Source organism: Indicator indicator, chromosome 18 (genome assembly GCF_027791375.1).
Source record: "Indicator indicator isolate 239-I01 chromosome 18, UM_Iind_1.1, whole genome shotgun sequence".
NCBI lineage: Eukaryota > Metazoa > Chordata > Aves > Piciformes > Indicatoridae > Indicator > Indicator indicator.
In genome coordinates, this window is record NC_072027.1 from 4,701,375 (window position 1) to 4,771,646 (window position 70,272).

General features: G+C 47.6%; 2 protein-coding genes across 5 annotated transcripts in view; one reads left to right on the forward strand and one right to left on the reverse strand.

Annotated features, from left to right (window-relative positions):
* The window catches only part of GRIA1 (glutamate ionotropic receptor AMPA type subunit 1), a 133,879-nt gene extending 123,860 nt beyond the window's left edge, over positions 1 to 10,019 (forward strand). For all 4 annotated transcript variants that reach the window (XM_054388932.1, XM_054388933.1, XM_054388934.1 and 1 more), the window contains 2 exons: positions 7,351 to 7,485; positions 9,831 to 10,019. In XM_054388932.1, the coding sequence (XP_054244907.1) occupies positions 7,351 to 7,485; positions 9,831 to 10,019 (324 nt within the window). The remainder of the gene's footprint in view (positions 1 to 7,350; positions 7,486 to 9,830) is intronic.
* Positions 10,020 to 44,825: 34,806 nt separating this feature from the next.
* LOC128973079 (LON peptidase N-terminal domain and RING finger protein 1-like) lies at positions 44,826 to 59,844 on the reverse strand. The gene is made up of 12 exons (XM_054389271.1): positions 59,544 to 59,844; positions 56,147 to 56,265; positions 55,400 to 55,525; positions 54,507 to 54,638; positions 53,651 to 53,780; positions 52,829 to 52,922; positions 51,170 to 51,284; positions 49,810 to 49,931; positions 49,221 to 49,379; positions 47,745 to 47,907; positions 47,510 to 47,656; positions 44,826 to 45,023 (listed from the first exon to the last, which is right to left on the reverse strand). Exons 1-12 carry the CDS (start codon positions 59,842 to 59,844, stop codon positions 44,826 to 44,828), a joined length of 1,806 nt encoding a protein of 601 aa, XP_054245246.1.
* Between the last annotated feature and the right edge of the window lie 10,428 nt (positions 59,845 to 70,272).

A 70,272-nucleotide genomic window follows, 5' to 3' on the forward strand; every position in this document is an offset into this window, starting at 1 on the left:
AAAGAGAAAAAAGGAAAGAAAAGGAAATAGTAAAGGAAAGAGAAAAGAAAAGAAAAGGAAAGAGAAAAGAAAAGGAAAGAAGAGGCAAGAGAAAAGAAAAGGAAAGAGAAAAGAAAAGGAAAGAGAAAAGAAAAGGAAAGAGAAAAGAAAAGGAAAGAGAAAAGAAAAGGAAAGAGAAAAGAAAAGGAAAGAGAAAAGAAAAGGAAAGAGAAAAGGAAAGAGAAAAGGAAAGAGAAAAGAAAAGGAAAGAGAAAAGAAAAGGAAAGAGAAAAGAAAAGGAAAGAGAAAAGAAAAGGAAAGAGAAAAGAAAAGGAAAGAGAAAAGAAAAGGAAAGAGAAAAGAAAAGGAAAGAGGAAAGAAAAGGAAAGAGGAACGAAAAGGAAAGAGGAACGAAAAGGAAAGAAAAGGAAAGAAAAGGAAAGAAAAGGAAAGAAAAGGAAAGAAAAGGAAAGAAAAGGAAAGAAAAGGAAAGAAAAGAAAGAAAAGAAGAAAAGGAAAGAAAAGGAAAGAAAGGAAAGAAAAGGAAAGAAAAGGAAAGAAAAGGAAAGAAAAGGAAAGAAAAGGAAAGAAAAGGAAAGAGGAAAGAAAAGGAAAGAGAAAAGAAAAGGAAAGAAGAGGAAAGAGAAAAGAAAAGGAAAGAAAAGGAAAGGAAAGAAAAGGAAAGGAAAGAGAAAAGAAAAAAGAAAAGAAAAAAGAAAAGAAGAGGAAAGGAAAGGAAAGAGAAAATAAAAAAGAAAAGAAGAGGAAAGGAAAGGAAAGAGAAAAGAAAAAAGAAAAGAAGAGGAAAGGAAAGGAAAGGAAAGGAAAGGAAAGGAAAGGAAAGGAAAGGAAAGGAAAGGAAAGAGAAAAGAAGAAAAAAGAAAAGGAAAGGAAAGGAAAGGAAAGAGAAAAGAAGAAAAAGAAAAGGAAAGGAAAGGAAAGGAAAGAGAAAAGAAGAAAAAAGAAAAGGAAAGGAAAGGAAAGGAAAGAGAAAAGAAGACAAAAGAAAAGGAAAGGAAAGGAAAGAGACAAGAAGAAAAAAGAAAAGGAAAGGAAAGGAAAGAGAAAAGAAGAAAAAAGAAAAGGAAAGGAAAGGAAAGAGAAAAGAAGAAAAAAGAAAAGGAAAGGAAAGGAAAGAGAAAAGAAGAAAAAAGAAAAGGAAAGGAAAGGAAAGAGAAAAGAAGAAAAAAGAAAGGAAAGGAAAGGAAAGAGAAAAGAAGAAAAAAGGAAAGGAAAGGAAAGGAAAGAGAAAAGAAGAAAAAAGGAAAGGAAAGGAAAGAGAAAAGAAGAAAAAAGGAAAGGAAAGGAAAGGAAAGAGAAAAGAAGAAAAAAGGAAAGAAGAGAAAGGGAAAGGAAAGAAAAGGAAAGGAAAGGAAAGAAAAGAAAAGGAAAGGAAAGAGAAAAGAAGAAAGAAGAAAAGAAGAGAAAAGGAAAGGAAAGAGAAAAGAAGAAAAAAGAAAAGGAAAGAGAAAAGGAAAGAAAAGGAAAGAGAAAAGAAGAAAAAGAAAAGAAGAGAAAAGAAAAGGAAAGGAAAGAAAAGAAAAGGATAGAAAAGAAAAGGAAAGAAAAAAGGAAAGAAAAGGAAAGAGAAAAGAAGAAAAAGAAAAGAAGAGAAAAGAAAAGGAAAGGAAAGAAAAGGAAAGAAAAGAAAAGGAAAGGAAAGAGAAAAGAAGAAAAAAGAAAAGAAGAGAAAAGGAAAAGAAAGAAAAGTAAAGGAAAGAAAAGAAAAGGAAAGGAAAGAGAAAAGAAGAAAAAAGAAAAGAAGAGAAAAGGAAAAGAAAGAAAAGTAAAGGAAAGAAAAGAAAAGGAAAGGAAAGAGAAAAGAAGAAAGAAGAAAAGAAGAGAAAAGGAAAAGAAAGAAAAGTAAAGGAAAGAAAAGAAAAGGAAAGGAAAGAGAAAAGAAGAAAGAAGAAAAGAAGAGAAAAGGAAAGGAAAGAGAAAAGAAGAAAAAAGAAAAGAAGAGAAAAGGAAAGGAAAGAAAAGGAAAGGAAAGAAAAGAAAAGGAAAGGAAAGAGAAAAGAAGAAAAAAGAAAAGAAGAGAAAAGGAAAGGAAAGAAAAGTAAAGGAAAGAAAAGAAAAGGAAAGGAAAGAGAAAAGAAGAAAGAAGAAAAGAAGAGAAAAGGAAAGGAAAGAGAAAAGAAGAAAGAAGAAAAGAAGAGAAAAGGAAAGGAAAGAAAAGGAAAGGAAAGGAAAGAGAAAAGAAGAAAAAAGGAAAGGAAAGGAAAGGAAAGAGAAAAGAAGAAAAAAGGAAAGGAAAGGAAAGGAAAGAGAAAAGAAGAAAAAAGGAAAGGAAAGGAAAGGAAAGAGAAAAGAAGAAAAAAGGAAAGGAAAGGAAAGGAAAGAGAAAAGAAGAAAAAAGGAAAGGAAAGGAAAGGAAAGAGAAAAGAAGAAAAAAGGAAAGGAAAGGAAAGGAAAGAGAAAAGAAGAAAAAAGGAAAGGAAAGGAAAGGAAAGAGAAAAGAAGAAAAAAGGAAAGAAGAGAAAAGGAAAGGAAAGAGAAAAGAAGAAAGAAGAAAAGAAGAGAAAAGGAAAGGAAAGAGAAAAGAAGAAAAAAGGAAAGGAAAGGAAAGGAAAGAGAAAAGAAGAAAAAAGGAAAGGAAAGGAAAGGAAAGAGAAAAGAAGAAAAAAGGAAAGAAGAGAAAAGGAAAGGAAAGAGAAAAGAAGAAAGAAGAAAAGAAGAGAAAAGGAAAGGAAAGAGAAAAGAAGAAAAAAGAAAAGAAGAGAAAAGGAAAGGAAAGAGAAAAGAAGAAAAAAGAAAAGAAGAGAAAAGGAAAGGAAAGAAAAGGAAAGGAAAGAAAAGAAAAGGAAAGAAAAGAAAAGGAAAGGAAAGAGAAAAGAAGAAAAAAGAAAAGAAGAGAAAAGGAAAAGAAAGAAAAGTAAAGGAAAGAAAAGAAAAGGAAAGGAAAGAGAAAAGAAGAAAAAAGAAAAGAAGAGAAAAGGAAAAGAAAGAAAAGTAAAGGAAAGAAAAGAAAAGGAAAGGAAAGAGAAAAGAAGAAAAAAGAAAAGAAGAGAAAAGGAAAAGAAAGAAAAGTAAAGGAAAGAAAAGAAAAGGAAAGGAAAGAGAAAAGAAGAAAAAAGAAAAGAAGAGAAAAGGAAAAGAAAGAAAAGTAAAGGAAAGAAAAGAAAAGGAAAGGAAAGAGAAAAGAAGAAAAAAGAAAAGAAGAGAAAAGGAAAAGAAAGAAAAGTAAAGGAAAGAAAAGAAAAGGAAAGGAAAGAGAAAAGAAGAAAGAAGAAAAGAAGAGAAAAGGAAAGGAAAGAGAAAAGAAGAAAAAAGAAAAGAAGAGAAAAGGAAAGGAAAGAAAAGGAAAGGAAAGAAAGAAAGAAGGAAAGGAAAGAGAAAAGAAGAAAAAAGAAAAGAAGAGAAAAGGAAAGGAAAGAAAAGTAAAGGAAAGAAAAGAAAAGGAAAGGAAAGAGAAAAGAAGAAAGAAGAAAAGAAGAGAAAAGGAAAGGAAAGAGAAAAGAAGAAAGAAGAAAAGAAGAGAAAAGGAAAGGAAAGAAAAGGAAAGGAAAGAAAAGAAAAGGAAAGGAAAGAAAAGGAAAGGAAAGAGAAAAGAAGAAAAAAGAAAAGAAGAGAAAAGGAAAGGAAAGAAAAGAAAAGGAAAGAAAAGGAAAGGAAAGAGAAAAGAAGAAAGAAGAAAAGAAGAGAAAAGGAAAGGAAAGAGGAAAGAAAAGAAAAGGAAAGAAAAGAAAAGGAAAGGAAAGAGAAAAGAAGAAAGAAGAAAAGAAGAGAAAAGGAAAGGAAAGAGAAAAGAAGAAAAAAGAAAAGAAGAGAAAAGGAAAGAAAAGGAAAGAAAAGAAGAAAAAAGAAAAGAAGAGAAAAGGAAAGAAAAGAAAAGAAAAGAAAAGAAAAGAAAAGAAAAGAAAAGAAAAGAAAAGAAAAGAAAAGAAAAGAAAAGAAAAGAAAAGAAAAGAATAAATCCTGCTACCTCCTTGCCCTGCCTTTGCAGTGAATTGCCTGGTTGTCAGACCCAAGGTGTCTTTTCATACTGAGCATCCTCATCCCCACAGCTGGCCATCCATGTGCTGCTACCCATTCCCTACTAGACACACAGCAGCACTTAGAGTCAACAGCCAGAGCTATGTCCTCGATCACAGAGATTCAGGCCTTGCCCCAGTAAAGTTGGTGCAGTATTTTGTGTAAAAGCTGAAGTTCTGGAGCTGCCACCTGCTCCAATGACCGTTCATCTTCAATGGAGATCACAACAACATGAGGTGGCATCATCCTGTGCTTCCAATGGGGTCTTGTCATGCAGGGTGCAAGAAAGGACTGGCCCTGCTGAGAAATCAGGTGAAATTGGCAGGACTACTTTTCAGCCAAAGAGGATAAGTAATGACAAAGAGGATGATGGACACAGTGCCATGTTTGAGAGGAACAGAAGGGCTGGTGCCTGGTTGCTGCAGCAACAAGGCTGGGCTTTCAGGAAGATAGGGTTTTCTTTCTCTTTTCACCTGCCAATCTTCCCCCCACGTCAGCACTCTGCCGCCACAGGAGACGAGCAGTGACATTTACACTCCCACTAACAAGCTGGTTCCGAAATGGGCATCTCTGCAGGAGAGCAGCTGGTGTCACAGAGCCCGAGCAGAAAGGACAGAAGGGTCCTCTCAAGCAGTTAACATGATTTGGTTGCTTTTTTCATTATCATTATAAGCATCCCTGGGGCAAAAGCATGCACCCACTGCAAGCAAAGCCTTTGTGGAGCATGCAGCAGTTCCTACCCTTCATGTGGACTGGACTCAGTGACCTCTGGAGGTCCCTTCCAACCCCTAACATCCTGTGAATCTAGTCCTGCAGCCAGTGGGAGCAATGAGGTGCCACTCCCACCCGGAGAACATCTCTGCATGTCCTCCTGGGAGAGGGAAGGAAACAAAAAGGAAAAGAAAAGGAGGATGAGCAAGAAGTCAAGTGACACGACAGGATCAATATCACTTCTCAGCCTGACCCGTGACATCAGGCTGTGTCATCAGCTGTCACTGAATCACAGAATCAATAAGGTTGGAAAAGACCTCAAGGATCATCAAAGTCCAACCTGTCACCCAAGACCTCATGACTACTAAACCCGTGTCATCAAGTGCCATGTCCAATCCCTCCAGGGATGGTGACTCCACCACCTCCCTGGGCAGCACGTCTTTTGGTCCTTGGGAGAAATCTTGTTATGGTGGCAGAGGTGAAGCTTAGGCTGTTCTCTCCCTCCGCCCAGGTTTGCCAAACACTGTGCTTCACTGTGTTTTCCTTCACCTGCTGGATAAGAAAACTTCCAGTTCACCCAGGCAGTGTTAATAGTAACAGTAGTCTTAACTAGCAATAGTATCAAATAATGCATCTGCAAAGTAAATGCAAGAGAAAAACAACAGCTCTGAGATGAAAATATGAAATCCTGGTCGCTTTGCTGTTGGTATCAGAAGGAAAGTGGAAATGAAGAACCAGCAACCTTTCCTGGCTGCCAAACCACTCTGCCACTGCAGCCAGCTGAGAAAGTGCCCTGTTTTAACATGACCTCCAATCTGGAGAATGAAAAGAGAAGAATATTGTGACCAGTAAAAACTGAAATTTGTGTATTTGAGCCAAAGAAGCTAAGTTTCCTAAGGATCTGTGGCTGCAAGCCCGAGACCCATGAGGAGTCTCTCATGCCTAGTATGGGTTGGGCTGATACATTTATTTCAGTGAGAGCATTAATAAGTTTCCTCTTCTCTACAGAGTCATTCTTTTTCACAAAGCTTGGAGGTTCCTGAAATCTTGGTGATTTCCACCGTGCTGTCAAATCAAGGTGAAAGTATGGGCTGAACATCACTGTTAGGCCACACACAAATAGGCTGCTTCACCTTCTTCCCTGTGAGCACAGAGCATGTGCTGATCAGCCACATTTCCTTGAGGTGCCAGGCTGAAAGATTAGGATGTCAAGGAGGACAGCCTCTAGTGTCTTTGTCCCTCCCTGGAGCTGGTGCAGCCTCTTCAATCTGAGCTGCATTTGAAGAGGCAAAGTACCTGATGGGTTGTCACCCAGTTTTCTCAGAGTAATTGCTCCACTTTTCTAAATCCTCTCTAAAAAACTCCCTACATTTCTCAGTTGGTGCTTAAAAGTATGCCCAGTAATCTGCAGAAAAGAGATGACTGAACAAACGGACAGCCAAGCCTGGGGAAAAAAAATACATGAAGGCAGATCATAAAAGACTGGATAAATAATCCTTCAGATATGGAAACTGCAGAAATTAAGAGAATATTGGCAAAAATCTCTCATTACAGAGAGCATGCAGGAAGCATCAGCAAGATTACAGACTGGCCAAGGTCTGAAGGTTATACAAGGGAGAAACCAAACCTGCCTGCAGCAGAGAGCTGCAGTCAATACTGCAGAGCAGCAATGGCATGGAGTAGGGGACCTCTGGTTGAACGATAGAGAAAGCCCTTCCTAGAAACAGGAGCCTCAAACATAGAGCTGAACTAAGCTTTTGAGTCCTGCTGCTGCCCAGATTATCCCAACACTCCACCTCTGCCTAGGCAGCCTGAAAAAGAAGGTTTTTGAGAGCTGCACTGAGTGACATTGGGTTTAGATGTGGGGACTCGGTTTCCCTAGCAGTGAAATGAATCTTTCTGAGACTCACCTCTATCCTAGAAAGCCATAACAATTCATTAGGCAATTGTAAAAGCAGAACATAGCTGCTGACTGTCAGTTGTGGTCTGTTAATAGCCCTGTTTATTGCCAGCTAAATAATTAGCTTAGACAAGCATCAACAGCTCTTGTTTGCATACGAAATAGGTGCCTTCTTACACAGAAATCGAATGAGTTTCTGTGGACAGCTCAGGTGTCACCCCAACCTCAGTACTGAAGAGGAAAAGGAAAAAAAAAAAAAGAATTAAAAACAAATCAGAAAACCCCCCCAGCAATTTCCATGTGTTGCTCAGCAACAGAATTTGCGGGGGAAACAATCTAGGAATGAGGGAATGAGCATTTCCAAGAGAACAGGTTATTTCAGGCAAGACATCAGGGACAAGCAAATGTCACAGAGGAGGAGAACTGGTTGTTGGTTTGGGTTTGGTTTTTTTTTTTTCCTCCTTTAATCAATAATTCAAGCTAGGCATTTTGGGTAAGACAAGCATTTAAGTTAGCTGATTGCCAAAAGAAGATCCCAAACCTTTACAAAGAGTCACACTGCTGATGAAATGTTTATGTACTTGTGTGAGGGAAACATTAGATTTACTAGGCACGGAATGAAACATTGAAAAAGCTCTTAGAAATGTCAGCTGTTTGTTTAAAGAGGAAGATGATGTCATGCCAACATTGCTCTATTGTGCAGCATCCCTCCCGGAGCAATCTCATATTAATTTTGTTGTTCTCCCTCCCATGTGCCCTCCCCTCCCTTCTCCTCTCTCTTGCAGGACAAGACGAGCGCGCTGAGCCTCAGCAACGTGGCAGGGGTTTTCTATATCCTCATCGGTGGGCTCGGACTAGCCATGCTGGTTGCCTTAATCGAGTTTTGTTACAAGTCCAGAAGTGAATCAAAGAGGATGAAGGTGGCAACCCATTCCCCGGCCTTTCACACCTTCTTTTTGATCCTACCCCGGCTCCAAAGCTGCCTTCAGAGACGGATGCAGCCCAGACCATGGGTGGAAAACCAAGACATAGGGATAATGAAGTGACCATGTCACTCGACTTGATAGAAAGGAATAGGAGCATCAAAGGAAGCTAAGAGAGGGTCAAGTGGTCCATTGCAGGCAGCTGATGCAAGACCAGACATGTGACATAACGCTGGTTCAAAATCCAGATATAGAACAAATTGAACACGAGTGGCAACAGGGTCACATGCCATTCCTTACAGTTAACAAAAGCAGATGATGGCAATGTGAGTGCAGCATGGATGGAGTATGTTGGGGTTGGTGTGACACAGCCCTTACTGCAATAAGAAAAAAAAACCCAAAGCCAAGCACTTAAGAGTAAGATAAAAGTGGGATAGCACAGTAATGAATCAGATCCTGTCATTCTCTCTGCTGGCACCCTTCTGGCACCATTCCTGCCCAGCAGATTGGCAAGAGTGAAATATGCTAAGAGCATTGGTGCCCTGGAACAGGAACTCCAGATTTAGAATTGTGGGTCCTCTTAGAGACAAACTGGCCTCTAACATGTGTAGTGTTGGGTATCTTCTCCACCCTGTCATGGTCTTGCAGAAGCGCACTTCCTATGAGCCAGGAGATTTGTTCCAGCCTTAAATTCTGGTGTTCCTAAATTTCAGAACGTTGCGTCAAGAGTGGATTAGATCTGAGAGCTCTAGGGATACACTTTTAATGCAGCATTCGTGGAACAAGTGCATCTTGACTCAGATGACTAGGGGAGGTGACCCCTTATGCACACAGCATGGTGTACAAGGGTGCAGCAGGACGTGTGCTGTATGGGTAACACATCCCTGACCCCTACTATGTGCATGGAAACCTGGAATGAGAAGATGAAGTATGTAGTGAGTTTCATAAAATTTAGAGAGATTTGCACTTCCCTGAGCACTGAAACTTGCTCAGAATCAAAAGGAAGATCAGCAGTTGTTCCTTTGGGGTTTATGTCACCATTCCACAACACACTTAATGTTTTGTCAGCAATAATAACATTTCTAATTCACTGAAAATGTGCACCAGCTCTTTTCCCTTTGAGGTTTAGAACGTTCTACAGGCAATGAGAGGTACATTGAGCGCAGGAGCAATGTAATGTGAGCAATTAATGTCTCTGAATCTCCCAAAATTAAATTCTAATTGCTGTCTGCACAACAAAGCTGGATGTGTCACATATGCACCACGAAAGGCTGTCAGAATGCAATAGCTCCACTGTTTTAGTCTTTAAGGAGATCCTGCCCTGCTCTTGGCTTCCCTGTGTCACTTGCAATGACCCACTAGTGCACATCAGCTTTAGCTTGCAGTGCTCTTGCCATGTTACAACCAGCTGCTATGGGAAGGAATTGTTGCTCCCAGTGTTAACGTCCAGTCTAAGCTTGTCCTTTTGGCTGATTCCAACCATCAGTGGCTGCTTCACAAAGTCATTCAGCAGAGCTTTGGCAAGTGCCTAGAAAGATGGGCCAGATCCCTGTCTAAACCCAAGTTCTACTCAGCAAGTCCCTATAGAGCCCCTGGGCGGGCTGCAGATCCTGCCAACACAGGAGGCTGCTCCACACCTGGCAAGGTGCTAGGCTGAGAGTTCCTGAATGGCTGTTCCAGATTTGTCTGTTCTGAATAATTCTTCACCTGAATATTCCAGCCCAGAAAGAATGAAGGTTCACTAAGAGATAGCTTGAGCATAAAAAGAACAGAATTAACTTCCTCGTTTAGCTTAATTCTTTGAAACAGTTGGTTTCTTTAGATCTCTGAAAGCAAACATTTTGGACATTATCTGGAACAGGACGTTGAGATTTGGTTTCCTGAGTTAGATTTGCATTTCCTGGTTGCCTTATTCCTCACTGTAGACAAGAAGATAGGCACATACTCAACTTCTCACATGAGGAAAGTTAAACATATGCTTGCAGTGAGTCAGAGTCCACCACACATAACAGTACTGGAGTAGTAATAGCATATCTATGGGGGAAGTGTGTATGATACCTTTGCTCAGATCCAGGATGACTGTTCTTATGTTGTAGAGTGTGCACAGCTCTTGCATATGGCATGTGTGCTTTATGCCCCAAAATACTGCTGAACATTTCATTTTTGACTGTAGAAGAGGTGCGAATTAACAGAGCAGATGCAATAGGGACTTGCAGGAAGTGAGATTCTGAATGGAGACAAGGAGGGAGAGAAGAGTGACAGAAAGACAACGCTGGTTTGTATTGTAATTTCTCCAACATTGCTAAGGACAGGGGGAGACCCCCCCTGTCCTTCCTAAAAAGGGTTTTTGTTTAATCCCACAGCAATCAATCAACGAAGCCATACGGACATCAACCCTTCCCAGGCCGGCTGCAGCAGGAGGCAGTGGAGAAAACGGACGTGTGGTCAGCCACGACTTCCCCAAATCCATGCAGACGATCCCGTGCATGAGCCACAGCACCGGCATGTCCCTGGGAGCTACGGGATTATAATTGGCCTTTTGACCCATTGCCTGGGTGAGAGCAGGGGCAGCCCGACTCCACCCCCTCCAGAGCCAAAACCAAACCCAACACCAACAAGACAAACAACGATGACAGAAGGGACAATTGGATGGATCTTCTCGAGGAAATCAAATTTATTTCCCTTTTTATTTGCGAACAGATCCACCGGCAGGAGAACAGAGACAGGTCTGTACTGCAATAAGGAGAGCGTGATGGGATTTAACAGACTCATGAACCATCTCTGATCAAAGAACCACTGGAACACTAATGAGGACTGTGCCATTTTGTTTTAACTTGGTTGTTAATAAGTCTTAGTGTGTGCAATATATATATTTTTTCTTACTAATTCCTGTGGTGTCAGGGTAACATCAGCCCTTTCCCCTTTCCCTGCTCAGTCCTACGATCTGGTTTAGTTTGGGATGCAAACCATACTCTCTGAGCTACTAACAGCAAAAAAGAAAAATCTGATAAAAGGCAAGGTGAAGTCCCTGCAGGGCATCAGCATTGACTCCTTTTGTCCATCGTGATTCTGCCTTCTGTTGTTCTGGTGTGGACTCAGGCTGTGGAGTTACTGCAAGGAGGCAGAGAAAGCTGCAAATGGTTCTCCCTGCAACAGGAAGGACTCGGTGCGAGAAAGAACCTGAAGGAAAACATGAGGCTGCTTTATAGGGGCAAAGTCATGAGTGAGTTCAGAAACCCCAGGTAACCTGAGGACAAAGAGTGGTGGTTCAAGAGAAGAGTCCTGTGCCTGGAGTGGAGAGCATCACGTGGCAGGCTGGAGCAGATGGTGGGTCTAAGATTATGGTCGGCTGGAAGAGACAAAGTAAATGCCACATTCCCCTCACGTGTCACCCTCCTGCCTAGGTTACTGAGGGATAATAAGCAGTTGTGAACCTTTTCTTCATTGCTTAGCTTCTGTGTGTGCTCCCTCTTTGGTGGTCACATAGGGAACCACCTTGAGCTGGGAATAGACCATCTCAAGACATCCAGTTCTAGATGGCTGCCTATTAACCAGTAAAACATGCTAGAAGTCATGGGTCTCAGTGGGACTTTTTGCTCTGAAATCCCTTTATGTCCAGTTTTCTAATCAAGAGGGACATTTTGTAGATGCTTCCTGGAAAGAACTGCTAAAGCAAACACCGAGGAGGAGAATCTACAAGTGCTTCATTCAAGCATCCATGGCATTTGACAGCATCAGGGGTGGTCAAAATCAGCCTTCCCATCAAGCTGTGGCCTGCCTGGGTACAAAGCCAACAGTAGCAGATTCCCACTTGTGTATTCTTGGGGAGGGGGAAGCATCCACAAGCCAGGAGAGCAGGTTGCTTACTCCAAACTCAGTGTTACCGAAACCCAAACTGTCACACAGCAGCTGGGAGTCCAACCACAGACATGGAGATCAAAGGGGCCATGATGGTTTTCCAGAGCTGCACAAAAGGTTCCTTCTGTGAATCACTGGCATGGACAGATGAATGCTTCCCACTCTGGTGGGCCTGAGAGGCTTCCCCGGAAGCGAAGGATTCCCAGGGGAGCATCTGAAGAGAGAGAAGATCTGTGGGGCAGGGACCACAGTGAACCCACTTAGCCTTGTCCCATCTCACAGGATAATCACTGCTGGCAAGCAAAGTTCAAAGCTTCTCACAGGACTCAGCAAATATCTGCCCAAGGACTGAGCTGCTGTTGGAGCATTCTGAGCTGCTTTTTCTCTTGAGTTTGTTTGGGGTTTATTTTCTTTTTTTCCCCTTTCTTTTCCTTTTCCTTTATTTTTCTTTTTTTTCCCCTGCAACATAGCGAGAGACAATAGGGAAAAGAAGGGATGCAGGTGAAGAGAAAGCAATGCAGGCAAATGACTGACACAGGTCTGTGAGGAGGATCTGTCCACACAGCTGTCCATAAACTGGAAGCTGCCTGGGTATCAGTTTTCATTAGCACACAAATGTGCAGAGCAATATGTTCACCACCTTTAGCACCAGCCTGGGCTGAAGAGTCTGTTCCATTTTCCTGCTTGTCATGCAGCACTTCAGAGACCAGCAAGTCAGAGTCAAGGTCCTAAGCTCAGGCACAGCATGTCTTGTGCCAATATGTTTTCCTCTCTCCACAACTGGAAACCTTTGTGATCTTCATCTCTCATCACCAAACATGAACTCTGTTATCAGCCACTTCCAAACATCTCTTCAGGTCACTTTATGTTGCTTACCATTATTTTTAATCTGCTTTTCTTAATTTTAAGTTCAGTTCCACGTAAGTGCTAAGTCAGCAGAGGTATCCCACAAGCTAGCCTGTTTCCTGAGTCCTTGGATGGATCTCGCGACCCAGATCTTGCTGCATCCTGGACCTTGCAAAGCAGCACTTTGCTGGGCACTGCAGTGGGAGCAGGCTGCTGAGAGCCATCGGGGCCCCATCCTCCAAAGACAGAGCCCCGTGCCAGCAGGACACGGAGAGCTCAGCTGGGCACTTGGACAGTCTTGTGAGAAGCAGCACAGCTGTGCTACGACTGGTAACCTGTGGTGGTGTGAAGATGCAAAATTCAGTTTCAAAGGCTTTTGATTAGTGGAGGGGTGAAAAAAAAATAAAAGAAAAAAAAGAGAAAAAAGAAGATGAATAGGACAGAAGCGTGGGAAATGTTAACTTGTAATATGTATTTTTACTACACTTTTCTTAAAAATAGAGTAATGGTAAAACTCTTAAAGACATTGACATTTTTTTCTCAACAGGAAATCCATATTTAACAGTTTCTGCTTTCATTAAATTTTGCTCTTTGGTACCTGGATCTTTTATTTAACAGCTATATTTGTTTCAACTCTCTTTTGTTTTCTCTTTCTTTTTTTTTATATTTTTTAATTTTCTTTGGCAGTCCAGCGAAGAATTTTGCTTTATCCAATGCAACAGTGTTTTTCTTTTCACATTCTCTTTTCTTTCAAGCCACATTTTAACTAGTGATTATCATTTATACACACCAAAAAAAAATGAAACTATCAGCTGAATTTTAACACCAAGGATCCATGATCCACTTTTCATACCTCTCCATGCAGTTTTGTGCCAGAGCTGGATGTGTGGAAATGAAAATTATGTTACCCCTCAGGCAATATTACCCAACCTGAATCAAACAAGATTTCCTTGATTGTTGCTGTGTCTGACTTGTGAACAGCAGCCAAATAAACTGCTTCAGGTTGAAATTGGGAATCTATCTAATATTTACCCAAGAGTCAGGAAACTAAACATTCATCGAGTTCACCATTAATGATTTAGCTTCATCTGGAGTTTTGTGGAAGTGTTTTCTGAGGAGGGCTATTAGAGGATTTTAGGTTGTTTTTACAGAGAGAGGGAAGGCATCATTACCTCAGGGATAATTCAGAACCAGCACTGGTCCAAAATTCCTCACCAGGGTCAGCTTTCCTAGGAGCAACTGTGCTGCTTCAGAGGCTTGGACATTTAAGAAGTTTCTCACTTGGTTTTCACACAATTAACTTGTTACACTCCTCATCCAAATATCTGTTGAAGAGGGAAAGAGAGTAAGATTTAAAGAACCTTGGACATGTATGCAGATGCTGACAGCTGCAGAGGTAAAGCTGAATCATTAATGTTAGGCTCTTACACAGTCTTCCAGATCTTACACAGATCTTCCAGATCTGTCACAGATCTGGAAGGATTTCCCTTCCCTATACTGTCATTCCCCATTTATTGGCTGGGGAAGCCAGGAATCAGGAGTGCCTTGGGACCAGACATCTCAGCTGATCCCACAGGGCCATGGTTACAGATTGAAGGTCTCCAAAATTCACAAAAGTTTTATTATTCACTGGTAAGTTTTAAAGATAAAGCCAGCTAGGGGCAGAAGTAATGCATTTTGAAAGGGGCTGCCAAGGCTCAGGCTTCAAAGCAAAGAAACTTCTAGACAATGAGGCCTGAAAGAGAAGTTTCCCATGGGCAAACTATGCAGGATCAGCCAATTTTGGTCTTCCATGACTCCTTTATCACCCAGCACAGTACCATGGGCTTAGATCTTGTTTCAAAATGTTCTTGCTCAGTGATTCAATTTTGGTTCCTGGTGAGGATGCACAGATGACACACCTCCCTCCTCCTTACACAGAGCTGCTCTCTTCTTTTCCAGGAACTTGGTCCTAATGGTTTGAGGGTGTAAGAGTGATGAATTTAGTGTGCAAGGGTGATGAATTTAGCATACAAGGGCCTGGGAAATGTTCTTCTAGGCATGGAAGGGTAGCTCAAGACTGATCTCCATCAAAATCCTGACTATTCCCACTTGGAGATTCTCCACTCTGTGTTAATCTGCAGCATCACCTTCCAGATCCGTTCTGTCCATCCCCACTTCTCCTTCATCTGTACCTCAGTGCCACCCTCAGCACTGCCAGATACTCTGTCCCAGGACCTGGAGTCTGGGTATGTATGTGGTGGTTGTCTTATTGTAGATAAATCTGCATCACTGTGTAGCTTTAGAAAGCAAATGAACTCACCCTCCTTTGGCATGCAGGCAGAGATGTGACTCCAGCTCCACAGTGGGCAGAAGTGATCTCATAACCCATTGCACCACACTTAGTTGGCAAAGAGCCTTTCTGCAAAGGAGGTGCTACATGGAGCCACAAGCTGGCAAAGTGCTGTTATCTGGCTGTTCCCAGAGCACTTGGACTCATCTTTCTTTTACTGATGAGCATTTGTCTCAGGAAGACATCACACTCTGGCTGCCAGGATGTACACCTGGCTGGGCATGGAGAGAGGTAGGGTGCTGGGCATCCTCTTCATCAAGCTGGTACTCAAGTGATGCCACCTGCTGAACATGTGCAAGGGGAGAGCTGTGCTTAGAGCAGTGAAACAAGGTAAACCTCAGCCCCAGAAGAGACACTGAGAAGTGTGATCAGGCAGCATTTGCACATCCCTTTCTCATGCACTAGTCATATAGTACACACACACAGATACACAGGTATTAAGAGATGCCTTGGGCAGACCAAATTCAGTGTCAGGGTAGCTTTTCAATCCTCAGGGTCTATATGGTATCATGTAGCAGCCACAAAGCACATTCATTACTCTATAGGGCTGGTTTAACATGCTCTCCAGATCCCTTTGGCAGTAATTCCTCCTCTCTTTGAGCTGGCATCAAAATTAACAGCATGATGTGTTCTGTAAGTCCTGACTTTTTTAGATGACAGGTACATGGTGTTGTTCACATCACTACTACAGGGTAATAAATCAATGCTATCCCATTGGAAGGATTTCAGACAATTTTACAAGTTGCTCTCAGGACCTCAAAAGACAACCTGTCTGCCAGGCCATGGGCTGATGGGGAAAAAAAGATCTATCAAAACAGGAAAATAGAAGACAAAAAAACCCTTTCATTTCATTGTAGTGTTGTTACCTGCTTCATGTAGAACAAAAAAAGCTGGAACAGGCTCCTCAAGGAGGTGTTTCAAGGAGGCAGAGAGGTGGTGCTGAGGGACATGGCTCAGCACCAGACTTAGTGGAGTTACATAATCGTTGGACTTGATGATCTTAAAGGTCTTTTCCAACTGAAATGATTCTAAGTGGAGCCAGGGCAGCAATGACAAAGTTTCACCAGGACCCATCACACAAGGTTGTGCAAAGCTCAAGGAAGTGTATTCCCTGTGCCAAGGAGGTTACAGATGAAGCCAGCAGAGGCTGGGAGGGGAAACACAGCCTTATTTCACTTGAACAAATAGCAGCAGAGAGCAAAGTAGAGATTGCCTTCTGATTGCCAGACCCTAGAACAAACTGCTCTCAGTTTTCAAAAGAAAAAAAAAGAGCAGCAGGAAAGGGGAAAAGGAGTGAAGACTGAACATGCCAAGAGAGAGTACCCAGCAGACCCCCAGAAGGTGCCCTTAAAGTTACCGTCCCAGCACCTTTGGTAACTGCTGCCCAGAGTGCAGTTCATTTGCTTAACATCTTTACCAAGTAAAAGGTAAACTCCCTTGCTCCCAGGAGCACATGTACAAGATGGGAAGAGGCTGAACTTGAAAGGGGAGCCTTTTTGTTGCCTCAGATTAGCTCAAACTGTGTGACAAGCTTTCTTCACTTCAAAACCAATGTTGTTAACCTTGAAATCTGCATTATTAATATTTCAACACAAGTACCATCAGGAGCTGCCAAAAGAGCTCTCCTGGACTCGTGACAGCTCGTCCTGTTTGATTCTAATCATATATGAATGCATGAGTTAAGAAGGCATCATTAAAAGTACATTAAATTCTGCTAGCAGCCACAGAGAGTGGGAGCAGAATGCAAAGTCAGATCAGACCTAATCCATTAGATTCATATTTGTCAAATAAAATACTCCATGTCTATAAGTGATACTACAAAGTGATCAACAAGGTTTGGAACAACTGTTTTCTGGGGGTTACCGCCCTCCTACTCCCTCTCCCCTCCTCCCTGCACATCAGCCCTGAGCATGCTGTTGATCCCTCACTCAGCACATTGCACATCCAGTTTAACAAAAGCACATAAAAAGAAACAGAGCAAGAAGTTCCTCTGCCCCAGCAGCCAAGCCTGGGGGAGGTGCTGTAGTGGTTTTAGCCATTATGGACCCAGATCTCCTTTGCAAAGAGCTGGCAACACCAGAGCTGTCTGTAGATGGAGGAGTGCTGGAAGAGTGGCTGGATGGTCTCACAACCCAGTTAGACCAGTGTTAAGGATGGAAATTAATGGTTCCAGCATGGAGGATGCCTTTTCACAGACTCCAGATGCTGTTGGCTGCAGTGAGTTGGGACAATTTCCCAACCAAACCAAACCAAACAAACAAAAAAAAAAAAAAAACCACACAAAACAAAGACAAAACAATAACAAAGAAATGGAAAAAAAAACCCTACAACCACAACAAAACCAAACCAAACAAACAAAAAGCAGACAAAAATAAACCAAAACAGGGAAAGCAAAAGTGTTTCAGCTTCTTCCAGTAAGACTAGAAGGGCAGTGAGAGAGGCCTGTGCTGCTTTTTCCCAGCAGCACAGCATCACAAACCACGCACTGCACTGCTCTGCAAAGCCACTGCATTCGAGGGAAACCACCACCACCAGTGGGCTCGAGCCAAGCCCTGAGAGGAGCAGCTGTGGGTTGTCACCCTCATCTTACCCCCCCAGCAGGGTCATAAGGATAACTGCCACGAGCAACCCTTCACAACCCCAAGCAGCATCACTGCAGTAGGGACAATGAATCTGCCAACACCCGAGAGCCCCAGGGGATGAGGTTGCTGAGACTTGGTGCTTGTCAGCTGGGATACAGCCATGTGCTTATCCCATCAAGCAATTTCAACAACAACATCTCCTAGCTCAGACTCCATGGCAGTGGCCACTGCCTTGGCAGAGCATTTCCCAGGTCCTGGGGGCAGTTCTAGATATGATGCATCCAACTGGAATGTTGCTTACCCCCAGTGCCCATGGGCCCACATGCTCACTGCCATCATGAGCCTGTCTCTGCTGCTGATTAGTCACATGCATTGTCCCACAGAATAACTCAGCTCAGAGCTGGACATGGAGAGGGTCTGCATAAAGCTGAGGTCCCAGTCCTGCTCAAGGGTTGTTTCAGTCAATGTCCACTCCAGCCTGGAGGCAGAGAAGGCTGGAAAGGGGAAGATCTCAAGGCCAGCACACAGCACGTGCCTGGTAGCTGTGAGTGAGCACAGGAGCAATTGCAGTTCAGGAGAACCCAAGAGCTCCCCACTCACAGGCACTCACCACAAGCAAGAGAGCTTATGCTTAACAGCTCTGCCAAGCCTCTAACACCTGCCTGAGTGCTGAATGTCATAAAAATACAATGGCCTCTTGCTGCCTCTTCTCCATGGAGCTGGGTAAGGGCTACGACTGGGAAGCCACAGCACGGAGGCAGGGCAGACAGGCTTGATTACAACCTCTCTGAATGTACCTTTCACAGCGAACAGCCAGCTCCAAATGGACCACAATTACTGATTGGACAATAACTGAGAGTTCCAGAAAGTTTTTTGAATACAGCATCTAACTGAGATTTGGAGAAGGCTTTTTTGTTGGCTTTTTACTTTTTCTATTTATTTTTTTTTCAGAGAGAAAATCCCTACCAGTCAGCCCATGTTATCCATATTTCATTTCCATCATTGCCACCCACTTCCTCCTTGCTCATGCAGGCAGGGGTGATGCAGGCAGGTTAGGCTGTGCCAGGGGGTCCAAGAGGGGACAGGATGGGGGTCAGCAGCTCCAGGGGCCCCTTCTGCTCTCCATTTTGCCATGCCATGCACCACTAGCACTGTCCTGCCTACAGGATCTTGCAAAGGGGACTGGAGGCCCTCCATGGCTCTTTAATTGCCAGAGCTCTGGTATCCATATTCTCTGCTTTTCAGGACTTTTAGCTGGAAAAGGTCATCAGCATTTCTAATTTCAAACTAATAAATATGGGAAAAGATCAGCTAAAGGCTGAAGTGTGTCTGTTTGCACAAAGCCAGAGTCCTGGTTCATCTGAGTATTAAAAAGAGGCATGGCAAAAACTTGGGGAAAAACTTTTTTTTCCTCTAAGATGATTTATAGTGAATTATATGCTCTCTTAGCTGCTGAGGTACTTTCTGGCTGGGGGTTATTTGAAGAGATGCTTGGAAGCAATTTAACCTGATCAAGCCCTTTAGAGAAAGCATCGATCTTTCCAAATGGGCAGCAACGGATATCTTCAAAGTGAGCATTGTGTTTGCACACTGTGCATCTGTGTGTGGTTTAAAAATAAAGCAGCAACCCCCCCCCTCCCCCCCAGAAAATCAAAGATGAGCACAGAGGGCAGCTGCTGGGAGGAGGGAATGTGAGGACCTTTATATCCTCACTATCAATTCCTTTTAGAGTGGTAATCTATGTGGCAAGATCAAAGGACAACCCACGGTGCTGTTAATTGTCCTTTCCAAAGGAAAACAACTAATCTATTGCACTCATTGAGCAATCAAAGGTAAATCTAAGTTAATCCTTCTGTGGCCATTTCACCCCGGGCTGACCACTGGTATCCCTAATGGGAGATGGGTTATAGGTGCAACCCTGGCAGCCACAAGCCATATATTCCCAGAGAATCATAAACAAATGTTAAGCTCTAACAACCCTCTCTAAGACCCCACCAGACATCTGGCAGAATTCAGTAAGATGTCAAATCTCTCTCTCTATGCTGCAATACATATTGACAGGATTCTGACATAGCAACATGACCACAGTGTAATCAGCTCTTAGGTTTCAGTTGAAGAAGTGTTTTTTCTCTGTGTAAGAGAAATCTGCCCACCCCTCACAGACCATATGCCATCCTTTTAGTACGTTTGCTGATTACCCAAAAAGCACTAAGAGAGCCTGAGCACTGCCTCAGTGACTCCCAGATCCTCTGTCACAGTAAGTGGCACAGAAAGGGCTGCAAAATCACTTTCTGAGAAGGGAAAAATAAGACACAGAAAGATTCCCATGGAACTGGGGTTGTGCAAGAAGCCTGGGCAAAGGGACAGGTCACTGCTTGGTCTCTTGGCTTCCAGAGGGCTCAGAGGTCACCCCACTGAGCAGACCATCCTGGCCCTCCCATGGAGCCCAGAGCTCAGTATTTCCAGAAGCACAGTGACATGCCCATGCTGCAAGCCCTCATGTTTTTTTAAAGGAACATTGGGGTGCCATGAACTTGAGCCAGATCCAAGAGGAACAGCCTGTGATTTGATGCAGTAAGGCAAGAGAAACTCTGCCTTAGCCTTCCTCGCTTTCTGTTGTGTTTCTTGAAGGGACCAAAACATTAATTCAAAAAGATAGTTCCAAGCTTCAGAGAAGCAAAGCCCAGATGTGTAGCTTTGCAGTAAATGCTCAGAGTCCAGCCTGCTAAGTCCCCTAATTAGGTGGAATTTGACAACAGCAGCACTGCCTCTCTCCACAGACATGAGGATGGTTTTCCAGGACAGGGTTTTCATCTGTGGTGTTCCCAGTGTCACCTAAGGCCACACAGGAGGCCATATGTGTGCTGCATGAGGTGGTTCTAAAGGGGGGAGTTGGTAGAGAAGGGATTATCTGAGCCCCACCCCTAGCTTTTAGCTGCGAAGCTGGGCCAGACTGGAAGGAACTGGTTGATTACCAGGAGCTATAAAGGGGGCAGGAATGACTTTGGGGCAGGTGAAGTGGCTGGGTTTAGGAAGGGGTGAGACAGTTTGGTGTCTTAATGCAAGGAGGCTTCTGCAATCAAATTGCTGCCTGTATCCTCTCTTGGACCTCTGGAGGAGCTGGGAGAAAAGGCACTCACTTTTAATACCACAGGTAGGAAGGCAAACTGTCAACGTCTTTCTTCTCCTGGCTGCTGAGCTGGTCTCCAAGCAGGCATGTAGGAAAGAAAGCTTCCTTACCCTGGGCTCTGGGACTAGTGGTTAATCCTTTTGATAGCACAAAGTTCTTCAGCTGCTGACAGAAACAGGAGGCTGCTGTTCAGGAATAACGGAAGGGAGATTAAAAGGGTCAAGACAGATCCTGAAAACTGCTGAGTAATGTGCCTGGGGCTTCGTAGGAGACTGGTGCAGAGCAGGGGGAATGACATTAACGTTAAAGGGAATTAGGGCACAGCAAGGGAGAAGCTCTGTATACTGAGCTGAGGCAAAACTCAGAAATCCATGCCCTCAAGTGAGAGGAACCAGATACTTCCCAGGCAGAAAATACTTTTTCTAGCTATAGTGCATCAGGGTAGTGCTGAGTGCCAGGAAGAGCAAACACAGCCTATCTGCAAACCAGGGAGGGAAAAACAAACTCATCCAAGCAGTCTGTAAACAAGAGGCAAAGCCCTGTGTGCTTTCCCAAGCATAGCTGATGACAGACTAGTGTGATTTGTTTTGTTTGTCTGTTTTTTTTTCTCCTGACGAGGCTCCTGTTTCTAAGGGAGGGAGGTGTGGTAGGTTTGATGTAAATGACTTTCACAAAAACATTTGATTTTGTGGGAGAGCTCATTAGCTAACATGAAGGCTGTGAAAGAAGAGTTGTCAAAGTGAGACATCTAAAGAGAAGATAATGAGTTGTGCTGCAAAGCATAACTGGGTGGAAGGAGAGGTACACAGAGTTTCTCTGAAGTATTTGTCTTGCAGTTGCTGTTAGTTCACATGAATGGAAAGACTTCTAATTCAGGGGATAGAAAAACAAGATGAAAGGCAGCAGTTCAACATCATGATTGAGGGACTGGTTGCAAGAATATCTACTGCTGGAAAAGGTAGATGAAGATCTAGGTAAGCTTGGTGTTTGCCACCTATGGGACAAAAAGCTACAGCCATTTGGGGAAAAAGGAAAGAGAAAAACAGAAAATGCATTCAAGGGTCATAGCAAGAGTTCCAGCTGGCAGAAACCTTTGGTGATACCAAAAGTGTTACACACACAGTTGTGGCCAACCACTACTGAGAAAGCTGATGTGGACCTGGAGTAACTGGGGATTCAGTGGTACAGGAAATCGTTTTTAGCTTCATTTTTCTTCCTATCTAGCAGCAGTGTGGTGGTCACTAAAGAATCTCTGTCTGTGAAACTCTTACTCTGCAGTGTCCCAGGGGTTTATAACCCTACTCATGAGGTTACTGGGCCATGGACTTGCCAAGGGCAAGAGGGATCTCCCCTCCTTGGGCTGAGTGGCCCCAGATTGTCTCTCCAAAATGTTTCTCAACCTGCCTGGGAAATCTGTCCTGATGAAATTTCAAGGACAGCTCTCCCAGGCAGGCTGACAAACTTTTTAGAGGCAAGAAAGCAAGATCCAAAGGACACAGGGAGCGGGTAGAGAGGAGATGATGGTAAAACAGATGCTGGTGCATAACAAGAGCTTTGTAATGAGCTGGGATGGAGCTGGTCCCAGGCAGCCAGTTTACAGGGCTGTGAGCAGAGCGCAGAGCAAAGCAGGAGCGGGAAGCACCGCGACACTCCGGAGGTGCTACTTCTGCAATTTAATAAGCTCTGGCTGCTCCCTGCCAATGTGCCTGCTCCCTTTGGAGGTGCCAGCTATGTAACTGGGACAGTGATCTGCCCCTCCCCCTCCTCCTTGTCAGCATTTCCCGAAGGTGAGAGAATTCGTACACGCACCAAGGTTTGCTGGCTTTGAGAGGCGCCGGGCTGAGAAGAGCCGCAGCCTGCCTCGGAAACACCGGCGAGCCGTCAGGCGGGGCTGCTCCCACGCTCGGCGGGGAGGGGAGGCTGGAAAAGATAGTCTGTGCAGGAAGGAGAAAGCAACATCCCTGTGCCAGTTGGCTCGGAGACGGTGAGGTGCAGCAGGATTTTGTTTGGTGGGTTTGTGATCTCTCTGCTAAAGGCTGGTTCGTAGTGACTGCTTTTTACCACGTCTAGGTGGATGGTGTGTTAAAAGTGTGGCTTGTTCCCTACAGAGTCCTGGAGCAGTAGGTTTTTAGCATAGTAGTTCTGAAGAGATGTGAGATGATGGCAGTCAGGCTGGGGATCACAGTCTCACAGTATATCAAAGGTTGGAAGGGGCCTCAAGAGATCATCAGGTCCAACCCCTCTGCCAGAACAGGATCACCTAGGGTAGTCCACACAGGAATGCATCCAGGTGGGTTTGGAAAGTTTCCAGAGAAGGAGACTCCACAACCTCTCTAGGAAGCCTGTTCCAGTGCTCTGTCACCCTCATTGTAAAGAAGATTCTCCTCATGTTGAGATGAAAACTTCTATGTTCAAGTTCCTTGTCTTATTACTGTGAACCACTGAAAAGAGCCTGGCCCCCTCCACTTGACACTCACCCCTCATCTATTGATAGACATTGATCAGATCCCCTCTCAGTATTCTCTTCTCCAGACTAAATAGCCCCAGGGTCTCAGTCCCTTTTCATAGGGGAGATGATCAAGTCCCCTAATCATCCTTGTGACCCCATGGAGTGAGGTGGTGTCTCCTCAGTGCTTGGATACAGCTTCCCCAGGGTCCAGATGCTGCATACCCCAAATGCATCCCATGACAGAACCTTGAAGCCCTGAGCAGTCTTTTCCTACTATCAGTGAAGTAGAGGAAGTGCCAAAAGTGCAAGCGTTTGGAAGTTTTTGGAGATCTGAGTGATCTTCCATGGCTTAGGTCAGTGGCTGGACTATTTCTGATGTTTTTTCCATTTCCACCCATTTTAGGAGAGAAAATTATCCCAATGGTAAGTGCAGCAAATGACAGGGGATCTAGACTGCTGCTGAACATTGCACTGATCCTATTTTCACATGGCAGCAAAAGGCCTCCCAAAGGAGGAGAGAGGTGAGGAGGAAGATCTCATCACATCTGACCACTTGCTTAGAAGATAGCTTCGGGTCCCATCAGTGTCAAAGTCTCAGGACACATTCTTTCACTCTGTTTTATAGTTGCAGCCACAGAGAGCTTTCTCCTGCAAGACAAAAGTGGGCTAAAAGCATCTGAGAGAGGAACTTCAGAAGAGATGAGAATGAGCTTCTCCTGCTTGTGCCGTTCTGCACAACCCAGCTGTGGTGCTGCAGACACTGCCTTGCATGGCAAGGGCCAAAGGATTGGGATAATTGCTCTCCCAGCAATACACTGACTATGTACATTTAGGTTTCAATTAATTTGCTGGCTCTAAATGAACTGCCTCCTAGTGCTTTCAGCAATCAAGGCTTGTTAATTGAAACCAGCGTTTATCTTATCTCGAGGAGAGGGCCGGACAAAAGTAGGGCACCAAAATCCAGTGTGAAGGCAGCACCAAGTGAAGGGAGGAAGATGAAATGAAGCTGAGGGAGGACAGCAGCCAGGATGGCTGAAGGAAAAAGTTCAGGGCTTTTTTTGTTGTTGTTGTTCTTTTCTTTTTTTCTCCTTTTTTATTTTTCCTTTCCCTTTCTTTTTTCCCTTTCCTATTTTTCTTTGGGGTGTGTTTGTTTAGGGTTTTTTCCTTTCCCTTTTTTCTGTTGTGTTTTTTGTGTTGGTTATTTTTTCCCCTCAGTGCTTTCAGGGTATGCTGATTAGGAGGGGGAGTTCTTTTCACCCAGACCCATATGGTCAAACTTCCAGCTGGTTGTGTACTGTCAGTGGGGTTCTATGTGCTCAGGGGGGCACTGGCTTTTGCTGCAAGGGCTGATGGACACAGGGTTTAGCCCCCACTGCTCCCTCCAATATCTCAGTGCTGGCAGGGGCTGCTGGAGTACAGGATGAGTAGCTTGCACCTGGGTGAAACTGAGCACAAGTACCTGTGTTTAATGCCTTTCCTTGGGTGCTGGGTGAACTCCAAGTTCATCCCATCTTTGCTTTCACAGGAGCAGCCTTGCTCCTGGAGAAACAGTGGCTGGAATGTCAGAAGTGTTTTTTAAGTGAGGCAACCCCAAAAGCCCATCTCCTGCTCTGTTTCCCAAGGAAAGTCCTTTAAAAAGAAGATTGCCAGCCATGGTGTGCTGTTTGAAGAATGATTCCAGTTTCTTGCCTTTAAATTATGCTGCAAAGTAAGTCCTTAAGACATGAGATCTAGCACAGGTTTGGGTTTCGTTTTCTCTCGTTCTTGGTCTGATTACTTAAACCCCCTCTGTGAGTTTCCCACCAGCTGAACCTAATGTTATCTCCTACACACAGTTGTCATCTCATTAAAGGGGAATCAGAGAAACTGACTTCAATAAATTTTAACACCCTGTGTGAAAAATCCAGCAATTAAAGCTTCCTGCCCCCAGATTTTTGAAAATGACATGTGGCAAATCCCCTTCAGTCTTTAATAAGCACAGCTCTTCAAAGGATGGTGGCATGAGGGGGTAGGAGAGGAGGACAGGGAAGGAAAGAAATAGGAGCATTGAGACTGAAAGAGACTGAAAGACAAAAGATGACCCTCCATTTTTCACTCTCATTCCAGAAACTGAGGAGAGAATGAGCATTATTAGAAGGAAACTGATAAACCCAGCTTGCCCTGGAGGGGAAGGTCTGGGGAGGGAGGGAGGATTGGGTCCAACCAGGCAGCACTGAGCATGCATCATTATACAGACTTTTAGAGAACAGTATTTACCCTCCAAGTCCATTTCTGTGATTATTTTTGTTGCTATTGTTGATATCAAAAGGCAAAATCTTCTGGAGAACAGCAAGCAGGTTGGTATTAAACAAGGCTATGGACCAGGTTGGCTGCTTCTCTGTAGACCTGGGAAAGCATCCTAGAGATAAATTTGTCATCAGGATAAATTCTTCTTCACTACTGTTGCTGACAAACACTCCCAGCACTGTCTTTCTGTAGAAAGGGTTTGGGGTTTTTTGATGGATGTGGAAAACCAGGTGGCTTTTATCACTGCTGAAGTTTCACCAGTGGGAAGGTGATGTACTAACCAAGTGTTCAGCTTTTCTGTAATCAGACAGGGACCTCTGAAGATATCTTGGTCCTTTTAGCTCCTTTTGAAACCTTCAGCAGGTTTTCTGAGCTCTCAATCACCTGGTATTCCAGGTTGGTTGTACAACAGATGATCCTCATTCCCATTCCCTTATGGCTTATCTGAAAATTTCATAAAGTAGCACAAACCTCTTGGAAGAAAGGCTCCAAATCTCTCTATTATTTTTATCAGTAACTCTGATATCTCTTGATCTGGGAATAAAGTCTTCTTTTTGTCCCACTCCTTTATTACCTGACCTTTCCAGGATGGTGAATGGAGGAGATCTTACAAGAGAAATCACTGATTTTGTGCACAGGCAGGTGAAACACAAGCAGTGAGGAATTGATGATGGACTGGAACTCATTAGCATAAAAATCCTCAGGTGCCTCATAAGATTTTTCTTCTGAGTCTCCTGAAGTGATAACATCACTGGAAGTGGCTTTTCCAGAAAAGTAATAGCCAACCAGGGACTATTGGTTTGATTGGATTGCAGTGGAGCTTCACATCGGGCCTGAAACATGATCTGTGGAGCCAACAAAACTTTGCTATAAGACAAGGCCAAGACAGGAGACTGTGATGCAGCTTGGCTTTTGCCCAGCATCAGAGCCAGGTGAGGTGAGCCACAAGCTGAACATGGACAGTGTAGCAGATGGAAGGACATGACAAACATGCTCTGGGCAAGCTGAGGAACCCAAAATAATACAGAGCAATGGGGGAAAAAATAAAAAAGAGAGAGAGAGCTTAAAGTAGGTCCTAGATAGGTAACTGGAACAGCATTGCCTCTTCCCCTCCAGAGAGAAGGAAAGCTGATCAGCCTCCATGGGCAATGTTTGGCAGCCATGTGAACCTTGCCTCCATGAAGCACAGGAGTGCTACAAGAATACTTTTATATTAAGGGCTGTTGATCCAGCCTTTTTGGACTACCCAGACTTCTCCTTTTCCTGTCTTGACATAGTTCCTGTGACCATTTTGTCTATAACTGTCTTTCATGTTGCACTTCCCTGCTTGGAGACCTGATCTGACTGGCACAGGTTTTGCTCCTGTGTCAAAAGGAAAGGTGTTGGACACACAGCCAGCTGGTAGCTCACCTGGTCTCCCTGTGGTGTTTTCTGCCAGATCTCTAGTTCTCTACTTGCCACTAAGTGTTTTGCTTCTGTTTAGGATTCTGGCTTATTTCAAGCAATATTTGTACCTCTCAGAAGGTGTATTTCTGCTGACACCAGTCTTACTCCTAGTGCTGTGCATGTGTTTGTGAGGGCACATGTCTCCAGCAGGATCTTTGAGCCCTTACAAAACCAGAGCACAACATTGCTTTGCAGCCCAGACTCAGCCAAACCTTGTGCAAACCAGGCAGGTGCCATGACCCAAGAACCAGCTCTGCACTGGGGACAAAGCCCAACAGGGGGGCCCATGGAGGGCAGCACAATGCACCCTCCCCTCTCCATCTAACCCCAGGCTCTTGCACTCCATTTGTGACCCCCATTCCCAGCTCTTCCCAACAAATGCTGATCTGCAGCAGGAGCAGTTCACCCAGGGAGAGCCAAGCCAGCAAGGTCCCTGCCTGCTTGATGGCTGTCACTAGATGGCCTGTTCCTTTCCTATGCCAAAAAACAACAAACAAAAGAATATTTCAGGGAAAGCTTTTGTTCTGGCTTTGCAATGCCAGAAGTTGCTTGTCAGTCCATGTTAGCAGGCTCGAGGGGCTGCTCAACCCCAGTCACACCATGTCCTGCACTGACTTTGCCTTTGGCTTCACACCCAGGCAAGCAGTCCAAGAACCTTGGGTCTCCTGTCCTCCAGTCCTTTCTTGGCACAAGCCTTTCCTTATCAGGGAAAAATAGTTCCCAGGCATTTTATCATACCACCAAGCCCTGTTCTGGCCCCCAGGACTCGGGTTCTGTGCCTGCAGCAGTGTTTAATTTCCATGTGAGCTGCTCTGCTCATCAGCTGTTGGGGGGCAAGCACAGCTGGGAGCCCCAGGCAGGCATTTGGGCCAGGGACTGTGGGAAGTTGAGGTGTTTGATGTTTGCCTTATTTATTTATTTAGCAGCCACTGTCTCTGTGAGTCCCTTTCTGCAGAGGAGCGATAAGCTGCTCTCGGCTCCCACTTGCCCACCCCTGCTGGCTCTGTTTTCTGCCAGGCACCATCTCGTTAGCATGCACCAAAAAGTCCTGCTTACATCCCTGCCAGGCTGTCCTCTCTGCCCTGCCTCTAAAACACTGCCAGTGTGCCATGGAAACAGCCAGCCAAGCTGCCGTGCTCAGCAGGGGAAGGAAGAGAGGGACAAGGGATGGCTCCAGAGATGGTTGAAAGACCCCCAAGCCAGAGATGCAGCTCCAGAATTGAATCCTCATTGCCCTTCTCACAGCTGGGCTGAGTATGGTGTGGTACACAAAGCACAAAGTCAGCTTGCTTGCAAGGTCAATGTTACATCTCTGAGGCTGCAGAACAGGCACCGTTCTCGGGCCTCCTTCTCTTGCATCACAAATGGAGCAAATCCCTTGGCATGGACTCTGCATGGGGGCTTGCACCTCTCTGTGTTGGTGCAGCTCATTTCCAGGTGCATGCTAAAACCTCATCCTTCTGATGTGGTCTGGGGAGCAGCGGTGGTGTGCTCCCATCAGGGCTCTGCCAGGCAATCCTCCCATATCCCACGTCTGGTTGCTCCATGCTGCAGTATCTCAGCCATACCACTCTCTCTCCCAGCCCACTGTGGCTGAGCAGCTGGGAGGCAGAGATCCATCACTGGGGAGCATCATTTTTCTAAAGCAAAAGGGTTTGGTAGCATTTCCCATCACAGCAACAGGCTCAGCATGCCATCAGCTGAAGAGAGGGGGAGAGCTGGTTATCCAGCAGTACCTAGCAGGGCAGGAGGAGGCTGTCACCCAGGCAACAGTTTTGTTTGTCTCACCAAACAGAAGCCAGGTAAGTTGTGACAGAGCCTTTCCTATGCTGGCCAGGCCAGCACTGAGGGGACATTTGTTAACATGCACAGACTAAACTCCTGTGAGTGCTGAGCACAGGGATGCTGGAGCTACAGAAGCATCACTCTGGTCACTGAATTAACAGTGACAAGTGAGCAGCAGCTCGTGGCTGCATGCACAAGCGCTGTGCTGGCAGCAAATGGGCTCCCATCCCAATCTGGCCATGGATCTGCTGGTCAACCTTGGGCAAATGTTCCTGCTTCTGCAATGCCTGGGAGTAGCATGTTGGAAAGTGCTGGAGAGGACACAGCTACTCCTCAGAGAGCTATAATTAATATTTGGAAGCTGCTGGCTGCTCTGACAATCTCAAGCTATCCACACTGTGCCATTAACATCTCTCTCCTTCTGTTTTGTGGAGGATATTTATTATCTTTATCAATTATAGACTGCAGTGAACTTAAAATAGAGAGGAAGGGGAAGGAATGGCCAATGCTTTCCCACCATGGAAAAGTAAAATATTACATTTTGTACTTGTTGAAAGTATAAAAAAAAAACAAAAAAAAAAACAAAAAAAAAAACTTTAGTTTTGCAAAGAGTGAGATGCATTACTAATTGCACAATTGTTTTGTTCTGTGGCACTCATAAAACAGAATTTGGAGTGCTTTCAGCAAATTCTGGTGTTGAGGAAATAATGACTTCTCTTTTTTCTTTTTTTTTTCTTTTTTGAAAAAAAAGTACTAAATTAAGTGCTCTTTATGAGAATTATTTCTTGGATTTCTAGGATATTTGGCCCTTAAACCTTCTTAAGATAAAAGAGGCAAAGCTTTGCTGCATTAGTAATATATTGGAGTCTGTGTAAACCCTGAGAAAAGGCAAAGGATAAGCAGGGACTGCTCCCTGCCTACCTCCCACCACCCCGAGCTGCATCTGAGCCCCTTTGTGGCAATGAGCTGGGCTTCAGTGGGTCACTTGCTTGCCCTTGAAGAACAGTCCCATGAAAGCCAGGTGACACCTTCACACATAAAATTCATCCTGTGCCCTGCAGAGGTGCCAAACAACATCAGGAATGAAGATGGAGCAGCTTCTGCTACTAAAGGACAGATTGGGGTGATGCAGGTGCTTCAGGAATCCAATATGAAGCTTGAGCAGTGGAAAGCAGATGGACAATGTGAGAGGAAGAGTGGCAGAGCTGGAATAGGACAGATGAGTTCCTTTCAGAAGGTTTGCACAGACTGCAATATGCAAATACTCCCAGGAGGTGGATTTTGCAGGTCTTTTCATTTGAAGTCCCCAGAAGTTCCCCAGGGGGTAAGAGGCAGGATGGCCTCACCTTTGCAGTGCTGGGCTGCAATGTGTCATTCCACAGCTGCTCTGTGCAAGCCCCCCCTGTATCCCTCTCCCACGACACCTTGTCCAGCCAAATTCAATTTAATACAACCATAAAACTAACGACACTGACACTTTGCAGACTTTTTTTTTTTTTCCTTTGTACCTCTCTTTTGCCATTCTCTCACCAGGACCACCACAGACATAAAACTCCAACCACTGGGCCTGACTCCAACCTCTCTGCCAGCCTTGCCCCAGGCTGAGGGTGTGCCTGGCAGTGCACAGAGCAGCAGGCACAAGTGAGAGCAATCTCGCTTGGCTCAGCAGGTGAGCACAGATGTTTGGAAAACTAGCCTCTTCAAGAGCAGAAGAAAAATAAGTCTCTTTCTGTGAGATTGATCTGCTGGCACCAACAGAGTAATCAGCTGGACTTATAGGAGTGCAGCAACAAACAGCAAATTAGAAGGTGCCAGCCCACTGAGATTTCAGACGAATTAGAAACCAAGCAGGCGATGCCAGTAGGCTTTCAGCAGCTGCTGCCCACACCAAGCCAGCTCCTTGCTCTCCTGCAAGCCAGCCCATGACTTTCCTGTCACTACAGGCCATGTGCTGGTGGTTGGGTGCTGCTGAAGCACCCCATAGGGATGCTGCACCCACTCCCTGCAGCACTGGGCTGGTAGCAGCCACTGAGCACCTTCAAGTCAGGATGTTCCTCCACCAGCCAAAACACTGACTTCCTGTCACTTACATATACTCTTAAAGCAAGCTCAAAGTTCTTTCTGCTTCTCTTAAAAGGCTTTGAAATGCAGCTAGCCAAACCCCAGATGCCAGCACCCTGTGTGCAGCAGGAGCACTGGGCAGGCTCTGCAGGGCACTTTGGCCAGCATGAGCACTCCTGGTCAATTCTCCTTCTGCTACAGCCTGACATTTCTGCATCCACTGAGCAGTATCCCTGGCACAGCATCCCTGATAACTCAGGCAACCTGAAGGTAGATCTGGATTTCCACTGAATTGTGATATTCCTAGATCTCTCCCTTCTCCTGACAGCAAGCTGCTCCTTGCTGTGCAGCTGAAGAAGTGAGTTTGTTAAGACACCACCATTCCCATGGGAGGTCAGGAGGTCAAACCACTTGTGTTGCCTTCACAGGCTTTGATTGTCTGATGACAGATGTCACCACCAATGCACAATATTTCAGGAACCTTTGTTTAGCTGCACTAAGGAGGATCTGAACACCCCACAGTAGCTCTGTCTTTACCCCCAAATGCTGACCTAATACATAGTTCGAACTCTGATCCCAAGGAAATGATGCTCCTGATGTTTTCTTCCACCAAAACTGATGCTGCTCCAAGTGAGAGGGATAATTAAATGTCTGATGGTCCTGAAAACCCTCAGAATAAAAAAAAAAATAAAAAAAAAAAAAGACCCAGGTTACAACAGCACTGTCCTGGGTTAAGCCCAGTCCAGGAGGGATGAGCTGGAGGAAACCTGACCCCAGGTAGGTAGAGGTACTTGGCCCCCTTCCAGGGGGAGGGGGCCCTGGGTCAAAGCTTATTCCACTCCCACTTCCTGCCCACAACCCTATTTAAGAGGGGCAATTTACTACCTTTTAATTCTGCCCTCAGCTCTCTGATACCCTCCTGCTGTCGCTGTGAACTGTTAACCTCCTGACCCAGCCTATTCCGTTCACCTGGAGGGACTGCATCCAAAGAGAATCCATCTTCCATCCAGAGAATCCTTTGCCAGCTGCATCTGGTTTTGTATGTATTTTTATTTATCCCTTTATACCTTTGTAACTTTCCTTTTACTGAAATACCTTTTGTTTTTCATTAAACTCACTTTTTTCGCTTCCAAATTGATGCAAGACTACTCTTTCATTGTTTTACCTCTCTCTTCTTCTCCTGCCTGATTTCCTTTCCCTACCAGGAAAACAAAGGGAGAGAGGAAGCAACCTAAATCTGTTCTGTTGGGCTCTTGGGCTCCAAGAAAAGCTTAAACCATAACAAGCACAAAAGCACATCACTGAGGAGTGCAGCTTGACAGCCAAATCCTGCTCAGGTAAAAGAACTTGTGTGTGTTGGGGTGGGGGGTGGGGGGCTGTTTGTCTTCCTGAAGCCACAGAATTTGTAAGAAATACTCCACCTTGGTTCTAAGAACAGAAGACTTCACCTGACACTTTAAAAATTAATGAAGTCTGCTTTCACTCCTTCTCCCATTCCCACTGAACAAAGGCAAATGTTTGCCATTCTCTCCTGCCCCTTCTATTGCAGAAATCAATGCTCCTTTTTGGGGGCTGAAATGTCTGAAATGAGTTAAACTACCCCTGGGAAACAGCTGCAGTAGCTGGATGTGCAAGACAGGCAGAATGAAGAGCACAAACAAGCTGGAGGAGGAAAAATGCTTTCAGGTCTTGTATAATTATTGGGATTTTTTTTTTTTTTTAAGCCTGTTTACATTTAACTTTGCACAAGAAATTCATAACTGTGGTGTGCAACCAGGTGCAGCAGCAGTATACAAAATCTTATTAGGAGGAGCAAATGAAGAAGAGGGGAGGATTTGGGATGGCAAAGGAGGGGCATTGTGATGGAATTAGCACCTGCTGATTTTCATCCTTTCTAACAACAAATTGCTTGTCAGGAAACTTGATGGTGACCAACTGCCACCAGTTAACTATGCACTGGAGAGAAATAATTGGAATGTGAAATGCAATGGCTCACAGTTATCTCCAAAACCTCCTGGCTCCCTGAATTTCCATACAGTGGGGTCTGCCTTGCTGCAGCCTGGCATCTTTCTACTCCTCTTTCCCTCACTGATGCTAATTGCTGTGTTTTTTCACAACCCATGCTCAACTTAAACACAAAAGAGCTGTGGCTGGATTGAACTGTTCTGTCTGAATCTTTTTAGCCCTGGTAGTGATGCCTGAAATGAAAGATTTTTAACCAGGTTTGCTATTAGAATGGAAACAAGGATCAGCTGATTACTGTTCTCACTTAGTTTCTCAGCTGACACTGGTGCTTAAGCATTATCAGCCACTTGTAATTAATAGCTGTAGAAATAAAAGTTAAGTGTCATCATCCTCCTTACACAGAGGCAGAAGTCTCAGATCCAGTGAGAAGTTGCTTGTTAAGATTTCTCAGGTGAAAATGTAAGGAACCAAAAATTTAATCTCCACCTGAGGATTATTTCAAATTCTCATTGCTGTCACAGAAATAGGAAAAGGAATTGTACAGAGAAAAACAACAGAGGTGTGGCTATACTCCAGGAATTGTATTTCTGTTACTTTGGTCAATAGGTACTCCTGCTTCTATGGGCTGGGCTGTATCCTGCACCCTCCCCTGAACAGTGAGTCACAAGAGCTCTTCTTGGATCCCAGCATCACTCATCTTTGGAAAGGAAGGTGTGGTACCAAATCAAGACCTGAACTCAGGGCAGAATCTGAGTTAAAAACTCCTATCAGGGATCCAGTGAAGTCCCCAGGCACAGCCAGATGGAAGTAGCAGCTGTTGGCCACAGGAGTTATACTTGGTCAGTTGAAGGATTCCAAAATCTGAGTGGCACACTCTGGTGAGCATCCCTGAGGTGACCTGAATGCATCACTCCCCAGCAAAACTCTAGAGACGTTCAGCCTGGGCAAAGGCACTGAAGCAAGAATGTGCTGCAGCAGGACCCCATGCCCCTGTGAAGTCACACCTGCAAACCCAGGGCTGAAACAGCCCAGGCTCCCCACCAGCTCCCCTAAGCTCAGGCTAGCACAAGCTCAGAAGCCTGGCCAGCCCGAGCCTGCTCAGCAGCAGGATCTTTTCCATCACATAAGAACACATCTCCTGCAGAAAACAGAGGCACAAGAGCTTATCTCCAAGATATGTCATCTCCCTGTGCTGTCTTCAGCTCAGCATTATCATGGAGCTACCAGGAGACCCTGACCTTTGTGGGAAATGTTAAATCATTGCAGCTTTCATATTCCTTAATATTCCTCATTGATTAGTTTCCATCTCCCTGAAGGCAAGAAGATTTGACTGAGAGCCAGAGCTCAGCAGTACCCAGTGCTGTGGGTGGTATTGAGCTTCCAAGAGAGAGAAAGCTGACAAAATCAAATGCAGCAAATGACTTTCAAAAGACAGACAAGAAATTGAATAACTTTCAGAAGAGATAGTTTTCCTGACCTGGACTAAAATTCTGCTACCTTTGCCACAAAGCTTTAACTCCCCCAGACAAACACTGACAGCTTACTTCAGCTCCAGAGCAACTACAGAGATGCCAAGTGGGCCTGGTTTGCTGGGAGTTTTGCCAAGAATTGTCTGTTTGTTGTGCTCACCCAAGAGCAGGCTTGTGGGTGCACCAGCAGGTCCTTGCCAATGACCTGGGATGTTGGCTGCATGGTGCTGCCCTCCTGGGGACAAGGGCTTCCACATCCAGCCTTCAGCAGGCAGGAGGAGGAAGATCTGTCTGTTCAGCTGGCACAAATGGAGCTGCTGCCAGGGAGAAGTCCAGCAGAAGCAGAGCACAGTGCTTGTCAGAGGCAGTTATTCACTGAGGGGGGGCAATATGGATGCCACAAGAATCTCCTGCCTCTCCAAACCCAGAGCATCCATCTTCACATCAATCCAGCTGTGTGCCAGAGGTTCTGAATGGAGCAGAGTCACTCAGTAAGGAAAGGACCTCTCATTACAGCCTGTTTAATTACCTCAAAGCTCATTTTGAGGAACCACAAGCAGTGATCTCCCTCCTAATAGAACAGCCAAGTATAGCCATGTCTGGGCAGCTCTTATTTCTTGATTAATCTCACCTCAGCCCCAGCCTCCCTCTCCCAAAGCCTCTTCCACAAAGCCCTGACTCGCCTCCTGCACAGATCCCTCAACTCCCAAGCTGTTTCTTCAGTCTCATTATATTTTCAAAGCCTGGGTTGCTTCATTTCCTCCTGCTGTGTCCAGCCAAGTACATGTTGGAATCTCTTTTATAAAGTCGAGATTCATATCTCCTGCTGGGAATCCGGTAATAGCCTCCAGAGGGGATCTGGTGCTCAGCACACCCCATGCCATGCTGGATGAGCCACAGTTTTTGGCATCAACAGAGGAGGAGCCCTGTTGTGGCAGCCAAGGCTGGGGAACACACCAGTAATCCCCTGCCTGGTCATTTTTGGGGTCTCCAGCATTTTCAAGTGGTTATTATGCCTCCTCAAACTACCCCTCTTGTTCTCCCCACCTTGCTGCACTGGTTATTAATGGAGACCATGAGGCTGCAGAGTCTCTGCCCTTGCTTCTGCCAACAAATATCTGAGACATGGAGAGAGGGGAAAAAAAAAAAAAGAAAACTAAGAGGAAAACACAGAGCTAAGGGGTGGTTGTTGCTGTTGTTTTAAGGGGTTTGTGCTATCCCATGTCAGCTTAGACAAGGGCAGTATAATAATAACTGGGTAATGGAGGAATACTGCGTATTAAGAAGTAGCTTCAAATTAATCTCAGCTTTATTTATTTATTTATTTAGAAGTAGAGCAGTGCACTTCCTAGCTCCTTATCTTTTTGGGTGCACCTGGAACTGTGAAAGCTTTAAACTTGCAAATCCAAGGCTTAAACAGGGTAAATAGTTTTGCTTCAAACACTCCAGAATGTTTAAAAAAAAAAAATAGGAAAAAAAGATTGTGCTCTATATTTGGTCTTTGGATTTGTTGTGTGTGCAGAAGAGGAAGGTTTGAGGGAGCTTATGGATTTGTACAGGAGCTGAAAAGCCTCATGCCTGCTTAGCAGCCTTCATTGCAATGCACACAGAAAGAGAGAGCTTCTCCTCCCATCCATCCATGCTGAAGGGTCCTGCTCAACACAGGCACTGGGAGTGGATTTCCCCCATCTCCACCTGATGCCTTTAAAGCTCTGCTTTTTAAGCATCTTTTCCCATCTCAGAATAAAATTTGCCTTCCTCCTACTGCAGTTATTTGTGGAAGCTTTAGGAAATATCCGGGAAGGAGAATCATTTCCCTCTCTTCACTCCTGGGCCTTTTGAAATTCTGAAATTAATTTAATCCTCTTCCTAGAGAAACACCAACGATGTCAGTGTGCCTAAGTGATGCCAGGAGTGGTCAGAGACAGCCCAGCACTTCACCCCTGAAAGGTGCCTACAGATCCAAAGGAGCCTGAAGCGGTGGAGCTGTGCCCTGCGGCACCAGAGGCGACTGGCAGCAGAAGATGCATCACCAGCATGGATTTTCATCCCACTGCTGAAGAGCTCTGACAGCACACACCAGGTAAAGCCAGGAGTTTGCCTCACCCCAGTGACAGCCTGCAGCCCTTGCTGTGGGAACATCCTCCAGCCACACCAGCTGTGGTGCTGAATGTGCAGCCCAGGGCACATTGCCCTCGAGTGTGGCCAGAGAGATGAGGACAGTTTAAGCCATTTCCCAGAGGCAGACACAAAGAGGTGCAAGCTAAATCCCATCTTTCTGGCACAAATGAGTTTTCCAGTCCTCTGGGAGCATGACAGGGTGAGTCTGTTGGATGCAGGGCACTTCTGCTTGGGGCTGTCCATCATGGCATGCTACAACCCCTCGGTTTGAGCTGAGACTGAGGAACCAAGAATGGGATTTTCCCAGCATTTGGGGTGCCTCATGCTGACTCCTCGAGCTTTAACTTTTGACCAGGATCTTGCAAGCTCTCCAGGGTTGTAAATAGGATTTGTGCTCTTTGTTTTTTTCTGATTTGTAGCAAAGCAGGGCACTGCATATAAGAAAAGGAAGGATCACAGAAGCAATTCAGTGACCCACTAACACAATGTGATGAGGAGATGTCTTCATTCAGTCCTGGCTACTTTGTTCATTTATACCACACTCCTCAAAGCACCTGGTGGCTGATTGTGCAGAGTGGCTGCAAATTCTGCCCAGGAAGGTGATGGAGTCACCATCCCTGAAGGTGTTCAAGAGGGGATTGGACGTGGCACTTGGTGACATGGTTTAGTGGTCATGAGGTCTTGGGTGACAGGTTGGACTTTGATGATCCTTGAGGTCTTTTCCAACCTTATTGATTCTGTGATCTGCCCAGAGGACAGAGCTGGGGTAGACTTGAGGATGATGTGACTCAGAAACCCTAAAAGAAAGGGGTTTATGGTCAAAGTCCTTGTTTTGACAGTATCTTTTGGGAGTTCAAGAGCAGGCTGATACGCCAATGGAGCCAAGTCCATTTCCTAGCTTTTTTTCTGGAAGCAAAGACAAGGATGCACATGCTTTCTGCAGGCTCAAAAAAAAAAAAAAAAAAAAAAAAAAAAAGCCAGAGAGAGCTTCCAATCTATTCATGTTCATTATATTTCTTTCCATTCCTGATTTTTACAACACTCCCCAGTTTGGGCTCCTCATTTTTCAGTCTTTAGGGCTAGCTGGCAGCTTTTCAGTTTCCATCAGTGAAGTAAAGCTGGAGGTTATCCCCAAGTGCCTGAGAGTGCCCAGAAGAGCCAGGAAAAGTCTAGAGGAGGGAGAAGTCAGGCTGGGGGAGAGAATAAAGAAGGACAGCCCTGCCACAATGCTACCCTACCTGCTGCTTTTCAGTAATTACCCAATTTAGCTGTTGTTTGGGTGGGTTTGGGTTTTTTTTTTCCCTTCCTCTCTCCTTTTCCAGCATTAAGATTTAGATGGAGGAAGGTGCCCAGCTGCATCTGAGTGCAATAAACCTCTTGTGCCTGATAAAAACGGAGGAGCTATTCTTCCAGCTTGTTAGCAGTCAGGAAGATGGAAGGAAGTGGGAGGAATCCAGAGGGTGAGGCTTTCTAAATGCCTCACTCATCACTGCCAAGCCCAGTGCTATTTATGGTGCAATTATCACCACAGACAGACTCCTTTATCATCCAGCCAATATTCTGGGTAGAAATCCTATTGCAGACCAGCCACTCGATCTATCACCCAGCCACAGGCAACAGCCAGGTGAAGAGATGTGCTTGCAGAGAATGCATCTGCCAGACACTGCTTGGCCCAGGCATCCCTGTCCACCTCACATTTACAACCTGGGAGGAGGCAGCTGTCCTGCCCTCCCAACATTGCCCAGAGCAGTAGGAAGAGGTGAGGATGATGTAGAGCACAGCAATGCCAACCGTGTCTTCTGCTCTTGTTGGGGCACAAAGGATGTGTTGTCACTACTAACATGAACACAGAGCCACGAACAGGTCTGCTGGACTGAGGATGGCCCAGGGCAGCAGGGAAGAGAGAGGGATCTGCAGAAAAGTGACAGGAGGTGACTTTGAGTCTTCTGTGGTTTGGTAAACAAACCACAAAGCATAAGAGGCGTAATCAAGTGCCTGTCACTCTGGCCTGTCTCTGAACAACAGATTCCCTGAGTCTCTGTGTACCCTGCAGCTCTGGTGCACCCTCTTCACCCTCCCTGGCCCTATCACACAAGCCAGAGCTGCAAGCATTGGCTTTGAGGACTCACCTTGGGTGGGCAGCTCAGCTCTGCAGAACAAAATGGATACTTGTTTTTTCTTCTTTCTCTTCCCCAGATTTCTCTTTTCTCTAGGGAGGGATCCCTTCTCCTTGCTGTGTGCTGAAATCCCTCCTGAACTTTGGCACTGTTTCTCCACAGAGCTAGAAGGTCTCAGAGCAAACTCCCACAGAGCTCCCACCTCTGGCTGGCTTGGGACAAGACTGGAGCAGACTGTCTCAAGGACACCACCACTGTATGGTGTATGGAAGGCTGTGGTATGGATTCTCTAGCATCTAATACAGGTTGAGCACCCCCTTCCCTTCCCCTTGGCAGACGCATTTCATCCTTTATTCATTCCCTTTTCTATTTTGTTGCCCATTTTCCCAGACCACGTCAAAAGCCTCATTATATTTGGAAGCCTCTTCCCCTGTGTCAAACGTGGGTGGTACTGGGCAGCTGCTAATGGGAACCAGCAAGAAGAACACACACACAAGCCTGCTGAGTCATGTAGCCTAATTTTCCTGGAGAATTGGACTAAACTCCCACCCACAGCACTGTTCCCACCACCACTGCAGAGCTCAGCTGTGCCCTGGTCTTCACCATCTCTCCTTTATCTTTTCCTTGCACCGAGAAAGGCTGCATTTATTCAGGAAGGAGCCTTCATACTTGCAAGGAGTGGAATTCTTCAGGCACAGGAGCTCAAATAATCATTCCTTGCACTGTTTGTTTACCCTTTAATTGTCACTGACTCCTGCCTTTTCACGTTCCTGGTGCTTGAAAAGGGAAGAACAGATCTGAGCAGTGTAATTTAATACCCCAACCATCGTGGCTTAATTGCAATCCCCACAAGCCAGCCACACAAAACTCTAAACAAATTCGATTAATTTATTTCAATTTGCACAAGTCTGACTGTAATTAATGGAGGGAAACAACTAAGGTAAACACAGCACAGCTGAAGGAGCTGTCCTTGCTAAAAGTCACTTTTTATTTTAATAATGCTGTATTTATATAAGTTCCATGCTTTTAACAAGTTCCCCCATTTCCTCAATGTTTAATCAGTCCTGTAAATATTTCACCTGGGCTGAAACAGGTTGGGGAAAAGAGAAATCAGCCAGGGGGATGAGGGGGAGAGGGGGATGAGAGAGCCCAAATCACCAGTGGGGGCTTAGGATGGACATGGCTGGGGCAGAGACTCACAGAAGGGGCCCAGTAGATAGATATTACTTTCCTATTATCATTTCTCTATAGTAGAGAAATTATAATAGAGAATTGATAATAGGGAAGTAAAATAAATAGAGAAATAATAATAGAGAAATAATAATAGAGAAATAATAATAGAGAAATAATAATAGAGAAATAATAATAGAGAAATAATAATAGAGAAATAATAATAGAGAAATAATAATAGAGAAATAATAATAGAGAAATAATAATAATAGAGAATCAGATAGGGCCCTCTGTAGCCTCCCTCTCTCCACACACTCCAGTGGAGTAGTGGTGGTGGCTTGCTTTGCTGAGGTTTGCTTTCACTGGGTGATGGTGCCCTATGCCCAGGGAGCTGTTCACCAAAGTGGGCAGTATCCATCACTCCCCTTAGCTGCAGCACACACCTCCCCCTTGCAGTCCTAAACACCTGGGCTGAAGCTAATTTGGGTTCATTAAGACTTTGATAACCCCAAGAGATACATTAGCATCAGTGATGGCTCTCTGCATTGTGCCGTCCAGGGACACATGGTCCTACTTGGACTCTGCCGTGGCAGGGGTTAAATAAAACAGTGCTGGGGGTATTCCTGCACCTCCCACCCCATACCTTCAGACATGTCACTGTCATAGGACTGGGGATGGTTAATTCCTCCTTCAGCTACTTCCTGGGTGACCCTGAATGAGGCTGGGAGGCAGCCTCATACAGCTGTCCCAAATCCAGGGCTCCCCAGCTGCAGGCTGGCAATGAGGGGCCCAAATAGAGCTTCAAATACCTTTAGGGAAAGCCTGGCCCAGTGAACCTGTTCACTGAAGGTGTAGATGACCCATGGGCACTCTGAGACAGCTCCACCTGATACATTTTCCAAGGTTTCCTGCTCCTGCTTGGACCAGAGCTTAGCTTTGTACAGCTCCTGTGTGCTGCACAGCCTGGGGCCATTCCAGTGAGACACCTCCAGTTATGTCCCTGAATGGAAGGCAAAGGCATTTGTCCTGCTGCTGCTTGACCTCTGGCTCAGGGTTGCCTGCAGCACATGTCTGCAGTCACACTGCTCAGCACCATACAGGATAGAAACCAATTTCAAACCTGGGCACAGCCTGGCTGGAGAAAGCCATGGGGCCATTTCTTCAGAAGGACAGGGTACACCCTGCTCCAACTGCTCCAGCAGTGGCTTTGAGTCACTTTTTTCATCACTTGTCATTTTCTGTCATTGAATGCATCCCATGGGGGAGTTTTCTTGACAGAGACGGCACATCTGTCTTCATTGCTTTCCTTTATTGCTTCTTAAAAGCAGGAGCAATATGATTCCATCTTTCACTGCACCAACTGGTACTGTTAAAGGATGGGAAAAAAATTAGTTACTGGGTTTCTCCCTTTTCTTCCCACCTGTGTTGATATGTCCTGTGCTCTTCTTGAGTGTGAGCATGGCCTTCCTAGAGAAGGTCTTGGCTGGAACAACCTCATGTTGATTTTCCACTATCTCAAGTACCAGCTGGCCTAATTAGTTTGGAAATGCACCATGTGCTAGAGAAAGGTGAGGTGCAGCCTGACACCTGCTGTATTAACTACTTGCCTCTTTAACTAATTGCTTGCCCACACTATTAGGTGAGGGAAGTTGTCACTGGTGTCTCAAGTTGAGTCACAGTCTCACAGTATATCAGAGGTTGGAAGGGACCTCAAGAGATCATCAGATCCAACCCCCCTGCCAGAGCAGGATCACTTAGGATAGCCTGCACAGGAATGAATCCAGGTGGGTTTGGAAAGTCTCCAGAGAAGGAGACTCCACAACCCCCCTGGGCAGCCTGTTCCAGTGCTCTGTCACCCTCACTGTAAAGAAGTTTCTCCTCATGTTGAGGTGAAATCTTCTATATTCAAGTTTGAACCCATTGTTCATTGTCTTATTACTGTGAACCACTGAAAAGAACCTGGCCCCCTTCTCCTGACACCCACCTCTCAGATATTTATACACATTGATGAGATCCCCTCTCAGTCTTCTCTTCTCCAGACTAAATAGCCCCAGGGATCTCACTCTCTCTTCATAGGGGAGATGCTCAAGTCCCCTAATCATCCTCATGGCTCTCTGTTGGATTCTCTCTAGTAGTTCTCTGTCTTTCTTGAACTGGGGAGCCCAAAACTGGAGTCCTTCCACAGCTGCCTCCAGCCAGATCCCAACTGTTCAGTGAAACAACCTGTCAGCCCAGCGGGGCTTTGAGATGCCTGGTCTGCCTTCACAAGGGATCATGGATGCTATTCTGTCCCAGCTGTGTGCTGGAACAAGAGGTTGCTTCATTTTCCACCTTTGAGCTGAGGCCATGCCTAGCAGGGTGGCCTGAGGAAGGCCACCCCATAACTGCACCAGTCCCCTGCTTCAGTCCCAAGAGGGCAAACAAGACCTTGTTGGCCAGAGTTGAGAAAGAATTTCCCAGAACAAGCCTTGTGCACCTAGAAAAGAGGGGGGGTCCTCAAGTGATGCACTGCACCAGTCCCCCTCAGCTTCACTTGTATGCTGATGGAGAGAGCTCAGGGCAGCCTGACCACAGTGGTGCAGGGCCAGGGCTGAGAGCAGAGGTGCTCTGGGGGCTGTGGGTGAGGAAACCATGAGACAAGCACGGGCAAAGCTCTGGCTGCTGCACACCTCCGCTGTGCCTTCCTCCCGCACTCAGCCCGTTCCTGACACCTAGTGGGAGCAGGGCAACACGACCAACGGATCCGTGCCGGCTCCGGGCTCCTGGACACACAGACACAAGCGACAGACACGACGTCTGAGCCGCCAGAGCCATCAAAGAGGCTGGCATCAGCCACAGCACAGCTGGGCTTTCACTAGGGCACGGCTGTTTGTGTGGAGAGTCGCTGGGGGGGAAATTCAGCATGCAATTCCCCATGGAGCCAGTTAATAACGGTCTGGCAGACTTTGCTCTGAAGCATGGGACCTTCATAGGATTATCCACCACATCAGACCACTGGAGCCCTGTCCCTCTCTTCTACAGCTGTTCCAGGTTCCCAGGTAGGGTGCAAAACAGATCCCTTCTTGCCCTTGTTTTTGGATGGTACCTTTGAGAGGCAGCAGGAAGAGGTGAGGAGGGAACTGTCCTGGCAGGACGAGCACAGGGCATTAAGACCATCCTCTCTCCATCCAGGGGCACCCTCTCATTTCAGAGCCTGTGTGCATCTCCCTAGATTGTCACTCATGCCTAATGCCAGCTGCCAAAAGCAAACCTGCTCACAGCCCTTTGCCCATGGTTGCAAACATGCAAGAGGGACAGATGCTCTCCACAGATACCCTCCAGAGTCCTCCCATACCAGTACATACCTCTATCAGATCTCTCCTAGTTCACATCCTTCTCCCCAAGCCTTTAGCTGCAATGGTGGGCAGGAGCTAGTCCCCCCCTGCCTTGTTTCACATACCTTCTGCAAGCAAACTCACCTTTTTTCCCCTGTTTGCCATCTACCTCTGCTGGACTGGTTCACTGCATCTAACTTGCTGTCTGGAGGCCAGGATGCCACCTCTCCATGTGTCCCCAAAGCACCCTGGTGATGTCCAAGCAATGAGCAGATAAAAGCTAACAAAACAACAACAACAAACTCTGTATTTCCAATGATCAGAAAGAAAATTTAATTTGAAGGGCAAAGACACAACTGCAAACCCCAAAGGCACTCCAAGCAACCTGGAGCCATTTGCTTAAGTCCATTCCCAAAGCTGCCAGGCAGATGTAGCTCTGGTCTCCAACTCTCCTCAAGCATAGACATGGTGCAGACCCATGTTTCTCCCCTGCATCACCCCATGACACCCCCCTGCAATGGCCCAGGGAGTTCCCATACCTGGAGAAAGGGCAACTCAGGGGGGGAGTTGAGTGGCTTGTGGGGGGGGGTCACTGGATGAGCTCACATTGACTCTATGAAGAAAAAAAAAAGGCACTTCCCAAACTTCAGTGGCATCCCACCACTTGCACACACCCAGCCCTGGACTGCAAGGTGTCTCTCCCAACACCTGCCCCTGCCCAGCCCAATCCAGTATCCTGGGGATATAGTCCCTTGGGGAGTCACAGCAGAGAGACCACCAGCAGGAGAGGATGTGGCTCAGAAGCAGAGGAGCAAATCTGGCTTGGAGCTGTCCCTATAGTCCCTGCAGAGCAAGCCCTCAGCTCACCCTGACTGTTTCTCCAGGGAGGCACTTCGCTGGAGGAAGGACCAAGACCTCTTGCTCCTGGAGAGAGCAGGACAGGAAGGGATGTGGTCCCTGCCCAGGACCCCATCTGAAGCTGTGTCCGGAGCCTCCCATCCTGGCCTCAGCCCAGCAACACCTGCAGTAAGCAGCCCCAGCCTGCTGTGTTCTCACACACACACATCCTACAGCCCACTGAGCTCCCACAGCAGGTGTGAAGCCTTTGGGAAAAGCCAGGATAAAATTCTGGAAACTATGTTAATCCAACAACTAAGTGGATATCATTCCTGAAATTCAACCCAAAGCCACTCAGGTTATGGATGATCCCAAACCTTCAGGATTTCCATGGCAAACAATCTGGGCTGTCCAGGGGGATACTCTTTTCCTTGGGTCTAGAGACAGGCACTTGCTCCCATGACATGGGGCTCACAGCCTTGGTCACCAGTCTTGCCTCCTCCCTGGCTCTCCAGAGATTCAGCTCCCTTTGACATCACTCTGCACTCTTGTAGGGGAACCTGAACACTTCTGGATTCTAAGTGCAAGGATCCAGCCTCGGCTCAGATCCCTGTTTTCTCCTGAGGACACGGAAAGTTTACAAGAAGCACCAAGTACGGGAAAATTGCACTGTTAAGGAGTGGAAATTCTCACAAAACACTTCCAGGCTGAACTCTCTAACACCACCAGCTCCTTCCAGCCCCCAGGCTGAACCTGAACCCAGCCAGGCTTGGGAAAAGCAGCCTTTGGATGGTGGAAAAAAGCATCAATGCTGCCAAATCCCCCCTTTCCCACAGCACTTCCTGACAGGGAAGCCAGCAATTGGGAAGTCACCAGCAGCCCCCAGCATGGCTCTGGTGCAGGGAAGTGGCTGGTGAGTTCAGCAGAGCAAACACAGCAGAGCACCAAACAGAGTGGTGGGGAGGGAATGCCCAGACCCAGGCACTTTCAGAGAGCAGCATCTCCTCACCCTGTGGTCATGCATGGTCAGAAGCAGGACCACGAGTTTCATATTGTTTAATTTAACCTTTCTTTTCATTCAAATAGGAATGAAGTCAAACTCAGAAGCTGAAGAGCTGCCAGTTCCCAAGGCTGGGAGGAGCCACTCAGCCTCTCAGGGCCACCTCTCCCAAGAATGAAAATCTGCTGCTCAGAGCAGGACCACCTACCAAAAACCTTATGGTGTCCTTCAAAGAGGAAGAGGCGATTCTGGCACTCAGTCCTCTTAGCACCAAAGCAGGTCAGCAAGTAGCTTTGGTTCCCAAGACACAACCCAGTTTTCCACCCCAGTTTCCCCTCCAATGGGCACAGCATAACCATATGACCAAGCAGCTCCCAGAGGCAGTGTGGACGGTGTAGTGTCACTGGTGGTGTGGCACCAGCCCCATCAAGCCAGGCAGAGGGTGCTCAGCACATCACTGAGGCTGCCCTCAGGGGCAGCTCAAACCATATGCAAAACCATGAAGCAACACATAGAGAAACGAAAGGGGTTGGAGGTGTCCCCTGGAGAGAGGGCAGGGGCTGGGGGGTTCAGACACGACCCCGAGGGCTGTGCTCGGGCAGGGGCTGCCTGGCAGGGGGCTGCTGCAGCAGGGCAGTGAGGATGCGCTGCAGCTGCACGAGGCGGGCACGGAGGGAGGTGGTGGAGAAGAGGTTCAGCTGGTAGGACGGGTCCAGGGGCAGGATGGAGATGAGCCACCAGCACCACGTTGGGCCGTCTGCTGAAGCCTGGAGAGGGAACAGGGAGAGACCCTCACATCAGGAACTGCAAGGTGCATGTGTGCCCTTTAGAATCATAGAATCAGTCAGGGTTGGAAGGGACCACAAGGATCATCTAGTTCCAACCCCCCTGCCACAGGCAGGGACACCTCACACTAGATCAGGCTGGCCAGAGCCAGCCTTTGGATTGCATAGAATCACAGAACTGTTTTGCTTGGAAAAGACCTCCAAGATCATGGAATCCAACCATCAGCCTAGCACCACCATGGCCATTAAACCATGTTCTGAAGTGCCATGCCCATGTTTCTTGGGATGGTGACTCCACTACCTGCCTGGGCCTGACCACTCTTCCCACAAAGAAATTTTTCCTAATATCCAATCTGAATCTCCCCTGGCAGAGTTTCAGGGATCACTGTTTCCCACAGCTGATAGGAAACAGTTACTCTTGTCCAGACAGCAGTGCCAGCTGAAGTGTTTCTCTGGGTGGCCGTTTTGTCTGTCCAAGCCCAAATCTGCTGGATTTAATTTCCAGAGAAGACTCCAGGGAGTCTCGAGCCACAGAGGTATCTGGAAAAGTCTGTACAGAAGAGGCATAGAGATATATTGTGCATTCCCCTGCTTGAGGAGATGCTTTTTGTAAACATGGGCCAAGTCCTGCATGGCCAGCCTCTTCTGGGGCATTTCCCTTAGCACCATTCAAAGAGGTAAGGTGCTGGCCAGGCAGGCACAACTCTAAACAGGCCAAACTAAGAGAGAAGTGCTCAGTTCAGCTGAAGAAGGATGAATCATTTTGTAATTTTGAGCACAGCACTGATGTGACAGCTGGCCAGGACAGCCTCAGCCTGGGACAAGCCAGCAAGAGCATATTAGTAAGGATCCAGGCAGGAAATACTTTCTTAAAGAGTAAAAACTAAATTTGAGCTTCTTTTTTTTTTTTTTCCTTTCTCTCCAGAATGTGAGTTTTTCACAGCAACTTAGGAAGCAAACTGAATCCTGCTCTCTTGGCTCCTCTCCACTGGCCACCTATGGCTATCTCAAAAGACTATGATGAGAAAGGAGACCACAGACTCATTGAGCTTTGGGATTCATTTCTTCACCCATTTGTTTCTCTTTTTTCCCCAAGTGTCTTTACAGAATCAGTAAGGTTGGAAAAGACCTCAAGGATCATCAGAGCCCAACCTGCCACTCAAGACCTCATGACCACTAAACCATGTCACCAAGTGCCACGTCCAATCCCATGTTCAAATCCAGACAGCTCAGTTCCTTGATTCTCATTTAGGAAAAGGCTCTGGGAAAGCTTCTAAAAACTCAGTGCTCAGTTTCCAAGAACAGTTTAAAACCATTAAACCAGTGAGCAGTGTTAGCAAACAAGCCCAACCACCTCTCCAAGTGTGCTGTAACTGCTAACAGGAGCAAAGGCCAGGGTTTATTTTGCTCTTCTTGGAGGGAAGCTAAGCAGGGGGGTTGCACAGGAATGGCACTGCCTCAGAAGCTCTCTTGGTATTTGTCCTGAAGGGTCAAACCCCCACACATGCCCTAGCCCAGACAATTGGCTAAGCACATGTGAATGTGCAAACCTAGACAGTTCCTGGGGTCCAGATGGTCAAGGTAAATGCCTAGCATGTGTGATTAACATTGCAAGCACCCCTGAATGTGCAAACCTAGACAGTTCCTGGGGTCCAGATGGTCAAGGTAAATGCCTAGCATGTGTGATTAACATTGCAAGCACCCCTGAATGTGCAAACCTAGACAGTTCCTGGGGTCCAGATGGTCAAGGTAAATGCCTAGCATGTGTGGTTAACATTGCAAGCACCCCTGAATGTGCAAACCTAGACAGTTCCTGGGGTCCAGATAAACATGTACCACTTGTAATTAACTTTGTAGTACAGCTGTGAACTGTGTGTGCCCCTGATCATGTTTGGATATGCCCAGTCCCATAGGTCTAGTTATTAGGGTTCTGTGTTACCAAAGGGCATTAATTGTCTTGGGACAGTATTTAAACCAGCCAAGAAGTCAGACAACTTGCCTTGTTCTCACCCAGATATCAACAAGAGCCAAATGCTGCCCAAGTAGCAGCTGAGAGCCTGCTTACCACAAGAGAGAGGCCTTCTAGCCCTCTCTGAGCCAAAGACTGCTCAAATTATAGCCACAGCATCTGGGAAGATACCAGGCAGAGGAGCAAGTCGTGAGTCCCTGGCCAGTCTGCCACGGAATCCCACCTGTGGGAAAACCACAGATCACAGCACCTGTATTTCCAATTTGAATTGCTGTCTTGGAAAGGTTAGGTCTGTGCTTAAGTCATTTAATTGTCTTTATATGTGAAATGTAAAACCCACAACCGAACAATTGAACCTGTGAATAACTTCTTTGTAAATAAGTTACAGTGGTGTCTGAAGATACCACCACCCAAGATATTAATTATGAAATACATAAAAATACACATTTTTATTGCAGTACTCTCTCCACTTACAACATCCCTTCCCTTGGGGCATTACCTGGATGTCCTCTTCCTTCTCTGGCAGTGGTCCATGCTGCATCAAAATGTGCCTGGAGGGCAGGTCTCCATGCTCACAGAACCGCTGAGCCAAGCGGTAGGTGCTCTCGTGCAGGCACTGCAGCTCTTGCAGCTCCTCCCCAGCCACCTGCAGGGAGGCAAGAGGAACGTAGGAGGCATCTGTGGTGAAGTTCTGTTCCAAAGCAGCAGGGGACTTGCCCTGGCCTTGCCCTCACCTTCTTGTCCTCCAGGTACTCGATGTCGGCAGTGTTGTAGCCGTCCCTGTGTCCACGGCTCAGCACGCGGAACCGCCGCCTGCCGATGGTGTCCACCAAGGACCTCCCGTCCGGCAGCAGCTCGATCTGACGGATCTCCAGCATGCAGCCATAGTCAGCAAAACTGGAGGGAGCCAGGGAGCGAATCATAGAATCAGCCAGGTTGGAAGAGACCTCCAAGATCATCCAGTCCAACCTATCACCCAACCCTATCCAATCAACTAGACCATGGCACTAAGTGCCTCATCCAGTCTCCTCTTGAACATTTCCAGTGATGGTGACTCCAACACCTCCCACTCCAATGGGCAATCACCCTCTCTGTGAAGAACTTCCTCCTAATATCTAGCCTATACCTCCCCTGGCACAACTTGAGACTGTGTCCTCTTGTTCTGGTGCTGGTTGCCTGGGAGAAGAGCCCAACCCCCACCTGGCTACAACCTCCCTTCAGGTAGTTGTAGACAGCAATAAGGTCACCCCTGAGCCTCCTCTTCTCCAGGCTAAACACCCCCAGCTCCCTCAGCCTCTCCTCATAGGGTTTGTGTTCCAGGCCCCTCACCAGCTTCATTGCCCTTCTCTGGACATGTTCTAGTACCTCAACATCTCTCTTGAATTAAGGAGCACAGAAAAGAAGGTCTGAGCTGGGATATTGGTGGGGAGACAGCTGCTTCTCCTGCAGGCACCTCCTCCAAAGGAGGAATAGGCCCAAGAAGAAGCTGGCTGAGATGAGGCAAATTCACAGATTCATTCCCCTTGTTGAGTCATCACTTGCTGCTAAAAGGGGAGGACATAGTGAACACACTGCCTGCACTCCCATTTTTTTTGGTGCATTTGCCATGCACCAGAATGACTTAGGTCCTCATACTGCCCTGTTGGCCCAGAAGACACCATCCCTTGCAGAGCAATTCCTCCCAAAGCCCAAAAAATGTTGTTTATCTCATTCCACTTCAACAGGACTGGTGCACATCATGTAAACACAGGTATTTAACTTGGGTTAGGAGCCTGGAGAATAAGCCCACCCAAGATCTGGAGGTGCCACCAGCAACATAAGAATGGCCATGCTGCACCAAACAAAAGCCCATATAACCCAATGCCTTCTCATAGCTTGTTGAGGACAAAGTATGAGAAATACAGCAGTTTGAAAATGCTCAATAAAAGGAGCTGGAGGCTACAGCCAGGACACCACGCAGCTCTGAGGCATCCTGAGCCCCATTCCTCACCTGACTAGTGGTAATGCTGAGAGGCAGCAAGATCCTGTTTCAGTCTGTGGTGCAGGGAACACACCACCTCCCTGCTGGTTTCATCTCAGGCTGCAGTGGGATAGGAAACTGCACCTGCTTCCTCCCCTTTGAACCGCTCAGGATTTTGGACATTGTGGAGTGGGGCAGAGGGCTGCAAAGCAGGGAGGCTGGTGGGAAGCCACCTTGCCCAGAGGCTCACCTTTTCCCGTTCTCATATGCACACATGCCGAACCTCCTGGTGCCGGTCTCCTGGCACCGCCGGATCATGAGGCGGTAGCGAGGCTCAAAGACGTGCAGGGGGCAGGCAATGCCTGGGAAGGACATTGTGCATACGAAGATGGGGATGCTCTTGGTCAGGCTGAGGGACAGGAGAGGAGAGCACTAAGAAACCTACTGGAGCAAGTCCCCCATCCCAAGGGCTCTGCATTGGCTTGTGCCACGGCCACGCCTTCAACCAGGTCTCTCCTTTACCCCAAGAAGTGATACTTCAGAGCAGAGCAATACTAAAGCTTCCTCTTGGCTCACCAAGAGCCCAAGGACAGATTGAGCCCAAGGACAGATTCTACCCACAGAACAGCTCCTTGCAGAGATGCTCCCTCATCCCCAGGTGCCCATGGGGCACATCCGCACCTGCCCAGAACCAGCACTGTTGTGATGTGGCCTTAGAAGTGGAAAAGCCCTCATTTGAGCAGCCCCAAGCCACAGCAATGGTACACAGTGTGGACAGCCCCCTCAGAGCCAAGCCCCTGTGCACACACATGGGCATGCTGGAGTAGGTCCCTGCTTACTTGGAGAGCTCTGCCATTTCAGCCTGGTGCAGCTCTCGGCGCTCAGCCAGCTGTGTGGGGAAGGCGGCCAGCAGGATGTCCTGCAGCAGCACAGTGGGGCTGTAGCTTCCAGCCTTCAAGTACTGAAAGAAATCAGACTGAGAAATCAGTTGAAGAAGTAGTGGGGGAGCCCTGAATCAAGCTCATTTTCATTGGAGCTGAAGGTAATTTCAGACCAGAGAAAGTCAGGGATAAAACCTATCAGGGGATGTTGAGCCATCTAGCAGGATGGGATGTCAGCTCCACCAAGACCTGCAGACACAGCTCAGACCCAGGGCCCATCCAGCACAGTGTCCTGCCTCTGACAGTGATGCAGGCCTTGTATGACAACCTAATTTCCCTGACGGTCTCATCCAAATCCCTTTTCATTAAAGATTAAATCAAATCTCCAGGCTAGCAGGTTTTCCATCCATTTCCATTTTAAAAAGTAATTAGCATTCACTTCATTCTTTCTCTTTCTCTCCCTGCCTCTCAGTCCTGTTTACAATCTCACTAAATCACTGTGGCATCTTGTGGAAATTAATCTCTTGGTCTTAATTACCAACTGTCTGGTCATTCCCCTGTGAGTGGAGCTGACACCACTGTGCCAGGGTGCTGCTAACATTAAGAGCATCACACATTCCCATCCCAGCCCTGGGCATGCTGCCAGCAGCTGGAGCCAGTGCCCGGCTCTCCCTTGGGCTCCCTCCCATGTGTCATAGTTTGAAACTGTCTTTTTAATTTTTTTTCTTTGCAAAGTTCAAAACATAGAAAGTGAAAGAGTGTAAATAAGTCACTATTGGGTGTAAGAAAGCAAAATAACGATTGTTCTAAACACTTCCATTGGATAGACAGAAATGTTTAAGAACTATTACCCAAAACAAAGTAGGCATTCTGCACATTCTGTGCTCTGCAGTGGGGGCAGTTGCTGGGCTGTCTGGCTGCTGTTTTCTTCTTCTTCTCTTCTGGCTGAAGATAACACACACTGACCTTGGCAGCTAAGTTAACAACTTTCTGCTTTAACTAACTCTGCTTTCTGTCCAGGGGAGTCTGGGGGGAAGAGAGCTGGGAGAGAGGCCCCTTTGGGAAGGGTCCCCTTTGGGGGGAAGCAAAGGGAGATTGGTTGTGATTTTCTGTTGATTGTATATATTTGTAAATGTTGTGAATTTTGTATATTTGTACATATTCATTGCATTTCATCGTAGATTGTAGATTCTGCTTGTAAATACAGCTTTCATTTGCTTCCAGACTGGACTAGCCTGGTTATTGTCGGTGGGGGGGGGGAATTTCAGCTCACACTGACACACCATGGAGCCTTTACCTCTTCCTCTCCAGCCCTTACCTCTCTCAGGCTCTGTTTGCAGAGGGGGCAGGTGGGCCGGTGGTCCAGGCAGCGTTCCAGGCATTCCTTGCAGAAGGTGTGCCCACATGGGGTTGTCACAGGCTCAAAGAATAGCCTGCAAAAGGGACCAAAGTCAGCAGGCACCACACTGGAAGGAGCACAGGTAAGCCCAGCACAGAGAGACTTCATAGAGCTCTCATCCCCCAGGCCCAGCTCAGCACCCTCATTTGGAAACCCCAGCTGGTCTCACACTCACAATGCAAGGACCCCACAAAGTGCTCAGGGACTTGCAGAGGTACAAGGCTGGGCTGCAAGGGTCAAGCAGACCAGGATTGAGTAAAGCCATGAGGGCAGCTTCTGGCTGTCCCCAGCCTTGTACCTGCATCTTCCCTGAATCTTGGTAGGGAGAGCAAGGGATTTTGCTTCCAGCAGGAACGAGACGTTTCCCAGGTACCATCTTACCATTTCAAGGGAAACCTGCTACCTTTACCAGTCCTCTACACTGAAGACAATGACACTATGGAAAACTCACACTGTGTCTGTCAAACCCTGGCAGACCACAGCTATGCAACTCCCCTTCACTAAGGCTGCATTGGATAAGCTTTGCTCATAAGTCCTGTTAATTAAACAGAAAGGTTCCTAACTGGCTTACTCCTTTAATTAGAAGTCTGACTGTTGGACTTGCACAATAATGTAAGGAGAGAACTGTCCCAGGCCTGAGCACTGCTCAGCATCCCCATGGGGTCTCTGCAGACCCCATCAGTATACACATGACCCTCCTGGGTTCTGGCAGGGCTGTGGCTCCCCAGACACCTGCAGTGGTGTATAGCCCAAAGGCAGTACAGTAAAGTGAAAGGCTTGGGTTGCTCACAGGTAGTTCCAGGATCAGAAATGAAATTAAGGTCTCAGGAAAGCCCTACTCAGTGCTGAGCCCTGACTTCAGAACATTATTTCCCTGCTCTCAGAAGAGACATAATATCACCCAGTTCAGATCAAATGCAGTCTTAATCTTTCTCTCTCCTGGGTCATTCCCCCATGACATGGCCAGACCTGGAAACAGCTGCTGGTACAGGACACCGTGACCATCCTGCATGTCTGACAGTGCAACACCCAACCCTCTGCCAACAACCACTTGCACAACTGCTCCAGCTCCTGGGACACACCACAAATAACAGCCTGGTTGCAGCATGCCCTGTGGCAGCACCCAGCCCTAAGTCAGCTGATGGACCTGGCCTCTACCTTGTCCTCTTTTCCACCTTCAAGCTCAGAAATGCTCCCCTCTGGGTTTACAATATTCCCATCAGAAATGGTATTCACCTGCAGTAACAGCTTCCTGTTCCAGCATGCAGTTCCAAAGGGCAGCCACTGCTTTCAGTCTTTGACCCTGCTGAACATCCCCACCTCCACACTGATGTCCCAGCTGATACAGATCTAATGATGCTGCACCCTGAGACATGGTGATCTGAGCTCTTACAGCCTGGCAGGGCAAAGCATGCCCCTGCCTTCCCCTCTTATCTCTTATCTCTACTGAAACCCATGTTTCAGTACTACTGCAGAATGAATTTGCTATTAAGACATGAAGAAAGATCCACAATCAGGAAAGAAAACCCAGCAGGTGCTAATTCTTCATCCTAAAAGCTCTCCTGCTGCAGAACTCACCGTATGCAGAGGGAACACTCCAAGTCAGATACACTCAGCAGCTCCTCGAGGCACAGCTGCGTCCACTTTGCTGCTGCTGTTTCCTCTTTGTTATATGGTGGCAAAAGAGAAGGAAAGAGAAGACACACACCCCCATTTCAATGCTGAAAATTCATCATTGCTTTCTGACCTTGTTCTGAAGTGTAAACAGTTAACTGCTACACAAAGCATTTTGAAAGTTAAAACAAAACTGCTGGGAAATGCAACATAAACACCTCCCTCCTCCCCCATTAACTCATCCATGCTCATCCATAGCCTTTACACCAAGGGGTCTCATGGAAACTGAGGCACTGGGAGGTGAAGTAGCCTAAAAAACTCCCAGATGGAAGTCTCTGGAAGCCTGCCACAGATTATCATCTGTGCTTTACACAAACCCAGGTACACAGCAACCACCTGGCTGGACATGGGTAGCAAGTTAGTGCCACAGGGGGTGCCACTTCCAACATGTGACATGCCACATGCTTGGAAAGGAATTTCATCTAAATCTAAACCCACCTACACCCCTGGGAATCTCTCCCTGGCTCCACACAGAGAGTAAGTGATGTCTGGCTTGAGGAAGAACTTTTCTCCCAGCTAGACTCAAAAGTTTGGTATAAGTCCACAAGAAGGTCGGATTCTCCTCAGGTGAGGAATGTGTTGGCCAGAGCTGCCACATCAGATGTCCCTGGGATGTCTGCTCACTGAGCTGGCCCACAGCACAAATGCTACGTTTTCAGTGCCAAAATGGACTTTCAAGAAGTATCTTGCAGGAGACAAGATTCTGGTACCTTTGATGACACTCACCTACCAGCCACCGGCCCTGCCTCTCTGCTGCAGGCTCCTGCCATGGCCCCGGCTGGGTACAGGTGGCTGTCCCCTGGCTGTGCTCAGACCCTGCATCCCCTCTGCCATCTGCCGCCTCTCCCTCCTGATCCTAGGCACAGCAAAGATGAAATCAAACCCCAACCCTCTTTTGCCCTTTGAATGCACAGCCCCATCTGTCCCACCACGATCAATGGCACTGGGAGGCTTCCTGGTGTGCTGCTGTACATTAACATCTTGCATTGGTGGGACAGCAGGAGAGCGTGGTCTGCAGACACTGCTGCTCATCTCATGGTCAATTCACAGGCTTATTCTGTCCAGATTTATCACCTGGTCTTTGGGGGTATCTGAGACCATTTTCTTTATTTCCCCTTCTCCAAACCTGCCAAATTCATCTTTTGGAGACAAAGAGTGAAAGATGAGCTTCCCTTAGTAGGTGCTAATGTGGGGTTTGGATGAAAAAAACCAACAAACATTAAATCTGACATTTTCTTTCCTTTTTTTTTTTTTCCCTCTGAATGTGATGTGACTTGGCTGTTGTGACAAGTCTAAAATCTTACCAGAAGTATTCCAGAATAAAACTCAGGGAGGAATGAAGACATAAAGAGCCCCCTCTGTTCCCCAAGTTCCTACAGCATCAGCTCCAACTGTGTCTTTGCTCTCCCACCCTCCACTACCTGCAGCTTCTCATCCCAGCTCACAACCACATGCATGTAGCTATGATCCTGCACAGCTTCCCTTTATCACACCTCCCTTCCCATCACTGGAACATCCCACTTTGGGATGCCCAGGAGGGACATTAAGTCCCCTTGGTATAGGCTGTTACAGACTCTCTTACCTGAGCTTGTGTGGAAGATGATGGGAGAGCAGGGCTCCCTCCATTGACCTGAGGACCACTCGAGTCCCGGTGGGCATCACCTGGGCACACAGCAGCTGTGTGTGGCTGCGAAGCATCCTCCTGCATGAGGATCTGCAAGGAGAAAGTGGAGCTCAGAGGCTACTAGAAGAAGGAAACAGGGAAGTGGGTGGGCAACCAGGCTTCCTTTTGCCTCAAAGAAGCCTCCTGCCCCCTGAAGAGCACATCAGGATTACTTGTTTCAGCACTTGCTGAGCTCGCTGTCAAACAAATGCCTTAGTAGCACGGAAGGAAGAAAGCAGCACAAGGCAGCAAACCAAATGGTGCATTTTAAAGGCTAGGAGCCATGTTCTCCATCACCTACAAAGAGCAGGGAGGGAGTGAGCTCAGAGAGGTACAAGTTAATTTCCCATTGCCCTGCCCTTTCCCTCCTGAAGGGCAAGTGTCCACTCATAGTACGAACTCTCCATGCTGGGTACACTGCAAGAGGCCCCACTATTGAGAGTGATTTTGGTAGCTGTCTGGGTGCTGGCCTGAAATCATCTGCTGAAAAGACACTGACTCTCCAGTGGCAGCTTTCAGCTGGCTGCTTTGCCTTGGGTAAATACTGATGCTGCCTTGAAGCCCACTTTGTGCCATGTCAGCATCTAAACACTGCAAAACCTGAGACTTGAAGATATGGACTGAGGAAGCAGAATTTTCTTCAGGGTGAACCTGCACTGGAACAATGGAAAGGCTCTTGGACCAAAGACTCAAGATTCTTTGATCCCACTGCTGGCCAGAGCAGCACAACCATGACAAGCATGAGTCCTCCAGAGGACAAGGACATCTCCCTGTGTGATGCAAGGGCACAGGACCCTGCCACAGCACAGCACACAGTTCTCCATCTCTCTCCAAGCAGGGTGGAAATGGGGATTGAGTGTCAGGCAGTGTTCCCATGCCAGCAAGGCTTCAGCTTTCTGTCCCATCTCCAGAAGCACCTTCCCTTTCCTGAAGAATCCCTGCAGGGTAGAAACACCTGTGGTGACTATGAGATAGTAACCAGCTGAGCACATTCAGCTCTCATGTGAAGCCCCAGGGAATTCTGCTCCTATCCCAGGCCAAAGCACCTGGACATATTGCTGCTCCTTTGCTCAGGCTTGTCTAAGAAAGACACAGAATCATAGAAAGTCCACCCACAGCCAGGTACCCACAAAACAGGACTCTCCCAAAATGCAGCAGTTGCAAAAACCAAGCAAACAAACCCTACAGAGACCTCAAGATGGAGTCAAAAGCTTCTGCCTTTGAAGCCACAAAACTGCTGCCACTGTGTGCTTCACAAACCAGCAAGCAAGTCTCAGGGCTGATTTCTCCAAGCTCACCCTCTGGCCAGCGCTTCCCCGAGGTCTCAGCTGTGATCCTGTGCACCAGCACAGCTATGTGCCCTCACTGCCTGCATGCTAGCAAGGACGGACATGGTGCTGTACCTCTCCCACAGCACTTACAGCCTGGATTTGCAGCTTAATGTGTCTGAGCAGGATGAATTCAATAGCTAGGAGAACTCAGGACAGAGAGAAACTGCTCCTCTGTGGTAAGATGTGGCTCTAGGCACAGCCAGCTGATGGAGTCTTCCCTCCACTCACCTCAATCTCTCCAGGCTCAGCCCTGCACATGGCATCCAGGTCCTCAAGTGCCTGTGGGTGCTGCCTCAGTGCTGCGAAAGCCTCTGCCCGGCACAGCCGCAGGGAATGGGAGTCTGGGGCTGAGAAAGAGAAACGTCACCACTCATGTGATGAGTCCATAGGAGGCAGAGGGACTGGGTGAGGCTGGGGAGATGCCACCATGGTGGGACAGCCCCTGTGCCACAGCCTCATGCCCAGCACAGACAGCTCCTGTGCTCCTCTTCTGGAGCCTCATAAGTCTCTGCAAAGCATTTAGTTCCCCTAAACATCTAATTTTAAACTTTTCAGGGCTCTTCCCTTTGTTTTTCCCCACCTCCCCCAAATGCTCTCAGGTGAGGGTCCCCACCACTATCTTGGAGCTCAGCCATCCTTTTGGGATGTGGCAAAAAGCTGTAATTCCCCCAGGAGCTGCTGCCACAGAAGGCTCTGTAACATGATTCACCCAGCAGAGCCACAATAACATGTTACTGAAGAAACCTGCAGCTATGGAAACCTAAATTCCCAAATCACCAGGGAGCTTCTCAGACCCACCTGGCTGCCATCGCTCTCCCAGGGCAGAGGAGAAATCAGCAGCTGTGCAAGGATCTCCCCCCACCATGTGACTCAGGGTTTCCAAGCATGAGAAAAGGATGAGATTTCCCCAAAAAGAGAAAGGGAACTGAGCATCCACCTTCTCATCAGTGAGATGTCACTGCTGGGATCTCAGTGTCAGAGGGAGGCATAGGCCCCTCAGGTGTTGCTGCCCACAACACTCTGTGTCACAGTGCTGAGTACCCCAAACACTCCTGTCTGATTCTAAATAACAGGCAGTGAGACCTTCCTCTCTCCTGAGCCCACCAGCACTGTCAGCAGAAGAGTTGGGGTGGGAAACGTCAGGGAGTACAAGCAAGAAGCACCCCAAAAGCCTACACTCAGAGTAACCAGGTGTGGTAATGTTTGTGGGTTTGAGCTGCATAGGTTCCCAGACCCACCCTGTTATGTCACGGCCTGCTGTGGAGGTGACCTACATCCAGTGCTGTGCTGGCTCTCCAGCTAAGCCACAGGCCTGTGCACCCAACCCCATGTCCCCACCAGTGCTGAGCATCATCTGACAGCTGCTGAGGGCTGGGGTCAGCAACCCACTGCTCCCTGGCCCTCTGGAGAAGCCTCCAGTATCTTGCAGACCCCTGTTGGCACCCAGCTCCTGGTGGGATGATGGTAGGTCCAGCAGAGATAGCCCACACGAGGAGGAAGCTCTGCTGTGGCTATTACTTCTTTATCCAGCGTGGAGCATAGGGAGACTTTGTTCTCTACCTGGTGCCACCACAATCCAGAGAACAGCAGAGAGCTCAGGCCAAGCCACTCCAGCACCAAAGCTGCACTGGCCATGCTGAGTTGTGCAGCAGAGCAACACCTGATCCCTCAGAGCTTATTTTCAGTCATAATGTCAGCCAGGACCAAGTCAGGAAACAAGGGAGCTTGCTGCTCAATATCCTAGGAGCACACATTAGAGGACAAAATATTCTTGTCCCTAATAACAGACGGGGAAGAACAAATGGGTACAAAGTCTAGAGGTTTAGTTTCCATGTGGGCAAACTCGCTGAACATTTGCACAGCCCAGCAATAAAGTGACTGATCTGGGCAGGAGGAAGCGTGAAATGGGGCTGCAAATTCTGCATTTCTCTCTTCTGCTGCAGCTATTTTGGATCTATGCTACCATTAGACACCAAGGACATAAGCCAGCTGGCAGCCCTGCACCTGATGAGTGACTGATAGTGCTCCCCAGCCTCCTGGCTCCAGGCATGTTGGGAGGCCTCCTGTGTTACACATTACACTGCATTTTTTTTCTTGGTTTTGTTTGTTTTTTTTTTTCCATCACTTAAGGGAAACAAAAGACAAGAAACTGACAATTTATTTCCTCCCAAGTGGAGAGAGCTGCTCTACAGGCTGGGATGAGCAGGGCACTGCAAACTAGTCTGCAGTGCAACGCTGAACCACACAACAACCCATTCTCATGGCCTGAACATCTAACAGTGGTGATGTTTGAAAGTGGAGACCATAAGAAGTTGTGCAGCCTGAAAGCAGACAGCAGGAGCTGGAAAACACAGCCTGAAAGCACCACCCACGTGGCTGAGCCTGAGCTGCACCAGCAAGTGCAGGTTTATGGGAGCTGCAGCTGGAATTTCCTCGTTGCCTTAAGCCAGACTTCCCCTGTCCTTCGGGCAACAGTGCATGCAGCCAAGAGAGAGGACAGAGATTACAGTGTTTCCTCTTCATACTAGCAGAGGCTTTAAATAAGAGAGATATATGGGCATAGACAGCAATCAGATAAAAGCCTGGCAATAAGGAGGACAGTTCTAGAGAACTCTGCACACATATTTGCATTGAAGAATGGGAGCCCAGGGTATGACACAGATGCCACGGGAGGTTGCATAAAGGGACCTGCTTTCTGCTGCCAAGACCAGGCTTGGCTGGGCAGCCTGTGCAGCCCCATGGTTCCAGGCATACCCTGAACCTCTGGCACTTGTCTGGCAGAGGGTGATGAGTAAGTGTCTGCGCGGCGGGAGGAGAGCTGCCTGCTGTCATAGAAACGCCAGTGGAGAAAGGACGTTCTGCCTCCACCACCCCAACCCCCTGCTCCAGACACATTGTATAACCCCTTTTATTTAAGCATTACTCTACAAGAAATCCACTTACAGCCACACATTAAAGCAGACCCCCTGGACCCGATTCTGGCCCTGAAGGCAAAGGTCTTGCCAGGGCTAGTTGCAGAAGGGGGCTGGGGGCACACACAGACATTACACCCTGCCTTATGCCGTGGGCCTGGCACAGGAGCTCAGCCAAGGCTCACCAGGCTCTGGGAGCGAGGACATATCTGTCCTGGGCTGGAAATGTTCCAGCTGCTTTACATAATGGCCACCCCCCCCAGGCAGAACTCTTCCTCTGACCCTGAAATATTGCCGGGTGGCAAGATGCAAGAGGCTGTCTGCTGCTCTTTCCTCTCCATCCGCCTGCCAAGGCCAGAAGCACGTGGTCAATAGGACACAGGCTGTGTGTCCTGCCCGCAGCCCCAGGATGAGCAGCAGGGCTTGCTAGCCACGCACTCCCTCCCATCATCCCCTGAAGGCATGGAAGAAATGCCTAGAAACTGGATCCTCTCCCCCCATCACTGACACTTCCAGCTTCTCCAGTCTCCCAGCTCTGGACAGTGCAGGCTCGGAGGAGACTGGGGTGTTGTGACAAAGTGACCCACGTTGGTACTCACCTGTGAGGGTACCAGGCCTAGAGCATCCTCGTCTCAGCTGTAGGGCTGGTCCCTCATGCCCGGCTTCGCACCCCCAGCCCACCCCACCAGCCCCTGAAGCCCAGCGGTGCTTACCCAGCTCGAGCCCTTTCTGAACCATCCTCAGCGCTTCCTGAAGGTCCCCACGGGTGACACGGTCCTGGACCTGTGCTACTAGCCAGGCCACCCGGCTCTCCTGCTCCACGCATTTCTCCAGGAGGCCGCAGAGCACCACGTTGCACCTCGCCGCACCGACGCCCAGCAGCATCAGCTTCTCCTGGCAGAGAGGGCAGCGTGAGGGGACGGTCCCCCCGAGGCACGACTTGCAGAAGGAGTGTCCGCAGGACACAGTCACTGGCTCCCAGAGGAGTAGGTGGCAGGAGGGGCAGCGCAGCATGTCCAAATTCCTGCTCCCGGGGCCAAGGGGCTGCCAGATAAGGCTCCTGCCCCGGTGTGGGGAGTATTCGTTGGGACCCGCACTGTTCATCGCAGTAGTTTGCAGCTGACAAGGGAGGAGCTGCCCCTAGGGCCCACCGTGCCCGCACACCTCCTGCCGCCGGGCACTGCCCTGCTCCGCTCCGCGCTGCTCAGCCCATCCTCTCGGCTCGGCACAGGGCTGCGGCTCCCGGCACGCTGCACCCTATTCTGTCCCGTCCTGCCGGGGCAGAACCCCCCGGGCCAGACCGGCACCGGGCGCCGGTGGTGGAGCAGCCGGGGCCGCCCATTGGCTGCCGCCGCCGCGCTGCGCCGCCCCGCCCCAGCCGCGTTTCGTAACGGAGCCGGCGGCAGCGGGGTGGGGAGCAGCTCCCAGTGAAATGCGGAGGATACCCCGGAGTAGGGTCTTATGCTGCTCCGGAGCCGGGACGCCGGGGTGTTGGGGGACTCCGGAGCAGTTGGGGCACTCGACTGTGAAGCCCTGCGGGGGATGCTGGAGAGCTCTCCAGGGGGTATCTATGGCACTCTGAAGTAGAACGAGGGTACAAAGTGCTGGGGGGTGTTTTGGGGTGCTCTAGAGTAGTCAAGGGCGCTGTGGAGCCAGCCTATGGTGTGGGGTGTCAGGTACTACAGAGCACAAGGTCTGAGGGACACAGGGTGCTGTGGGATGGGGACAGGAGGGTGGGATACTCCTGAGCAGCTGGGGCACAGCATACCTGGAGTGCTCAGGAGTAGCCCGGGACATGGAGGGCCTGAGCTAGCTGAGGCTCTCCAGAGTAAGGCTGGGGTGCAGGCTGTTGCACTGCTCCAGAGCAGCCAAAGTTGGGGCTCACTGAGGGGCGCTCTGCAGAGCCCACCGTGCAGGCAGGATGTTTTGGGGAAAAGAAGTGTCTCTCCCGTGTAGATGGGAAAATGCACTCATGCACACCCCTCCCCCCCCCCAGATGCTCTAATTTACCCAGAATTGAGCAACTTCAGACTCTCTATAGAGGCAGTCCCCTTCCCACTCATGGACCCCCAGGAGGGATTATGTGTCTCAGGGAAGATGCTTCCTGCAGCACAGCCATACAGTAAGGGGCTGGCAGCTCTTGCATAGCAGGTGGGAAAAACAGCTGAAATCTGGCAACTCTGGAGCTTAGTAGATCAGACTTTATGTAAGAATGATGCACGTTCCCCAGGGGTTCTTTTGTGTGTCCTCAAAAACAAACCCATGAATGTACTGGAATGGATGGTCAGGGAGGGAGATGAGTGCTGGTGAAACCTATGTCCCACTTAAGGGAGTGGCTGGCAGAGGTTTGGGCTGTGGAGCAGGTTTTGTTTCAAAATCTACTGTAATTACATTAAATAGTTCATAAGAGGCTTTAAATCTCACCAACTCCTAAGCGTTGCGTTGGGTACAGCCATTGCCTCAGTAGTATTGTGGGGCTGGCAGGGATTCTGCCCCACAGGGGATGTTTTCCATGTTCCCCATTTGCAGGATCAGTCTCTGGTTGCCCTCCCAGAAGAACCTGCCACATCACTTCCCCCAGCAGTTCTCCCATGGGTGTTTCTCAGCTGGGCAAGCCTCATTAACATTAGACATTCTCCTCTCAGGATTTAGTTCTTCCCATGGATAGTTTTCCCACCAAACCCTGCCTATTCACTCAACCAGAAAGATTGCCACCAGATCATTCTCACCAGTCTTATCCCCAGGTTACTTCTCAAGAAAGACATGTTTGTGGCTCCTGAGCTGCAAAATGAGAGTGATCTTAGCTAGCATGGCCATCTGTGCAGTGATGTGCTTGAAGAGTGCTCTCATAACCTGTTTGTGTGGCTGAGCATGGGAGCAGCAGCCTCCTGCCACAAGAATCAGGTGAGAAGCATCTTACATCACCCCAGCCAGCTCTTCTGGGAGACACCAGGCCGTTCTCTGGAGCCTGCCTCATTCTTCTCCTCACCCCCTGATTCACTCCACAACCATTCTCACATGTATGGGCTCCCCAGTATCTTGTAAGCAGTGAGGACGTGCTGCTGCCTTTGCATAATACAGTTAAAAATCAATCAACCACGACACACAAGTCCACTGGAAATCAGCCTTCATTAGCACCAGCACAAGAACAGTTTGTTTGCTTCATTCCCTCCAGAGCTGAGCTGGTTCTGACCTCCAAATGCTTTCACTTGTCACTGCTGTGTTTTTGCTGACTCAGTACATAGCTTACCAAAAAAAAAAATAAAAACAAACTTAAGAACAAAAATTATAAACAAACTTTAACTGCTTAATGCTAAGCACTCTGCCAGATGCTCACCACTCTGCTGGCCAGATGAGAACTTCATGTTTTGTGTAATGCAGAGCAGCTTGCACTGTGCTTGGGAGCTATTTCCAAATTTTCTAATTTACTTTTTCACTTTAAAGGTGGGAAACAGCCCAGGGTCAGTGGAGGGTGAGGAGTTCCAGGTGCTGCTACAGGAGAAACAAGCTCCTCCTCTGGCTCCCTGCCACATGCACTGTGGTGCTTCGGCTCCAGTACAGCTTCATTAAGGTAGGCCAGACTCTTGGCAGCACAGCGTGGGGATCAGGGATTTCATACCAGCTATGTTTGCTCACTTTGCAAGCACTGACATTTGGTGTTGACATTTTAGGGACTGAGGAGTGGTTCAGAGGTGGCAGGACCTTCCCAGTGGTGCCCCTTTTTTGTTTTGTTCAAAATACCTGTGGGTTCCTTAGGTTCTCCTCAAAGGCACCACAAGCACTTGCTAAACAGGACTATGCACTGGACTGCCATGACCTGTTTTACACACAGCTATCCCTGCTCTGCTCACCAGCCTGCTCCTGCACAGAGGAGACTGTCACCATCAGACCTGAAAGTCCTGTTGCAGAGAAACAAAACAAGTTTCCCTGTTTTCAAAAGCAGCAGAGGGAGGGAAGTGTCAGCATCCCAGCTGGGGAGGAGCATTGTCATCAGCAAGGGCCACACAGCTGATGGTGGCTGGATCTGGATGGATATGTGAGAGCCAGTAGAGCCTGCACAGTATCAGGCCTTGGGTTGTTTTTTTTCTGCTTCAGGCAAAGAGTAAGGGCCAAATCCAGCTTCAGCATGCATGCAGACCTACTCATGCCTCCATGCCAAACTACTCACACCTCCATGCCAACCTACTCAGACCTCCATACCAACCTACTCATGCATCTGTGTCGACCTACTCATGCCTCCATACCTTACAGCACCCTTTCAGCAGTGCTGCACCTGAATCCCATCTTGTCTGCCAGCCTTGAGAGTTGGCCTAAGGAATGATTTTTACACCTCAGTACATGCAAATAACATGCAGGGAGTTATTTGCATCATATGCCTCCCAGGCTGTCAACAAACACATCAGCTTCCTGGAATTTTTGCTTTCCTTGCATCACAATATTTCCAGGTGCAGGGTGTTATTCAACCACCACGTCTCTTCATTTGCCACTGGTGGTTCAAAGCTGGTCCTGAGAAATAAAGCAAAAGGAAGTGCAAGCAGGTGGTGTGGGATACTCTTGTCTGCAGACACTGCTCGTCTTTTATAACAGGTACCTTTTCTTTCAGGTCTGTGTATGTGACAAAGGGAGCTGTTCCATGCCTGGTTTTCTCCTGGGCAGAGGCAAACAAATCACCACACTGTTCCTTGACTTTTGGTATTCGAGGTCAGTGCTGTGCTGAGGTGGCACTGGGCAGGGAGCAATCATGTAAATTACATGGTATTGTTCCTGGGTCCTGAAACTGCTGCTTGAGAGCTCAGAGAGGCCCTGACTCTTTCAGTAAGGAGGACCAGATGTAATTAGGGTTGGGGAATTAAAGAAAACTTTAGTATTTTCCCTTAAAAAAAACTTTAATAGTTTCCCTTCTGAGTCATACAGACTTTGCTTGAGGCATTATCATTCCTAGAGAAATGAGTTGACTGCCACATGGATTGGCAGGACGCAGAGCTGTGATGCAATGTTACCTCATTGCTCATGTAATTGGGCTTATGCCTGAACCCCTGGAAACTGGAGATTCAAAGTGGGAAAACCCAAATCTGCATGTGAATCATTTTACTTCTTTTGAGCCAAACATCTTGCAAAGAGGTTGGCTAAACATTGTCACTTGTTCTTGGAAGCATGTTTCACATAAAATCATGAAGGTGTCTTATTCCATGGGTAGTCACATACAAGCCACACATCCCTGGGAAGGGAGTACAGCAAAAAGCAAGGTCAGAATTGTCCCCATTATCCAGGGGGAAGCTCTAGGGTGGGTGACAAGACCATGGTCTGTGGCAAAGGGTGCTAGTAGCTTGCCTTCATGCTGTGCAATTGTTTCATTGATGTTTCAAGGGCAGATGAAGATTCCCCATCTGTAGGAGATCCCATGAAAGGGCACAAAGGCAGCACAGCTTGCTCAGCACCATGTGTAAGGGTGTCCATAACAACCAAGTGATTAGAGAAGGAAAAGCTGTAAGCAATGCTCTGAGGACATGGCTCCCACCTTTACAATGCAGCAAACTCCACCACTTCCAAGGGGGTTGGTGTCCACAGGGAGCTGAATCCTAGAGCTGGAAGTCACATTGCTCACTTCACCTTCTGGCTGGAGAGAGCTGTTTTATAATCAGTTGTTACTGCAGGGGCAGAGAAAGTTACCAGCTTCACAAGCGGCTGTGTGTCCATGTGCCTGCCCTGGATGTGTGGCCAGGGGTGATGCCGTGATTGCCTGTCACTGCAGCTTGAGTACTTGCTGGGCTTCCCTGCCCTGCTCATTTGCCAACCTGTGTGGCCCTGGCTCCTTGCCCCGGTGAGAAGTGTGTATGTGCTGCCTCCCTCATTTCTTCCTTTTCTATTTCTCGTGTTTAGCTCCCACCCACCTGACACAGATGCCAGCAGAGCTGGCAGGGACCCAGCTCTGCCTTTTCACTTTGCCAAAGGAAGCTATAAGTGGTGGCAGGTAGGCTCTGCAGTCATGCCTCTATCCTGCCCTGGTCAGGTCATGTTCAGGGTCCAGGCTGTCCCACTCACCTTACACCTTAATGGATGACAAGAGGGTGTTAACTAGAGGAGGGGCACAGCTCCCCTTCACAGAGCACTGACTGGGAACAAGTCTGCTGATGCCAGCAGCGTTGTGTGGGTGCAGGGCAAGCTGTGAGGTCCTGCAGTTGAACATCTCCTCCGTGAAGATTCTCTTGCTCGGCGGCCAAGACCTGCAGGGGAGCTCTTGCTCCTGCTGTACTGCCCAAGGTGCTGCAGATCTTTCCCCCTCTCTCTGCTCTTGGTCTTAGCTCCTGTACAGACATTCTTCCAGGAGAGCTTTTGTGTGTGTAGCCTCCTCATCCTCTGCCCTGGTATTTATTTGTTCAACTCCAGCATCTTCACCACCACCGTAGTTCAGTGGAGTTCTTTGTGAAGATAAAAGAGCTCTTGTAAAACCAGTTGCCCAAATTCCAACTAAGACCCATGGCTGACCACACAGAATAAAACACTTTGAATACTCGGGAAACAATGTAGAGGGTTGCTCAGTGTCTTCCTGCAGCTTCTGCTTCCCCACAGCCAGCTGCTGTGAAGCCTTGAACACAGGCACTGGGCTGCATCTCTTCCACGAATGTAAATAACTTCCCGTGGGCTCCCCAGCTGGCTGCAGCAGCCATGGCCTGGGTCAGAGCTTTCTGCTCAGCAGCAGAGGAGTATTTCTGGCTGTGCATTTGTTTACCATGGGTTGTTTTGCCTCCACCTCTCACTGCACTTTGGACGGCAGGTGAATTGTGTTTGGGTGGGTTGAGTCATCACCAGCACCCTTTCATAACACAGGGAGCTCACAGCTTTTAAAGAGCTGGGCTTGTTAGTGCTCAGCAGATCTGTCACCCAGAAACCTGTCCTGGTGGACCTGCTGCAGAACATTGCAGGTTTTCCTTTGCACCATTTCTGTGTGGATTTTAGGAATGTGTTGCCTGTCTGGGGAATAAAGAGCCTGCGGGGCTCTTCCAAAAGAGCAAATAGAGGAGTTCCAGGGTGGTTTGCTAGGGAGAGAAGAGTGCTCTGGAAGCTGTGTATCCTTAGAGTCATTTTAATGACAATGAATCCCAAACAACTCAATGAATACAGCTCTGCTACAACTTTTACCTGCCAATTAGCATAGCAAAAAGTCTTAATTTACAGACTTTTTCAGAAGGAGGGGACATATTGCAGAAGGATGCAGCACAGAGTCAGGAGCAAGTGTGAGCTGTTTGCAGAAGCAGGGATCTGACCTTCCAAAACACCCTACACTTGCAAGGCTCAGGTTCCATTTGGGTTTTATTTTCTTACTATTCAGTGCAAGAACAGAGGAATCATTTCACAGGAAACCTCTGCCCAGCACTCTGCAGAGATTAGCAGAGCAGAAGCAGGGCTGCAGGAATCAGCTTTTCTGGCAAAGTCGGGATTTCTACCTGTTTCCATTTTTTAGTGGAATGAAAAAGCAGCTTGAAATTTTCCATAAAGGAGGTCACTCAGGAACAGAGGAAAGATTTCTTTTTGATCTTTACCTTAAAGAGGCTTGTTTCTCTAATGGGACACTTTATATAATAAAGCTTTTAGAAGCAGGATGGAAAATTTCATCACAGCATAAAAGACCAGCCTTTCTGTACTGAAATTGTTGGCATTTATAGAAAAATACCTTCATTTGGGGGCATCTCTGCATGCACTATGGAAATCAATTCTTTCTCCACGCCTAAGCTCTCTGGATGTCTTTGCTGCTACAAGGCCCCAGATGGCCACATGCCATGTGGGGGTCCCTGAAGTACTCCCAGATGCTGTGAGCAGGGGCAGCACAACCACTCCTGCCCCCCAAGGACCAGCTGAGGTTATTATATAAAGAGGAGTAAATGTATGTAAACAAGACTTGCTTGAATAACTCCACTCTGCCAGTTTCTCTTGCTGGTTTTCTTTTCCTACTCCCCCTCTCCAGAGTCTGACATGATGGACATTCGGCACAGCTCTGTACACACTCCTCTCCCAGCCAGCTGGGACAACATCAGCTCCAAGGAGACCCTACTTGAACCTTGCAGACGCTTCAAGCAAATGAGGTGGTTAAACACCCCAGTGAAGTCAGACCTCGTGCCCAGAAGCTCTCGGGAAGCTGCTGGCTGGCACGTCTCTGGGCCAACACCCACCAATCACACCAAGGTTGTGCTGGGAGATGCCCAGCTCTCCATGGCCACATCTGTAGGACAGCCACTGTCCGTCTGCAGCTGAGGGTTCTCAACATTCCCAAAAGCCAAATGTTCAACCTGCTTTTTGCCTCCTCCACTGAGTGTTTTCAGAGCCCTAATGCTTATGCTACATGCCTGTTCATGTCACCTGGCTTCCATCCAGGGCTAAGATGCAGTGAGGACATGGGGACACCAGATGACGTGAAACAGTTTTCACCCCTGCAGCTTTCTAGGGAAACTTGACCAGTTCAAGACAGCACAGAGGCACAGAGGGGAGCAAGGTATGTGCAGGGCGAGGTGATGAAGACAGGACAGGAAACCTCTCCGCTGCCCCAGGAGATACCTGGATGTTCACACAGCTGATTGCTGGCTGTGTTTAGCTTTTTGCTCTTGTGCCACAGAGATCCAGCTGCACATGTTCTGTATGCACAGGGCTTGGTGCAGTGGCCTGAAACAGGGCCCATGAAACACAATGAACAGTAAGACCTTTGCCTGGCTTGGCACTCGCCATCACCCAGCAGAGCAGGGTGTACCCAGCACTGGCCCTGAGGGCATGACGGTGCTGAAATTTGGGTCAGTGTGAGGACATGGCAGTGGAGTCAGCTGCAAACAGCCATTTGCAAGCTTGACCCACTTTGGGAGCTGAGGCACAAGGTGCAGAGGACGATCTTAGGGCTTTTAGCTTGTTAAGTGAGGTATCTGTCATCAGCTGAGAAGCAGAACCTCACTCCAGCCAGATGTGACACCTCTCGACTCAAACTGAGCATCTACAGGCATGCCTAACCTCAGAAAGGAGGACCTGCCACAGCAAGCTTGAAACATTTCCAACCTTTAACTTAAAAAGCAAAGGCAGAGTCTCCCCTTTTTGTGTTCAAACAAAGAGATGTATTCCAAGAGATTCCAACCCTGTGGGAGCGTGGCCTGAAGGGACTGTAAAATGCCATAATTCCATGTGCTGTTTGGAAGTAGGTTCTGTCTTGTGCAAGAGTCCTGCCTACTTGCAAGGAAGGGGAAGTCAGATATGGAAAATAACCCCAGACAGGGTTTCTACAGTAGGGCAGCCTCTTTCATGGAGCAAAAAGGGATTTAGTCTTGACCTTTCTCTGCTGAAGCCAATCTAGTGTGTTAAAACCCAGTCTAGATCTGGGGGGTTGTTTGTTTTTCCAGCCTTCATGTTTTCCCTTTAATCATTGTGCTAGATAATTAAGACAACATTCCTCAGCATCTTTCCTGCTGTTTGTTGTGATTATACCCGGGCCAGCTGTGTTTGTTCCATGAACACAATATCCAAAGCCATATTCTATGGTTTCAAGTAAAATCCTTCAAGGTGTTGACTTTTAAAATCGATTTTGTCTGGAATCTGCATTACTCAGGAAGATACCTTTAAAAACAGGCTCCTTCAGGAGAACAAACCGAGGCAAGCAGAGCGGCAGGGAGAGCTTGTGCTCAGGTTTGCATTGAAGTTTTTATTGACGTTAAGGCTTCTGGGCTTGGCCCGATACCAGCAGCAGCGGTGGGTCGGGGTACTGGCACCTCTTTTATGGGCACAGTTTTCTCTTCCAAGGTCCCTCTTCGCTGCGGAGCTGTACTCCGCCAGCAGCCCCGGTGCGCTCCCTGCCCCCAGTGCGCTCCCTGCCCCCGGCCTTACAAAACAACCGAGCGGTTACGAAACCCGGGGACTCGCTGCCACACGTCCCATCCCCGGTAGATGGCGATGCCAGCTCATTTTTCCCAGGTTTTTCCCGGGTTTTGTTTATTTTTTTCCCTCTGTTCCAGCTCCAGGCTGGCTGCGCAACCGCTAAGCCCCCTTGGAGCGGGGGCTGCAGCGCCCCGGAAAGGGTTTGTTGGGGTTTTCCCCCCTATAACTGGTTTTAGTAGGGTTTTGATACATTTGAAATCAGAGTCAGTTGTAACAGCTCAGCACAGCCTCAGGCACCTGGAGCTGCCTTTTTCTGTCTGTCCCCATTCAGGCTGCTCCATCCCGTAGTAAACAGCATGGAGAGGACAGAGAGGATGTTGGTACTACCTGGTTTGGGGAGTACTGCAGAGTCAGGCAGCCAGAGCCCCCAGATTTGTTTCCAAACCTTTTAATGGTATTGAACAAAACCTGCTCCCTCAGATCTCACTCCCCACCTATTGCCTTTCCTTGGCTCTTTCTTTCTTGGGGAGAGGCAGCATAACTGGATGAATAAATAACATTTCTCTCTGGAGACCACGAACTCTTTTATTTGGCTAAAAGTGTCCCAAGATTCCTCCAGCACAAGCTGCCATTGGCATCCCCACCTTGGTGTGCCCAGGGCAAGCACTGCAGCTGTGGCTTGGAAAGGCTAGTCTTTGTCTTCCTTCTCATCATCCTTGTCACTGCTGTGGTCCTGGGGCAGGAATAAAAAGTGACAGCATGTGAGGAGAGTGCTGAGTGCTTCATGTTCCATCCCCCAGTACCTCTAGCTATTAGATTGCACCCATAGCCAGCACCCACACAGGGGTTTGTAGGTGCAAACCCCAGAGGTCTAGTGTGTGTGAGGCAGCCAGGCCCCAGCGTGTAGCTGGTGGTGTGGTTACCTCCTCCAAGTCACTCTCAGAACTGCTGCTTCTCCTGTCCTCTTCCCTGTCTCCCTGCAGGGGCAGAGAGAGGAGACAGCTGTCACCAGAGACACTGGCACCCTGTTTGCTGCTCAAGCTCTCTCAAATCAGAGAGGTGTCTGGTCTTGTGGGTATCTCAAGCCAAGCTCTGCACCACTGGTGCTGCTTTGGACCCACGAGAGCCCTTGGCCCCAGAGCCAAAAGCAAGAATTTGGTGTTGTGTGCAGTGTGGACAGCATCACTGTCCATGACAGTATCTTGTTTGGATTGAAATAGGAGGAAAAGGAAAAAGAACTACCTGGGAATATTTGGAGGAAAGGGAGAGCTGCCTCTCCATGGAAAAGCCATGCACACAGTGTCATTTCTAGGCCATGGATGGCATAGCTCTACCAGCAGAGGTATAGGGTTGGGTTACCATGGGTCAGACACACCTTCCCTTCACAGCCAGGCTGTTAATCAATTGGGATTGGTGCTAACACCCTGCAAAACATGGCCTGTGCCTGTCTGTGCCAAGCACTCTTCTCCATAGGGCTTGGTGACAACCTGGGAGCTCTGTATCATCCACAACCCTGCTGTAAGATGCTCACTAGAGCATGTGGCCCTGCTCCGTGGCTGCCTGCCTCCCCCAGGGACACTGATCCTCCTCACAGGA

What these genes read in the sequence shown, in the direction of transcription:
- LOC128973079 (XM_054389271.1), bottom strand. Translation starts at nt 59,844, where the DNA reads ATGCTGCGCTGCCCCTCCTGCCACCTACTCCTCTGGGAGCCAGTGACT. An exon ending in CATCTTCCACACAAGCTCAG is followed by an intron (nt 53,781 to 54,506) that starts GTAAGAGAGTCT and finishes TGCTGTGCCTAG; the next exon opens with GATCAGGAGGGAGAGGCGGC. An exon ending in AGAAGGAAGAGGACATCCAG is followed by an intron (nt 45,024 to 47,509) that starts GTAATGCCCCAA and finishes TTCCCTCTCCAG; the next exon opens with GCTTCAGCAGACGGCCCAAC.